Consider the following 56,075-nt stretch of genomic DNA (forward strand, 5'->3'; position numbering starts at 1 on the left):
GAGGCTCGGGGCTGTACCGGTAGCTATGTGGTTCATCTCTCTCCTATGTACTTCAATACAATAATCTCATGAGCTGCCTTACATGATTGAGATTCATATGATGATGCTTGTAATCTAGATGTCATTATGCTAGTCAAGTGAATTTTACTCATGTGATCTCCGGAGACTCCTTGTCCCACGTGTGTAAAGGTGACGAGTGTGTGCACCGATGGCGTGTATTTCACACGTTCGTTGGGCAACCCCAAGAGGAAGGTATGATGCGCACGAGCGGCAAGTTTTCCCTCGGAAAGAAACCAAGGTTTATCGAACCCAGGAGGAGCCAAGAAGCACGTTGAAGGTTGATGGCGGCGGGATGTAGTGCAGCGCAACACCAGGGATTCCGGCGCCAACGTGGAACCTGCACAACACAACCAAAGTACTTTGCCCCAACGAAACAGTGAGGTTGTCAATCTCACCGGCTTGCTGTAACAAAGGATTAACCGTATTGTGTGGAAGATGATTGTTTGCAGAGAAAACAGTAAAAACAAGTATTGCAGCAGATTTGTATTTCAGTATTAAAGAATGGACTGGGGTCCACAGTTCACTAGAGGTGTCTGATACGTCTCCAACGTATCGATAATTTCTTGTGTTCCATGCCACATTATTGATGTTATCTACATGTTTTATGCACACTTTATGTCATATTCGTGCATTTTCTGGAACTAACCTATTAACAAGATGCCGAAGTGCCAGTTCTCGTTTTCTGCTTGTTTTTGGTTTCGAAATCCTAGTAACGAAATATTCTCGGAATCGGACGAAATCAACGCCAAAGTTCCTATTTTCATCGGAAGCATCCAGAACACCGGGAAGGACCAGAGGGGGGCCACAGGGCCACCAAACCCTAGGCTGGCGCGGCCAGAGGGGGGGCCGCGCCGCCCTATGGTGTGGCCCCCCTGTCAGCCCTCCTGCGCCGCCTCTTCGCCTATATAAAGCCCCTGGATCAGAAAACCCGAGACCAATTGACGAAACTCCAGAAAGACTCCAGGGGCGCCGCCACCGTCACGAAACTCCAATTCGGGGGACAGAACTCTGTTCCGGCACCCTGCCGGAGCGGGGAAGTGCCCCCGGAGGCTTCTCCATCGACACCGCTGCCATCTCCATCGCCACCGCTGCCATCTCCACCGCCATCTTCATCACCGCTCGTTGCTCCCATGAGGAGGGAGTAGTTCTCCATCGAGGCTCGGGGCTGTACCGGTAGCTATGTGGTTAATCTCTCTCCATGTACTTCAATACAATGATCTCATGAGCTGCCCTACATGATTGAGATTCATCTGATGTTTGTATCACTACTATCTATGTGCTACTCTAGTGATTTGTTATTAAAGTAGTTTATTCCTCCTGCATGTGTGCAAAGGTGACAGTGCGTGCACCGTGTTAGTACTTGGTTTATGCTATGATTATGATCTCTTGTAGATTATGAAGTTAACTATTGCTATGATATATTGATGTGATCTATTCCTCCTACATATGCATGAAGGTGACGAGTGTGCATGCTATGCTAGTACTTGGTTTAGTCTCGTTGATCTATCTTACACTAAAGGTTACTTAAACATGAGCATTATTGTGGAGCTTGTTAACTCCGGCATTGAGGGTTCGTGTAATCCTACGCAATGTGTTCATCATCCAACAAAAGTGTAGAGTATGCATTTATCTATTCTGTTATGTGATCAATGTTGAGAGTGTCCACTAGTGAAAGTGTAATCCCTAGGCCTTGTTCCTAAATACTGCTGAGTTACTACTGCTTGTTTACTACTGCTGCGTTACTACTGCTGAGTTACTACTGCTTGTTTACTGTTTTACTGAGTTACTACTGCTGCAATACCACCACCATCCACTACACGCCAAGCACTTTTCTGGCACCGTTGCTACTGCTCATACTTATTTATACCACCTGTATTTCACTATCTCTTCGCCGAACTAGTGCACCTATTTGGTGTGTTGGGGACACAAGAGACTTCTTGCTTTGTGGTTGCAGGGTTGCATGAGAGGGATATCTTTGACCTCTTCCTCCCTGAGTTCGATAAACCTTGGGTATCCACTTAAGGGAAACTTGCTGCTGTTCTACAAACCTCTCGCTCTTGGAGGCCCAACACTTGTCTACAAGAATAGAAGCTCCCGTAGACATCAAGCACTTTTACGGCGCCGTTGCCGGGGAGGAAAGGTAAAAGGCTCTCATACTACGGTCCCGGGTAAAGTATTTTTACGGCGCCGTCGTGTGTGTGCTCGAAGCTATTTCCTTTAGATCCTGCAATTGCATCTTTTTGTTTCTTGTTTACACTAGTTTGGCATAATGTACAAGAGTGAGCTTCTTATTCTATTTCCTGATTTAAAACATGGATTGTTTGATGCGAAAATTAAAAAACCTATGAAATCTTCTTTGCATGCTTGGTAGTAATATTAGTATGAACACTTTGAACACCATTGTTGACAATAATATAGAAAGTTCTAAGCTTGGGGAAGCTGGTTTTCATGATATTTTTAGTCCCCCAAGCATTGAGGAGAAAATTTTCTGTGATGATACTTTGCCTCCTATTTATGATGATAATGATAGTAGTCTTTTGGTACCACCTGTTATGGAGGATAAATTTGATTATGATTACAATATGCCTCCTACACTTGATGAAAATAATAATGATAGCTACTTTGTTGAATTTGCTCCCACTACAACTAATAAAATTGATTATGCTTATGTGGAGAGTAATAATTTTATGCATGAGACTCATGATAAGAAAACTTTATGTGATGGTTATATTGTTGAGTTTGCTCATGTTGCTACTGAAAGTTATTATGAGAGAGGAAAATATGGTTGTAGAAATTTTCATGTTACTAAAACACCTCTCTATGTGCTGAAATTTTTGAAGCTATACTTGTTTTATCTTCCTATGCTTGTTACTTTGCTCCTCATGAACTTGTTTATTTATAAGATTCATATGCATAGGAAGCATGTTAGACTTAAATGTGTTTTGAATTTGCCTCTTGATGCTCTCTTTTGCTTCAAATATTATCTCTTGCGAGTGCATCATTAAAACTGCTGAGCCCATCTTAATGGCTAAAAAGAAAGAACTTCTTGGGAGATAACCCATGTGTTATTTTGCTACAGTACTTTGTTTTATATTTGTGTCTTGGAAATTGTTTACTACTGTAGCAACCTCTCCTTATCTTAGTTTTGTGTTTTGTTGTGCCAAGTAAAGTCTTTGATAGAAAAGTAAGTACTAGATTTGGATTACTGCGCAGTTCCAGATTTCTTTGCTGTCACGAATCTGAGCCCACTGCCCTGCAGGAAGCTCAGAAAATTATGCCGATTTACGAGCATGATCCTCAGATATGTACGCAACTTTCATTCAATTTGAGCATTTTCGTTTGAGCAGGTCTGGTGGCCTAATAAAATCCATCTTTACGGACTGTTCTGTTTTGACAGATTCTGCCTTTTATTTCGCATTGCCTCTTTTGCTATGTTGGATGAATTTCTTTGATCCATTAATGTCCAGTAGCTTTATGCAATGTCCAGAAGTGTTAAGAATGATTGTGTCACCTCTGAACATGTTAATTTTTATTGTCCACTAACCCTCTAATGAGTTGTTTCGAGTTTGGTGTGGAGGAAGTTTTCAAGGGTCAAGAGAGGAGGATGATATACTACGATCAAGAAGAGTGAAAGCTCTAAGCTTGGGGATGCCCCGGTGGTTCATCCCTGCATATATCAAGAAGACTCAAGCGTCTAAGCTTGGGGATGCCCAAGGCATCCCCTTCTTCATCGACAACATTATCGGGTTCCCCCCTGAAACTATATTTTTATTCGGCCACATCTTATGTGCTTTACTTGGAGCGTCTGTGTGCTTTTGTTTTTGTTTGTGTTTGAATAAATTGGATTACATCATGCTTGTGTGGGAGAGAGACACGCTCCGCTGGTTCGTATGAACACATGTGTTCTTAGCTCATAATATTCATGGCGAAGTTTCCTCTTCGTTAAATTGTTATATGGTTGGAATTGGAAAATGATACATGTAGTAATTGCTATAAATGTCTTGGGTAATGTGATACTTGGCAATTGTTGTGCTCATGTTTAAGCTCTTGCATCATATACTTTGCACCTATTAGTGAAGAATACATAGAGCATGCTAAAATTTGGTTTGCATAATTGGTCTCTCTAAGGTCTAGATAATTTCTAGTAAGGTGTTTGAACAACAAGGAAGACAATGTATAGTCTTATAATTCTTGTAATATGTCTTTTATGTGAGTTTTGTCTGTACTAGTTCATACTTGTGTTTGTTTCAAACAACCTTGCTAGCCTAAACCTTGTATCGAGAGGGAATACTTCTCATGCATCCAAATACTTGAGCCAACCACTATGCCATTTGTGTCCACCATACCTACCTACTACATGGTATTTCTCCGCCATTCCAAAGTAAATTGCTTGAGTGCTACCTTTAAACAATTCAAAATTTATCACCTCTGATTTGTGTCAATGTTTTATAGCTCATGAGGAAGTATGTGGTGTTTATCTTTCAATCTTGTTGGGCAACTTTCACCAATGGACTAGTGGCTTCATCCGCTTATCTAATAATTTTGCAAAAAGAGCTGGCAATGGGATTCCCAGTCCCAAATTAATTAACAAAAATAGACACTCCTCCATGGTATGTGATTGTTGGACGGCACCCGAAGGATTCGGTTAGCCATGGCTTGTGTAAGCAAAGGTTGGGAGGAGTGTCATCATAATAAAACTAAAATAAAAAGGTACTCCTTCATGGTATGAGATTGTTGGCGGGCACCCGAGGATTCGGTTAGCCATGGTTTGTGAAAGAAAGGTTGGAAGGAGTGCCATCCAAAAATAAAATAAAATGGGAGCCGCTCTTTGAAGGTTTGTCCGGCAAGGGGGTTAGAGTACCCGCTACCATTCGTTGACAACAACATACACCTCTCAAAACTTTATTTTTATGCTCTCTTTATGTTTTCAAAATCAAAGCTCTAGCACAAATATAGCAATCGATGCTTTCCTCTTTGAAGGACCATTCTTTTACTTTCAATGTTGAGTCAGTTCACCTATTTCTCTCCACCTCAAGAAGCAAACACTTGTGTGAACTGTGCATTGATTCTTACATATTTGCATATTGCATTTGTTATATTGCTTTGCATTGACAAATATCCATGAGATATACATGTTACAAGTTGAAAGCAACCGCTGAAACTTAATCTTCTTTTATGTTGCTTCAATACCTTTACTTTGAATTATTGCTTTATGAGTTAACTCTTATGCAAGACTTATTGATGCTTGTCTTGAAGTGCTATTCATAAAAAGTCTTTGCTTTATGATTCAGTTGTTTACCCATGTCATATACATTGTTTTGATCGCTGCATTCACTACATATGCTTTACAAATAGTATGATCAAGTTTATGATGGCATGTCACTCCAGAAATTATCTTTGTTATCGTTTTACCTGCTCGGGACGAGCAGAACTAAGCTTGGGGATGATGATACGTCTCCAACGTATCGATAATTTCTTGTGTTCCATGCCACATTATTGATGTTATCTACATGTTTTATGCACACTTTATGTCATATTCGTGCATTTTCTGGAACTAACCTATTAACAAGATGCCGAAGTGCCAGTTCTGTTTTCTCGCTGTTTTTGGTTTCGAAATCCTAGTAACGAAATATTCTCGGAATCGGACGAAATCAACGCCAAAGTTCCTATTTTCATCGGAAGCATCCAGAACACCCGGGAAGGACCAGAGGGGGCCACGGGGCCACCAAACCCTAGGCCGGCGCGGCCGAGAGGGGGCCGCGCCGCCCTATGGTGTGGCCCCCCGTCAGCCCTCCTGCGCCGCCTCTTCGCCTATATAAAGCCCCTGGATCGGAAAACCCGAGACCAATTGACGAAACTCCGGAAAGACTCCGGGGCGCCGCCACCGTCACGAAACTCCAATTCGGGGGACGGAACTCTGTTCCGGCACCCTGCCGGAGCGGGGAAGTGCCCCGGAAGGCTTCTCCATCGACACCGCTGCCATCTCCATCGCCACCGCTGCCATCTCCACCGCCATCTTCATCACCGCTGCTGCTCCCATGAGGAGGGAGTAGTTCTCCATCGAGGCTCGGGGCTGTACCGGTAGCTATGTGGTTAATCTCTCTCCATGTACTTCAATACAATGATCTCATGAGCTGCCCTACATGATTGAGATTCATCTGATGTTTGTATCACTACTATCTATGTGCTACTCTAGTGATTTGTTATTAAAGTAGTTTATTCCTCCTGCATGTGTGCAAAGGTGACAGTGTGTGCACCGTGTTAGTACTTGGTTTATGCTATGATTATGATCTCTTGTAGATTATGAAGTTAACTATTGCTATGATATATTGATGTGATCTATTCCTCCTACATATGCATGAAGGTGACAGTGTGCATGCTATGCTAGTACTTGGTTTAGTCCGTTGATCTATCTTACACTAAAGGTTACTTAAACATGAGCATTATTGTGGAGCTTGTTAACTCCGGCATTGAGGGTTCGTGTAATCCTACGCAATGTGTTCATCATCCAACAAAAGTGTAGAGTATGCATTTATCTATTCTGTTATGTGATCAATGTTGAGAGTGTCCACTAGTGAAAGTGTAATCCCTAGGCCTTGTTCCTAAATACTGCCGAGTTACTACTGCTTGTTTACTACTGCTGCGTTACTACTGCTGAGTTACTACTGCTTGTTTACTGTTTTACTCGAGTTACTACTGCTGCAATACCACCACCATCCACTACACGCCAAGCACTTTTACGGCACCGTTGCTACTGCTCATACTTATTTATACCACCCGTATTTCACTATCTCTTCGCCGAACTAGTGCACCTATTTGGTGTGTTGGGGACACAAGAGACTTCTTGCTTTGTGGTTGCAGGGTTGCATGAGAGGGATATCTTTGACCTCTTCCTCCCTGAGTTCGATAAACCTTGGGTATCCACTTAAGGGAAACTTGCTGCTCGTTCTACAAACCTCTCGCTCTTGGAGGCCCAACACCTGTCTACAAGAATAGAAGCTCCCGTAGACATCGGTGTCTCTCCCATAAGATAAAAGCATGTTGGGTGAACAAATTACGGTCGGGCAATTGACAAATAGAGAGGGCATAACAATGCACATACATGTCATGATAAGTATAGTGAGATTTAATTGGGCATTACGACAAAGTACATAGACCGCCATCCAACTGCATCTATGCCTAAAAAGTTCACCTTCGAGGTTATCGTCCGAACCCCTTCCGGTATTAAGTTGCAAAGCAACGAGACAATTGCATTAAGTATGGTGCGTAATGTAATCAACAACTACATCCTCGGACATAGCGCCAATGTTTTATCCCTAGTGGCAACAAGCACAACACAACCTTAGAACTTTACATCACTTGTCCCGGTGTCAATGCAGGCATGAACCCACTATCGAGCATAAATACTCCCTCTTGGAGTTAAGAGCAAAAACTTGGCCAGAGCCTCTACTAATAAGTGAGAGCATGCAAGATCATAAACAACACATATGTAATAACTTGATAATTAACATAACATGGTATTCTCTATCCATCGGATCCCGACAAACACAACATAGAGTATTACAGATAGATGATCTTGATCATGTTAGGCAGCTCACAAGATCCAACAATGAAGCACAATGAGGAGAAGACAACCATCTAGCTACTGCTATGGACCCATAGTCCAGGGGTGAACTACTCACTCATCACCCCGGAGGCGGCCATGGCGGCGTAGAGTCCTCCGGGAGATGAATCCCCTCTCCGGCAGGGTGCCGGAGGAGATCTCCGGAATCCCCCGAGATGGGATCGGCGGCGGCGTCTCGCATAGGTTTTCCGTATCGTGGTTTTTCGCCTCGGGGGTTTCGCGAAGGAGGCTTTAAGTAGGCGGAAGGGCGAGTCGGGGGCCGACGAGGGGCCCACACCACGGGCGGCGGCCCCCCCTTGGCCGCGCCGCCTTGTGGTTTGGCCACCTCGTGGCCCCACTTCGTATGCTCTTCGATCTTCTGGAAGGTTCGTGGCGAAATAGGCCCCTGGGTCTTTGTTTCGTCCAATTCCGAGAATATTTCGTTACTAGGATTTCTAAAACCAAAAACGAGAGAAAACGAGGAACTGGCACTTCGGCATCTTGTTAATAGGTTAGTTCCAGAAAATGCACGAATATGACATAAAGTGTGCATAAAACATGTAGGTATCATCAATAATATGGCATAGAACATAAGAAATTATCGATATGTCGGAGACGTATCATGCACCGTGTGGGTCTCTTAGGCTATATTTCACAGAATACTTATTCACTGTTATTAATGGCATAGTGAAGTGCTTATTTATATCTCTTTATGATTGCAATGTATTTTGTATCGCAATTTATCTATGTGCTACTCTAGCAATGTTATTAAAGTAGTTTTATTCCTCCTGCACGGTGTAATGGTGACAGTGTGTGCATCCGTGTTAGTAGTTGGTTTATGCTATGATTATGATCTCTTGTAGATTATGAAGTTAACTATTGCTATGATAGTATTGATGTGTATTATTCCTCCTACATAGCATGAAGGTGACAGTGTGCATGCTATGTTAGTACTTGGTTTAGTCGAATTGATCTTTCATGCATCTAAGGTTATTTAAATATGAACATTGAATTGTGGAGCTTGTTAACTCCGGCATTGAGGGTTCGTGTAATCCTACGCAATGTGTTCATCATCCAACAAGAGTGTAGAGTATGCATTTATCTATTCTGTTATGTGATCAATGTTGAGAGTGTCCACTAGTGAAAGTCTAATCCCTAGGCCTTGTTCCTAAATATCGCTATCGCTGCTTGTTTCTTGTTTTACTTGCGTTACTACTCGCTGCGTTACTACTCGCTTGTTTACTCGTCCCGGGCAAAGCACTTTTCTGGTGCCGTTGCTACTACTTATTCATACCACCCGTATTTCACTATCTCTTCGCCGAACTAGTACACCTATTAGGTGTCTTGGGGACACAAGAGACTTCTTGCTTTGTGGTTGCAGGGTTGCATGAGAGGGATATCTTTGACCTCTTCCTCCCTGAGATCGATAAACCTTGGGTGATCCACTTAAGGGAAACTTGCTGCTGTTCTACAAACCTCTGCTCTTGGAGGCCCAACACTGTCTACAAGAATAGAAGCTCCCGTAGACATCACATATCACCTCTGATCATGTTCCATATGATGTCTCGTGAGTAGTTCGTTTAGTTCTTGAGGACATGGGTGAAGTCTAAATGTTAGTAGTGAATTATGGTTGAGTAATATTCAATGTTATGATATTTAAGTTGTGGTGTTATTCTTCTAGTGGTGTCGTGTGAACGTCGACTACACGACACTTCACCATTTATGGGCCTAGGGGAATGCATCTTGTACTCGTTTGCTAATTGCGGGGTTGCCGGAGTGACAGAAACCTAAACCCCCGTTGGTATATCGATGCGGGAGGGATCGCAGGATCTCAGAGTTTAAGGCTGTGGTTAGATTTATCTTAATTACTTTCTTGTAGTTGCGGATGCTTGCAAGGGGTATAATCACAAGTATGTATTAGTCCTAGGAAGGGCGGTACATTAGCATAGGTTCACCCACACAACACTTATCAAAACAATGAAGATTAATCAGCTGTATGTAGCGAAAGCACTAGACTAAAATCCCGTGTGTCCTCGAGAACGTTTGGTCATTATAAGTAAACAAACCGGCTTGTCCTTTATGCTAAAAAGGATTGGGCCACTCGCTGCAATTATTTCTCTCGCATTTTACTTACTTGTACTTTATTCATCTGTTACATCAAAACCCCCTGAATACTTGTCTGTGAGCATTTACAGTAAATCCTTCATCAAAACTGCTTGTCAACACCTTCTGCTCCTCGTTGGGTTCGACACTCTTATTTATCGAAAGTACTACGATACACCCCCTATACTTGTGGGTCATCAGTAAGCTCAACTAATGAGGAGAGGAATGAAGAACTTACTGCAAAGGTGATACGTCTCAAACGTATCTATAATTTCTTATGTTCCATGCTAGTTTTATGACAATACTCACATGTTTTATATACACTTTACATCACTTTGAAGCATTTTCCGGCACTAACCTATTAACAAGATGCCGAAGCGCCAGTTCCTGTTTTCTGCTGTTTTTGGTTTCAGAAATCCTACACGGGAAATATTCTCGGAATTGGACGAAACAAAAGCCCACGGTCTTATTTCAACGGAGCCTTCCAGAAGTCCGAAGAGGAGACGAAGAGGGGCCGCGAGGTGGCCACCCCACAAGGCGGCACGGTGGGGCCCTTTGCCGCGCCGGCCTATGGGGTGGGCCCCTCGGGCGCCCTCCGACTCTGCCCCTTCGCCTATTTATTCTCTCTGTCACGAAAACCCTACTACCGAGAGCCACGATACGAGAAAAGTTACTGTGACGCCGCCACCGCCAATCCCATCTCGGGGGATTCAGGAGATCGCCTCCGGCACCCTGCCGGAGAGGGGAATCATCACCGGAGGACTCTACATCATCATGCCCGCCTCCGGATTGATGCGTGAGTAGTTCATCCTTGGACTATGGGTCCATAGCAATAGCTAGATGGTTGTCTTCTCCTCTTGTGCTATCATGTTTAGATCTTGTGAGCTGCCTATCATGGTCAAGATCATCTATTTGTAATGCTACATGTTGTGTTTGTTGGGATCCGATGAATATGGAATACTATGTCAAGTTGATTATTGATCTATCATATATGTGTTGTTTATGATCTTGCATGCTCTCTGTTGCTAGTAGAGGCTCTGGCCAAGTTGATACTTGTAACTCCAAGAGGGAGTATTTATGCTCGATAGTGGGTTCATGCCTCCACTGAATCTGGGATAGTGACAGAAAGTTCTATGGTTATGGATGTGCTGTTGCCACTAGGGATAAAACATCAATGCTTTGTCTAAGGATATTTGTGTTGATTACATTATGTTTGCAACTTAATACTGGAAGGGGTGCGGATGCTAACCCGAAGGTGGACTTTTTAAGCATAGATGCATGCTGGATAGCGGTCTATGTTCTTTGTCGTAATGCCCTAAGTAAATCTCATATTAGTCATTATGATATGTATGTGCATTGTTATGCCCTCTCTATTTGTCAATTTCCCAACTGTAGTTTGTTCACCCAACATGCTATTTATCTTATTGGAGAGACACCACTAGTGAACTGTGGACCCCGGTCCATTCTTTTACATCTGAAATACAATCTACCGTAATCTCGTTCTCTCGTTGTTCTTTGCAAGCAAACATCATTCTCCACACCATACGTTTAATCCTTTGTTTTCAGCAAGCCGGTGAGATTGACAATCTCACTGTTAAGTTGGGGCAAAGTATTGTGATTGTGTTGTGCAGGTTCCACGTTGGCGCCGGAATCCCTGGTGTTGCGCCGCACTACACTCCTCCACCAACAACCTTCACGTGGCCTTCATTTCCTAGTGGTTCGATAACCTTGGTTTCTTTCTATGGGAAAACTTACTGTTGTGCGCATCACACCTTCCTCTTGGGGTTCCCAACGGACGTGTGCATCACACGCCATCAAAAGGTAGATGAGCTTATCACTTTAATTAAGGGAAAATTACAAGCCCAAGTTAATGCCATCACCAACACTACTGTAGAAGATATAGAGTTTATTGATATAAATCCTTATAATCATGCATGAAAAAGTGAAAACTATGGCTCAAATTTTCAAAAGCAATATTCTAACCCTACATGATGAGGACATCCCTACCTCACTACTACCTCCGTCATTACAAGAAGATGATCCTGCTGTGAAGATCAAGTCCAATGAAGTCAGGATTGGACCAATGACACAAGCTCGTGCGAACCTACTTAAACAACAGGTGAATTTGTTCCTAAACGATACCTTGATTGATGAGAACTTTATACTGCCTAAGTCCTGTTACTTATGTATCATCAGGTATGAAGAGGAGACAAGCATCGCACGAGGAGGAGAGGAGCAGCTGGACATAAAGAAGGACGTGAAGCTGGACATGGAGCTGGACATGAAGATATCTCATGGACACGCGAGGGAGGAGCGGGAGGCATGCGCGAGAGGATAAGAAGTTCCAGCCGGCGCCAGGACCGGTCAACCGACCGTACCGCCGGGTCACTCCGTCCCAGGGCCGGTCCGACCGGCCCCCACGCCGACGCAGCCCGGTCCAAACCGGGTTTTCCACCTGTGCCAACCGGGGTGAGTCCAGTAAGCCAGGACGCCCCGCCTGGTTGCCAACCGGCGCCAGGCCCGGTCCAGACCGGACCGGCCGGTCCTAGGCCCGGTCAACCGGATTCCAGACTGGCCGTGTCCGAGTCTGTCTCGACCAGATCTATTCTGGGTCGGTTATTCTTGTATCTTTTCGACCAGAAGTCGTCCCGAACGCCTATATAAGTGCCCAGGACGCCCCCTAGCTGCTTCAGACCTCGTTTAAGATAAACCCTAGTTCTTAGTTGTTTGCTTTGCAAAACTATTGAATTCCCTACACCATATTGCTTGATATTGTGTAGATCTGAAAGTCTTGTGTGATCTGCTGTTCCATTGGGAATTAGACGGTTGCAACTTACCGCTTCGTGGTCGGCGGCTAAGTGCGCAAGTGTGTGGAGTTGCGAATATCTTGCAGGGTTGAGAGCTGTTGCATTGGCGACAGGGACCAATCGAGAGATCTCGTTGCGTCATACAAGTTATCATCCACTTCATCGAGTTACCTCCGCTGCAATCACCCTGTGATCATCATCACCATCGTTGCTTACTGAGAAGATTGGGCCACCCCTTATCACTACAGGTGCACCTAATTACAATAACAATAACTATAACAATAATAATAATAATAATAATAATAATAATAATAATAATAATAATAATAATAATAATATGGGAGTAAACAATGGTAATCTCTCCGTGTTAGAAAATACTTCTAAAACTTTTACGCAATCTCAAACTCAGAAAAATAATATCTTAATGAAGATCAGGGAGAACCATGATAATCTTATTAATAAGTTATCTGACCAAGCTATAACACTTATGCAATATATGCAGGCTCTTTAAGAGAGAACCAAAGTTGTGAAGATACAACTGGGATAGATAGGTGAGAGTCAAACTGTCATAATTTCAAGATTTGCTAGAAAACCTGAACCAAACCCAGTTGCAGATCTAAAGACGATGGGAATGGAAAAAGGTGAAGAACCTCAAGAATTGGACTATAACAATGCTCCTTCTCCGGATTACAACGTGGAGGACCTTGTTAAAATGATCACCTTCAAAACCCCATGCATTGAGAAGGTAATGAAGCCATGTACCAACATTTTATTCATCAAGTTGCTACGAAGGTGCGTGAGCTAGAAAATGATTACAAGGAATTATCTGAGAAACTTCCTACCAAGCTAGATGATATATTTGAGCCAACTGCTAAGATTAAAATTGGAGTAAGTTAGATAGCTGCACTTTGTGATCTTGGTGATAGTGTTTCTAGTATTTTTTTTTTGAAAGACTTAACCTTAGTCCCGTTGAAATCGATTTGCAAAAACTTCATCTAGCTAATTCTACCTATAAATAAGATGTTCGCATTAAGCAAAATCTTTTTGTGCACATTAAAGAGTGCCCAACACTCATTGATTTTGTGATTTTTCAGAAGCCTGAAGATCCCACAGCACCAATAATCCTTGGTAGACCCTTTTTAAGAATTGCTAAAGCTTTGATTAATCTCCATAAGGGAAATGTGTGATTTGAATTACCTTCTCGGGAGTCGTTTGTTTTGCATTTCCCCAGGAAAAAGAAGAACAAGAAGAATGGTGTTGGATCATCACCTTGAAGCCCAACTACTTTGGAGTGGGAGTTTCACTCTCTAGGCCAAAATGATCACCATCACGGTGAAGCTAAACGACCAAAAAAGGAAGCGCTTCATGGGCGGCAACCCATGTAAATAAAGTTTTTGTTAAATTTTTAGTTTTAAATTGTTTTTATTTATTTATAATTATGAGTGTTCAAATGATCTGAAGGGAGAGCTGAAACAAATTTTAATTTCTCCTAGTTAACAATTTGTTTATGTGGCCATATATTAAACAGTGATATTTAACCTTTTTCTATTGTTTGGAGCTCTTGGCAGAATTCTTAGGATAAAGGAAAAAAAGTTGCAAAGAAAAATACCAACATCTAGTGGGTTCAGAGAGTTAAACGAATATCAGTACGGCGAGGTCCTGCCGTACGACCCAGCCGTACCACCTCCACGACACCCACAGAGAAAATCAGCATTTTCCAGAAACCCATAAGAGAGTTTAGCGAGCACGCGTATGCCGAACGCTGCCATACTGCGCGCTCGACCCAAGTCAAGAAGCCAAGAAGTTGAAAACACGGAGAGCATCTGAGAGTTTGCCAAAGGCTCATACGGTCAGACACCGCTGTACCACCTGTCCGTACCAACATCCTCTACAAGGTCGAAACCCTAACCGCAAGGTACCACGGGTCGGTACAGGTGGAGCGCGCCCGTACGTCGGATCGGAGTTTCATCCTCTCTTATTTTCCCTCACTCCAAACCTCACCAAAACCTCCCAAGATCTCAACCTGTGTTTGTTTTTTATTCATTTCCGCGCACCACATCGATCCAAGGTATGATTCTCTTCCGATCCCCAACTTATTTCATGCAAATCTGTGCTCTTTCATTTGGCGTTATCAATCTAGACGTAGGTCTTTATTTGAAATGTTTTCTTAGGAAGCATGATAGTTTCATATTTTTAGAGGAGATTCTTTGGTAGAAAGTGTAGAGGGACATTCACTGCCTATTTCTATCGGATCAAAAAGTTATTTGATTAAGTTTTAATTTTAGATGATGAACACATGGAGCCGTATCCACGCCACATTCGGAACCCATGAACATCGAATTCACTAAAGATTTCTAGAAGAATCGGTACAAGAGGCTCGAGGGACGAGAAGTGCAAACTATGAAATGGGCATCTGATTATCCTTAATCAACCTGGCCTCACTAATGATTTTAATTTACTTTAGAGTTGGTTTGCTTCCTTTTTGTATTTTAAGGATGTGCCAACCTACCTCTGGTTGAGGCTTGATTTCTTGAGTTCGTGTTTCACACTATTGGAAATGATAACTACTCCTTGGGGTATTGGGAAGTACTCGACCGTGTTTACTTTTGACTCCTAAACCGGAACTATGATCCGAGTCTCACAGAGTGGTGTAATTGCTTTGAACCAACAACCTCACGGACATACGGTGCAACAACTTTTTTCTCAATCCTACCCCTTCTCAATATTTTGGTAGAATTAGTCGCATTAGGCCTTCTAGACAAGGTAATCAACTAATTATATTAAATGTCCTGCTATCCGCTATTTATACTATGTTATTGCTAACACCCTACATGCCCGAAGTGAATTTACAAGACTCTATAAGAGGCAAGATAGTCCTTCCAAAGGATGCCATTCGAGACTGCAACATGACACCAAATTTGGGTGCCATCCTTTTGTTCTACTTGAAGCATCAATCTCTCCAAAAGAGAGGTCTCATTGCTTGTGGAGGAGTCATCACCGTTCTCAGCAACGCCCTGCGCTTTGATCTAGGTAATTTACAACCTCTATTGGGTGAGCGACGTGTTGGTTTGCCTACTCTTAATGCTTGTGGCATGGTCATGAAACTCCAAGGTAGATATTTCAGTCATATTCCTAGAGTTGGGTGTCTTTACCCCTCTCCTCTTCCTAACAACCTATTCTCTATCGAGCAAGGACGCCTGCATTATGATGTGCAGGTAGAGCAAGACCAACCGCATGACCAAGTACCAAAAGACGATGATGAAGTAGAAGAACAAGGAGGAGGACCTGAGCAGGAGGCACATCAACAAAACCCTTACGCCACATATGTCGACGTCTATACACTCGTAGGTACCATCGAAAACCTCTAAAACCTCTCCATCAATCTCTGCCCATGACCTCTGTGATACCATTCAAGATATGACGTCAAGCTTCGACCATTGGTCCAACCAATGGAACTATCCACCACCGCAATGAAGAACAAGAAGGGATTGCAAAAGCCTAAGCTTGGGGATGTCTCCCTGGTGGCAACAACTTCGTGTGTACCAACTCGTTGAAACTCCAAGTGCAGAGTATTTGTAGCAAGCATCTTTTTCCCACAAGTATATGTAGCAAGGGTCTTCTCCCCACTAAGAATTTACCATTCCCATGCAAATTCCATCGAAAATTTTCGGACCCCTGCGTCAAATGTACAAAATCTAGACATTATAGCAACTCATTCCAAGCTGGTAGTTTAGGACCAGAGGGATCTATTCTGAACGCCACATTTGGTGGGAAAGTTTCCAACACCTTAGCGAGCGTATCACTTGTGTGGTGAGCAATATTGTACAAACCTAGATACTGTTTTCGGAAAGTGGCGTTACCTAGCAATTTATCCTCCTAGAACCTTATTTCAGAGTCATCCCTAATGGAGAACGAACCATATGGAAAGAAATATTTCTTATTCGCTATTAGACCAGACGAAAAGTGCGAGTCACCTGGTTTTCAATAAACTAATGGCGAAGCATGTGAGCCTATGTATTTTCTCCTTTAGGATAGTTTACCACACCCCATCTTCAGTAGGAAGCTTAAAATGCCATGTGCAAGGACTGTACTATTGATCTCGAGGTCATGAATCTCCAAGTTCACGTACGAGCCACTTCCCATAATAAAGGAGAAAAGGTCTGAAAGGTGTTCAAGTACAGACACAGATTTTTGGCACATGGGTGCTATGCATCCATAAACCCCAAAATTCGTTGAAATTTCAAATATTGAAAAAAAATCCGAATCCTCCTGGAAACAAAAGATGGTTAGGTATTGTACTCGTATAAAAATGTTTGATCTCGAAATGTTTTCCATCATATCCTGGATGAAAAAAGACAAATTTATGATGAATATAGCATGAATAGTACATGGACATGGGGCTTTTCGGTTTTGTCTTTCTACCTTGTTGTATATAATGATAATTCACTCCCGAATATTTTTTTATACAAGTAAAATACTTGATCATCTTTGGTTCCTCAAAGGATTCGGATTTATTAACCCTTTTTTATTTACTGTTTTTTTCTTTTGGATGTATTGGGTGCCTAGCACCCATGAAGCCATGATCACGAATGTATTTTCCGTCCAAGTAGTACCAGCAAATATTGTCCACAACCCTCCTCTCACGTCCCGCACCTAACCCTCCGAAACCCTAGTCCCATCCCGCCGCCGCCGCCGGCGGTGCCGCCGGGCAAAGGCCATGGGGCGTGGCGGTGGCGGCGGGCTTCCCTCTTGCCGTGGCGGGGACGGCGGCTGGGCACTCTCCTCGAGGCTGCGGCGGGGGACCTCCTGCCTCCCGTGTGATGGCGGGGCGGCGACGGTTGGAGGAAGGAGGGGCGACGGTGGCCATGGTGTTGCGGCCTCCCCTGCCTCCCGTCCGTGGCACACCGGTGGTGGCTGGTGGCGGGATGGTTTGCGCCATCCCCTCCATCTCTCGCCGGTGCGGGGTGGTGACCTTGGGTTTCTCCCGCGGTTCGAGGACGCCCGGGGCAGCAGCCCCGGGTTCGACGGTGGAGGCGGCCTTCTTCTTCGTCGTAGGTGGTCGGCTACGCTGGTAGTCGTGTGTGGGGGATCATGGGATCTCACACAGGTTTCCGGCAATGGTGATCTCGTCCGGGGTGTCATGGCGGCCAGTGAAAACTGAGCCTCGACCTCGGTCTTGGCGGATGATGGCGGCGTCGGTCGATGTCGTTACCTTGTCGAAGGCGTCATCTTTGCCGTCTTGGCACTACACTCGGCTAGTTGGGATGCGCGGCTTCCGGTGAAAACCGTGCTCCGACCTCGGTTGGCGGACGATGGCGACGTGTCGCGCCGCTACCTTCTTGAAGGCATCGTCGTTGCAGTCTGTGATTTTCTCACTCGTGCTACTCCGGGGGAAACCCTAGGTCTGGGTCTCCCGGATCGGACGATGGCGGCGCGGCCTGCGTCGTTCTACCTCTTGAGGCATCGTTTTTGTAGCAGCTGCTGGATGTTGGGGTTTTCGGTGGAGTGGTGTTCATCTACCACATTGTTGGCGCTGAGTCTCAGCGGCATGGTGCTGCAGGGTATCGACGACAGATGCGGGATGATGTATACGTGCAGGATAGTGGAGCCATCCGGCGTCATGGTGGCATCGACGGCATGTCTTGCAAGGTTAATGCGATGATCTCTCTTGAAGATGGAGTCGAGGAAGACGGCGGGAGCAACTCATGTGGCGTGTGCGTTGGCGTGCGCTGAGAGTCTGCTTGACTGGATGTGATTCTCACTTGCTATTGGGCGATTTGGGAAGGCATTTAGTTTTGGATGATGTGAGTTGGTGTATTGTCACCCTCTTCATCCTACTATAGGTATAGTAAGGTTGCTTCGAGATTGATCTTTTGTATTGTTTCTTGTTAGGTTTCGTGAATAATCTAATAAAAAAAGCCGTGTGTGCAGAAGCTGGGGCGACATTTCCCCATTTCGAAAAAAAAGTACAGCATATTGTTCATGAGCTGCCTCGTGAGAGTCCAACCTATGGCATCGTCGCTACACTACAGAGTCCCCACGGATCTCAACTGCCTAGTGAGAGTCCAACGCCACGTTCTCCACTCCCCACTGCGCGCGAGCGACGCCGAGTTGACCTAACCGCCATTCAGCAATCGGTTGAGTTCACCATGCATGTACGCTCCCCCCAGCCCTACCGGTTACCACTTCGCGCCGCTACACGATCGAATCGATCAACGCCAGAAACACACCTCTTTCTATAAGTTCCTCCTCCACACTCATCACTTCTCCTCGCTCCAAGCGATCGATCAAACCGCGCGCTAGTACAGACAGTACACACACATCAGAGCTTCTTCGCCGGGGATCATCTCGGCGTGCCTTCTGCGAGCTGAATCTCCTCATGGCCTTGATGGCGTCTCTGTTGATCCGTATCTCGGCGCTCCTCGTCGCTTTCCTCGCCGTCTGCTGCCCGGCGTCGCTCGCGGCACCGCCGCTGGGGAAGCGGTACAGAGTCGGCGGCCCCGAAGGGTGGCGCGTGCCGCCGCCGGTGGACAAGGAGATGTTCTACGTCAAGTGGGCGTCGCCCATCACCTTCTTCGTCGAGGACTCCATCGGTAATCCATCTGCTACGCGAGCGCTAGCGTGCGAGCGTTTTCGTTCCTTGATTTGTTTTCCAGCTAGGAATTGATAGAACAACGTAACTATCTTCCTGATGTGAATGCATGCAGAGTTCGTGTACAAGAACGACACGGTGATCAAGGTGAGCAAGGCGGGGTACTACCACTGCAACGAGACGGTAGGGGTCGGCACCGGCCCCGTTCCCAAGGACGGCAGCACGCTCTTCCTCCTCGACGCGCCGGGCTTCGCCTACTTCGCCAGCGCCGACCTCGGACACTGCGCCGACGGCCAGAGGCTCATGATCAACGTCCTCGCCGCCGAGCCGCCAGCATCGTCGTTGGCCCCAGCGCAAGCCCCGACAGTGGCGCCATCGCCTCCGCAGCCATCGGCGTCCTCGTTCCCTCCAGGGCCTGGCCCGGCACCGTCCATGGAGTACTCGGCCGCCGCGGGGGGCTCGTTCCTGCCGTCGTTCGCTCGCGCCGTTCTATCAGTTGCAGTGATGGTGCTAGCCGGTTTTGTTTGAGCAAGGTGATCTAGTAGGGCACGTAAACCTATTAGTTAATTAGCTAGTACGGGTAGTTTAATTGTTGATGCGTGACTGTGTGTGATTCAATTGTGATGATCAGGTGCCATTGCCATATCTAGGGCGTGGTTAATGAGGATTAGGTCAGTGATCAAAATCGTTTTGATGTATCCGCGTACTCTGTTCCCTTGTGTTAGTAACAATAACTGTATTTTACATACTCGTGTCTCTGTCTGTTCCATCTAAGAAGCTGAATGCAGACTCGAATTTTAGATGAAAACTGAATCAATCTGGATGTGTTGTACACTTGTACTGTAGTTTCCACCTTTATCTGGGACGAACTGTTTTCTTCCTCGGACTTGCTGTTATCTTTTGACAGTAACCGCGCCACTTGATTAATCAACAGCCAGCCGGAAGAATAGCACAACCTCCATCGTTGCCAGATGCAATAGAGCTGAACCATCGTCCAGCTGGCTTTCAGAACCGAAGAACAAGCCCACTGTAAGCACATTCACTGTGGCGTGTGTTTTCCCTCTATGCCTACAAACTCTAGTCATGGAAATTCTGAAAGCCTAACTAAGTTAGCTGGGCTGAGCACCAGGAAAAAAAATGGACCTAACTTGCATCTCTGATGGACCAGAAAATTCTGCATCCCTGGCCTTACACTGCCGACTTGCGAATCGGCTCAGACGTGCCAAGTTGGTGCACGGAAAGTCGGAAACTATACTTCCTCCAATTCATATTAATTAACTTAACTTTATCTAGATACTACACAAATTTGAATCAATTAATTCGAATCGAAGCGAGTGCGTATCTTCTTTACTCAAGTGGGAAAGACTCGAAGTACAAAGATGACAATGAAAAGGGGGCGATGGACATCGATCGAACCCTTGAGTCAGACTGCCTCCGAGCTGTCAAGACTATGGCGAGTTCAGATCAAGAATCCTCCGCAGGTTGGGCTATGATCAAAGAAGCTAGAGAACTCCTTAGGTTTTATCATGAAATCACTATTAGTAAAGTAGATCACGTGAGCAATGGCGCATCGCATGTGCTGGCGCAATTAGACAAATCAGGTTTCAGTGTGAGTACCTCCGTGATGCAGCTCCTTCCTGCGTGTTGGAGCTGATCACACATGATTGTAAGACTATTTTGCCTAATTAATAAAGCTCATGTATTCCTGTCAAAAAATATTGTACCTATACCATCTCATGGGTATAAAAATTTACCCCCATTTTATCCATGAGTATATAATTTCGCTTGTACCTATACCCAGTAAGTACCATTACTCATTCGGTAGATCAATGATATGTTTGAATTTGGCCTAATATATACGAAGCCTATTTATTTTAACTTAGTCCAATTTTTAAATAAAAATCGCAATGGTTCAGTTGGCTAGGGTAACCGTCTCGTGTGTACAAAAAATTATCCACATTTTACCTACTCCCTTAGTCCCATGGAACATGTTAAAAGTTTATCTACGTTTGAATATATGTATCATTAAATAGCGTCTAGATATATCTAAATTTAGATAAACTTCCGACATGTTTTATAAGATGGAGGGAGTATTTTGCTTGTACCCATACCCGGTGAGTACCGTTACTCATTTGGTAGATCAACTTTAGAACAAATTTATGGTATGACTAATTGTTCTAAAGTTTCTAGTGCATGCTCGTGGTTTCAACGACAGCAACAAAAAGCGATAAACGATGGGGACAAAAAGGCAAAAAAAAAGTTCGTATTAAATTGTCGACCGAGACGTGATGTGCGCTGATATCCCAGCTGACTGGCATACAGGGTTCCGATATTCTTCAGGCCGACCTCGCCGTACGCAGGAGGCAGGACAGCTTCCACGTCATCTGCTTCAAGGAGTCCACACCGCCATGCATGGCTAGCTACCTAGCTCCAGCATCAGCCACACGTCTACAATCTCGCTAGCTAGCTCAGTCATATGGAACCATCAATTAACCATAGAATGTTAGAGGAAAACCACAGTGGAAGTTTGAAACTTTGCTCCACCTTTTCGATGAAGTACTGCCACGGAGCCGACCATATGCATGCCAACTATAGGGTTGCAGATACGGGATCCCGCATATCCCGCAAAAGTCCATATTTAGTTCAAATTGTGCTACGAGATTGGATCCCAACTGTTGAGATTTTTGGGCTAATCGGAAACAGAATCCGCCCCACTTATCATGCCACTTGCAGCCATAATGCCAACTAGTAACTTTCCACACTTGCTAAGGAACTGAAACAAACAAAAAAAAATAAAAAATCTTTTTAATGAACCAGCTACTCCATTCAGATTTCATATCTCGATTCAATTTTAAGCCTAACTTTGACCATGAACGCTACAACTATAAAGGACATGTCACAGAAAGAATATCATTAGATTCTTATTTGAAAAAAGTTTTCAACCATATATTTTTATGAAAAATAAATTATATTTTATTGACTAATTTCATGGTTAAAATTGGACCCAAACCTCGAATGGATCTTACAAACCCATATGGAGGGAATACTACATAACCATTAAACATCGATGGATGCTCAAATCTCTCTGGTTCACTAATGTGTGTTTGCAGTTTTGCATTCATCGGTGACGAAACGCGAGTGGTAGAAAAATTTACCACATGCTACCATTGGTATGGCGAGGCGGGAACAGTTGCAGAGCGAACATTCCGTCCAACTCGATGTTTCCAAGCCAGGAGCATGACCATCCAACTCAATCTTTCTCCATTTCTCCATCCAGCAGCCGGCGTCGGCGGTAGGCGATGTATATGCAGCCGCTTCATCATCGACGTATTGTCGAGATCCACGTGGCGCAGGTGCTCACTCTAGGACTCTAGGTGGAGAGAGGGTGAGTGTCACACAATACTCACTGCAAACGTTGAAACCCCAAACTCGATGCTTATGTGATCACAACGCAATTAGTGCTTCAGAGTTATCTCGTTATCGTTGAGATTATAAATCACCAACAGTTATACGGGCACACCCACTTACTACGATGCATCACACGTCGGAAACGTTCGGGCCTCTCTTGCTGATGTGCCCCCAAATCGTTGACATGATTCTAGCAACATGCTCCTTCTCTGCTGCAGATGAGGGTTTCTACCCGTGTCTAGTGTATAATCGTGTACTCCCTCTGCTCATAATTATTTTGTGTTATGGGTTTAGTCAAAGCTAAACTTTATAAATTTTAACTAAATATTCATAAAAAATATTAACATTCAAAATATAAAATCATTTATATTAGAATCTTCATAGAATATATTTTTATATTATATGCATTGGGTATTATGAATTTTAATATCTTTTCATGTATTTTCGCTCAAACTTTGTAAAGTTTGACTTTGACTAAACGCAGAAGCCTAACTAAATAAAAACAAAAAGAGTACTAGTATGGGTTGCAACGACTCATACATGTACTTTTTTCGAAATGGGGATTAAAACCCCAGCTTTTGCATCATGATGATGTACACAGCCTGTTATTAAGAAGTTATGAGTATAATAGTTATTACAAATCACGCATCACCCAGAATTGATACAAGAATCAACCAAAACATAGTATCACTACACATCAATGTAGCCGCCTATTATGTCAGCAGCTGGCCTGGCACAAGATATCCTGAGCACCATCTGCAGCCGTGTGCATCCACATCGAAGCCATACCATCCCGCTGCCCCTCCGGTGTTTTTTTGTTAAAGATAATATCATTTCTCATACATGTACATACGTAACAAAAGATATATTTCTCTAAAAAGATGTGATTGATTCCCAACCTGCATAGGCTACTCTTCCAAAAAAAAAAAAAAGCATAGTCTTCTAGCATGTTTATTTTCTTCAGTCTCTCGCCTTTGCTACTATGCAGTTATTGGGTTCAATTAGTGAGTGAGCGATATAATTCTGATGTGAAGGACACAATTGAGCCCAATAGAGAAAGTATGTGTAGCCTTAAAGAGAGAAGCAAGCAAGTCTTCACCTAGACGACATGTTCGAGGAGTAAATTGAGGATCAAAGTGGACAAAATAAGAAGAAAGAGTGGCCCTTGATATCACTTTCACGGGAGATACGCTATCACTGATCTTACCATTAACAATCGATGAGACTGTAAATGTAGTTCTTAATTAAGCATCAGATCCTGCGATAATCCCCTCTGTCGACAATTAAAGATTTTGATTAGCCTAGTTGATCATTGATCAACTGCAGATTAGTTTTATTCTCGTGACTAGACCCACTCACCCACTGCCTACTCCATCGATCGCTCACTAGACACCCCCTGCACGTCAATTTATTGCTCGATGTCGACACCGCCACATACTGATTTTCTAATGTTAAGCTATCTTCGATCATCTACCTGAAAATCGATTAAGAAAATGTTGTCTTATTGATGGGGAGAAGGCTTCTTTTAATTGTTTCTTTCCGAGATTTTTTGCTTGTCTTATAAAGACAGCGACGTACGTACAATGTCTTGCCTAGAGCGATCATGCATGGGAACAAGTAGGCGCCGTTCTCCTCCTAAAGTAAAATGAGAAGAAAGATCATTTTTTTTATACCAAAAGGTCGTTGGTTTTGAAGGGAAAAGATCTAAGCTCAGTGCCGCGCACTGGCGCACCATGTATCTTTATCTCAGTAGACTAGCTAAGGGACCTGCTTCCCATGTATGATAAACAAAAAAGACGAAATAATGTATTAACCGTAACACGTATATGTAAATAAAACAACATGTATTTCCATACATATATGTTGCACGTGGATACGAACTTAGTACTTCCTCTAATCAAAACTTTAAATTTAAACTAAATCCATGACAAATACTTATTATGGATCGGGTAGAGTAGTTTTCAGCGGCTTGTCTGCAGATTGTATATTAAATGCACATGATCACTCCTTTGTTTTGTCCGGTAGTATAAGGGTCTGTTCGGTTCTGGGATAGACTGGAATGGAATGGAACCGTTCCATTCCTAGAACCCATTCTTGCGTTCGGTTTGGGGATGGAGTGGAATGGAACGGTTCCTTGGAATGGCATATTCCCTCCAGATGCGGAACCAACCCGTCCGGCCGATTCGGCCGGACCAAGTGGAACGGGTGACTACCACATGCTGATTAATTAAGTTTAGTAATGATTAACCAAGTTTAGCAATAATTAATCAAATTTAGCACTACTTAATCAAGTTTAGCAAATAATTAATCGAGTTTAGACTAATTAATCGGGTGATTATCTCACCCATTCCATTCCATTCTCATCCCATTCCAAAACCGAACACAAGAATGGAACCGTTTTGTGATAAAAAAATTGTCCAAACCGAACACGGGGATGAAACGGTTTCGTGCCAGTGGAATGGAATGGTTCCATTCCATTCCACCCCATCCCCAAACCGAACACACCCTAAAGGAACACATACCCACCTGACTGTCATCTTGCCCTCTGCTAGCCATCTATTTCACAACAATTAGGGGAGAGACAAATATTGGTGGGCTACATCGATAGACAAGTAAGGGTTGATATCAAGGTTATCAGTATCAGTATCCCGATAGGTATCACAGTATCTTATGGATTTACGATATTACTGTTGGCAATCGATACGTATCATGATAATATTTTAATCTACGTTATCTTACTCGTATGCGGTATGTATTATAGTATCTTTACCTGATACAAGGTCAATGTCATATGATCCTATTCCTATGCTAAAAAAAAAAGAAACAGACCGAGAGCATACATGGTAAGACGAAGAAAATGTTTTCTAGGATTAACATGGTGAACTAATTACTTACAGAACGAAGCTGCCATTTGTTTGGGTGAGTTGGGAATAAAAATGGTCTTTTTTTAGAGAGGGTATAAAAATGGTGTTTGTACAAGGAAGCAAGCGGTCAACTAGCCATTTGGGTCTACTGAATTTGAAGTACATGTGCCCCAATCTTTTGTTTTTGTGGGCTTGTAATTAGTTATGCTCATATCATGCATTGGATGTTGGCCTATTTTTTTTTAATGTAAATGCAAATTTTTAACAATTAGCCTCTATGAAAGACAGAATATACTTGAAATTCATCGGAATGAAGTTTTTAATAAATACATATATACTTTTGTTTTGAGAAACACAGTACAAACGTTGATGCTCACATACACGCGCATACACTCACCCCTATGAACGTGCACACACACCCTACCCCTATGAGCACCTCCGGAAGACTGAGCCGGCGGATCGGATCTTGAAATGGACGAAGTCACCATAGAGGTCTTAATGTTGTAATGATACTACAATGCGGTTGTATGATATGATACTGCTGACAAGATAACGATACTGGAAACCTTGGTGGATGCAAAGTTGTGAGCCCGTCTAGCACGGTGACCTATATATGGATTCTTTCTGTTCTTTTGCCCCACCGTCATCTAGTATACGTACCAGTTATCCTGTCTTGGTACTTGTGTTTCATAATTTTGTATTCATCGGAAAAGAGGTTTTTGGCGTGTGCACGTCTATATCAGAGATGATGCACATATTCATTCTTTTATTTATTGTGAAATTTATTACCAGCGCAAAATATTCTAAAGACATAACTCGTGCATTGCCGTCATCCATGCATATATTGCATACACAACAAGTAAATGGTATTTTCAATGGACACCCATATGAATAGACGGAAAAATGTTAGGAATGATCGTGCTGGCCCAATGACAACAGGTGGCCCAATGACAAGTGCGTCTTGGCTATATGGGCTGGCTTATGCATAACTTGAATGGACTGGCACCTACTACCTCAGCAACAACCCTTCGTCTCCTTGATCCACAATAAAAAAAAGTAACAATCCTCAAAAAATAAAAAAAGCTTCTGCTTGAAAAGCATCTACTAACGTACAGTACTTTTCTTTACATGTACTGATCGTGAAGTACATAGTTCTAAAAAAAACCCAAATTATTAAGCTTCCCCTCTAAAACCAACCAAGTTTTAGCTCCTTTAAGAAAAGGTTTATTCCTCAGTTTTTTGGCTAGTTTATTTTACACCTATCTCACAATAATTCAGCCGTCCTAACTTTTTATTGAAATGATGCAAAAGTTTTTAGCTTTCATACAGATATATAGCACCTATTGCAGAGAAGCTTGTCCAACATCGTCTAAGATGGTTCGAGCATATTCAGCGCAGGCATCCATAAGCTTCAGTGCATAGTGGATGGCTAAAATGTGCTAATAATGTCAAGAGAGGACGGGGTAGACCACACTTGACATGGGAGGAGTCCGTAAAGAGAGATATGAAGGACTGGAGTATCACCAAAGAACTAGCCATGGAAAGAGCCGCGTGGAAGCTTGCTATCCATATGCCAGAACCATGAGTTGGTTAAGAGATCTTATGGGTTTCACCTCTAGCCTACCCCAACTTGTTTGGAAATAAAGGCATTGTTGTTGTTTTTTGCACCAGCAATAATCCAGTCCCGACCATCGTCTCTGATTTTCTGCATCAATGCGGATGCATTGAGGATTTGTTGTTGAAGACCCTCATGTTTCACTCCTTCCAAATTTGCTTAGAGATGAGCTTAATGGCGGCTTGGAGGCCCTTTGGTGAGGAGGATGGGGTCGTGGCCAATGACTGCTAGTATTGAGGGACCGGGACCTATCTGAGCCTAGGAGCCAAAGGAGTTGCTGGCATGAAAGGCAATAAGAAGGCATTGTCCAGATCCGTTAGGAATATCTACACCCCTCGTTGTTTTTGATTGACATTTGCAAAGATGACAGGTTGGCTGGTGTGGCCAACCACGTATGGCGACGGTCAGAGGATCACGACCTATTCTGGATGGCCAACCATGTGAAGAAGCGACATTCGTTAGTCCCCGCTCTTCCAAACAATATTCAACAAGGAGGATTGGACGGACCCAAGAAATTGCGCTTTGTAGGCGGAGCTTGTGGAGTAGGTTCCATTTGCATTGGGAGTCTTGGTAACGGTGTCCTCCGACCTAAGGGTTATCGTGACAAGTGCAAGGAGACACCAAAGGTGAACGAACTGGTGATTATTATGCTCGACCGAGAAGTTGTGCTAACTTTTGTCAGTCATTGATGAAGCTAGCTAGCTAAACGAGTCTTGCTAATTTTGGCAGAGAACTACCTGCATGACCATTCCAAACTCGTCGTTTGCTGATTACATTCTTAAAGATCCCAATATAGATGTTGCTAATGGATCTCAATGGTTGGTTAATGGTTAAATCATGAAACGCCGGTGATTGTGTGTTGAATGTAGATGGGCTGCAGCCCAGTAAGACAGCCCATGTAGTCTACAATTTCTGAAATCTCAAGGCCCATCACGTTGGCAGCTTGGGACAGCCTTGGGGGACAAAGTTTAGTCTAACATTGCTAGTTGGGAGAGAGTTGGAGTGGTATATAAGGGTTGTTGTTCTAGTCCTTCCAAGTGAGTAAGAATAGAAGGAGCCCTCGCGCACTCCTCCTCCTCCGCCCGCCCCGCCTCGGCTCGGCACGGCACGTCACGCACGTCGCGTTTCGTGACTCGAGTTCGAGACACACTCAAGGAAGCCTAAATTTTTGCTTGGTGCACCAACTGAGTTGGGTACGTGTCGACCTGCATGTGCATGCTCGCCGCGTGTCCCTGGCTTCCTACGCGTGGCAACGCGGTCGGGTCGGCTCTCCTCCCAGGCTATACAAGGAGAAAGATCAGATCTGGAGAACAGTGCTCTTAGATCTCTCTAGTCCTTCTCTTTCACGAATTTCCTTTTGTCGCGCTACTCTCTAGTCTTCCCCATCCCGGCGACTGCGTGCACAGTCCACCGGGAGAGCAGGCCTCCGAAACCCCGTCCGTTGAGATCCTGCACTGGGAGACGGGCGATAAGGTTTTTGGGGAGCGTCTCGGCGCAACTGCTCGCTGCTGTTCGTGCTCCTCTTCGCCGGTTCGACTGCTTCATCGACGACTCCGACTACACCATGGGCGACATCAACAACTCCCATGGTGGTGCTGCTGGTGCGACCTTCCCGGTCGCTATGTACGTGTTTTTTCTCTCCTACCTTGCACTGCTACTTGTTCCATGTTCAGATCTATTGCATGTGCTTAGTCTGATGTGTGTGGTTAAGTATGCTTGTGCATCTGTAATATTGCTTTCGGTAATTAAACTCACACGAAAATTGCTTAATAATCCAACAATCCAAAAACCTTATATGCTTAGGCAATTTTCACCGTCTGGTTTTGCTGCTGCGCTTAAACCGAGCCCGTTTACGGGTTCTCATTTCAAGAGATGGCAGAATAAGACCCTCTTGTGGCTCCCTTCTATGGGCGTGCACCGAGTTGCGGAAGGTACTCCCAGAGGTCCGCTTACTCCTGAAGAGGATAAAGCGTTCGGGAATGCCACCGTAATCTTTGTGGGTGCCGTCCTAAGTGTGCTTGGAGACAATTTGGTTGATGCTTATCTGCATATCTGAAATGGGAAGGAACTGTGGGATGTACTGGACGCTAAGTTTGGTGCCGCCGATGCCGGAGGTGAACTGTATGCTATGGAGCAGTTCAATGATTACAGAATGGTTGAGAACCGATCTATAGTAGAACAGGCTCATGAGATACAGATCATGGCAAAGGAACTTGAGCTCCTCAAGTGTGTGCTACCGGACAAGTTTGTCGCGGGATACATTGTCGCTAAGCTTCCCCCTTTATGGAGGAACATTGCCACTTCTCTGAAACATCAGAGGCATGAGTTCTCTGTTGAGAATATGATGGGCTCTCTGGATGTTGAGGAGAAGGCGAGGGCAAAAGACAAACACACTAGAGAAACCGAGGGACGTTCTGCTGCCAATATGGTGCAGAAAAATGCCTACAAGTCCAAGGGAAAGAACAAGGGAGTCCCTCAGACCACCAACTTCAAGAAGAAGGGGAAAACGGAGAAGAAAGATCCTTGCTGGGTGTGTGGCGAGATAGGTGATGTCTACGGGAGCTTCTATTCTTGTAGACAGTGTTGGGCCTCCAAGAGCAGAGGTTTGTAGAACAGCAGCAAGTTTCCCTTAAGTGGATCACCCAAGGTTTATCGATCTCAGGGAGGAAGAGGTCAAAGATATCCCTCTCATGCAACCCTGCAACCACAAAGCAAGAAGTCTCTTGTGTCCCCAACACACCTAATAGGTGCACTAGTTCGGCGAAGAGATAGTGAAATACAGGTGGTATGAATAAGCAGTAGCAACGGCACCGGAAAAGTGCTTTGCCCAGGACGAGTAAACAAGCGAGTAGTAACGCAGCAGTAGTAACGCAGAGAAACAAGTAAACAAGCAGCGATAGCGATATTTAGGAACAAGGCCTAGGGATTAGACTTTCACTAGTGGACACTCTCAACATTGATCACATAACGGAATAGATAAATGCATACTCTACACTCTTGTTGGATGATGAACACATTGCGTAGGATTACACGAACCCTCAATGCCGGAGTTAACAAGCTCCACAATTCAATGTTCATATTTAAATAACCTTAGAGTGCATGAAAGATCAACACGACTAAACCAAGTACTAACACAAAGCATGCACACTCGTCACCTTCACACTATGTAGGAGGAATAGATCATATCAATACTATCATAGCAATAGTTAACTTCACAATCTACAAGAGATCATGATCATAGCATACGCCAAGTACTAACACGGATGCACACACTGTCACCATTACACCGTGCAGGAGGAATAAACTACTTTAATAACATCACTAGAGTAGCACATAGATAAATTGTGATACAAAACACATTGCAATCATAAAGAGATATAAATAAGCACTTCACTACGCCATTCAACAGTGAATAAGTATTCTGTGAAATATAGCCTAAGAGACCCACACGGTGCACACACTGTCACCTTTACACACGTGGAACAAGGAGTCTCCGGAGATCACATGAGTAAAATTCACTTGACTAGCATAACGACATCTAGATTACAAGCATCATCATATGAATCTCAATCATGTAAGGCAGCTCATGAGATTATTGTATTGAAGTACATAGGAGAGAGATGAACCACATAGCTACCGGTACAGCCCCGAGCCTCGATGGAGAACTACTCCCTCCTCATGGGAGACACCAGCGTTGATGGAGATGGCGGTGGTGTCGATGGAGGAGCCTTCCGGGGGCACTTCCCCGCTCCGGCAGGGTGCCGGAACAGAGACTCATGTCCTCCAGATCTTGGCTTCGCGATGGCGGCGGCTCTGGAAGGTTTTCCGTATCGTGGTTCTTCGTATCAGGGTTTTCGCGACTGAGGCTTTAAATAGGCGGAAGGGCAGCCTCGGAGGGGGCCTGGGGGGCCCACACTATAGGGCGGCGCGCCCCCCCCCCCTCTGGCCGCGCCAGGGTGTGGTGTGGGGCCCCCAGGGCTTCCCTCTGGCGGCTCTCGGGTGTTCTGGAAGGCTCCGGGAAAAATAGGGACATGGGTCTTGATTTCGTCCAATTCCGAGAATATTTCGTTACTAGGATTTCGAAACCAAAAACAGCGAAAAACAGAGAATCGGCTCTTCGGCATCTTGTTAATAGGTTAGTTCCGGAAAATGCACGAATATGACATAAAGTGTGCATAAAACATGTAGGTATCATCAATAATATGGCATGGATCATAAGAAATTATCGATACGTCGGAGACGTATCAAGCATCCCCAAGCTTAGTTTCGCTCGTCCCGAGCAGGTAAAACGATAACAAAGATAATTTCTGAAGTGACATGCCATCATAACCTTGATCATACTATTTGTAAACATATGTAATGAATGCAGCGATCAAAACAATGGTAATGACATGAGTAAACAAGTGAATCATAAAGCAAAGACTTTTCATGAATAGTACTTCAAGACAAGCATTAATAAGTCTTGCATAAGAGTTAACTCATAAAGCAATAAATCAAAGTAAAGGTATTGAAGCAACACAAAGGAAGATTAAGTTTCAGCGGTTGCTTTCAACTTGTAACATGTATATCTCATGGATAATTGTCAACATAGAGTAATATAACAAGTACAATATGCAAGTATGTAAGAATCAATGCACAGTTCACACAAGTGTTTGCTTCTTGAGGTGGAGAGAAATAGGTGAACTGACTCAACATAAAAGTAAAAAGAATGGTCCTTCAAAGAGGAAAGCATCGATTGCTATATTTGTGCTAGAGCTTTTATTTTGAAAACATGAAACAATTTTGTCAACGGTAGTAATAAAGCATATGAGTTATGTAAATTATATCTTACAAGTTGCAAGTCTCATGCATAGTATACTAATAGTGCCCGCACCTTGTCCTAATTAGCTTGGACTACCGGATCTTTGCAATACACATGTTTTAACCAAGTGTCACAATGGGGTACCTCCATGCCGCCTGTACAAAGGTCTAAGGAGAAAGCTCACATTTTGGATTTCTCGCTTTTGATTATTCTCAACTTAGACATCCATACCGGGACAACATGGACAACAGATAAAGGACTTCTCTTTAATGCATAAGCATGTGGCAACAATTATTATTCTCATATGAGATTGAGGATATATGTCCAAAACTGAAACTTCCACCATGAATCATGGCTTTAGTTAGCGGCCCAATGTTCTTCTCTAACAATATGCATGCTCCAACCATTAAGGTGGTAGATCTCTCTTACTTCGGACAAGACGGACATGCATAGCAACTCACATGATATTCAACAAAGAATAGTTGATGGCGTCCCCGTAAGCATGGTTATCGCACAACAAGCAACTTAATAAGAGATAAAGTGCATAAGTACATATTCAATACCACAATAGTTTTTAAGCTATTTGTCCCATGAGCTATATATTGCAAAGGTGAATGATGGAATTTTAAAGGTAGCACTCAAGCAATTTACTTTGGAATGGCGGACAAATACCATGTATTAGGTAGGTATGGTGGACACAAATGGCATAGTGGTTGGCTCAAGTATTTTGGATGCATGAGAAGCATTCCCTCTCGATACAAGGTTTAGGCTAGCAAGGTTATTTGAAACAAACACAAGGATGAACGGTGCAGCAAAGCTCACATAAAAGACATATTGTAAACATTATAAGACTCTACACCGTCTTCCTTGTTGTTCAAAACTCAATACTAGATGTTATCTAGACTCGAGAGAAACCAAATATGCAAACCAAATTAGCAAGCTCTAAGTGTTTCTTCATTAATGGGTGCAAAGTATATGATGCAAGAGCTTAAACATGAGCACAACAATTGCCAAGTATCAAATTATCCAAGACATTTTAGAGTTACTACATGTAGCATTTTCCAATTCCAACCATATAACAAATTAACGAAGAAGAAACTTCGCCATGAATACTATGAGTAGAGCCTAGGGACATACTTGTCCATATGCTACAGCGGAGCGTGTCTCTCTCCCATAAAGTGAATGCTAGGATCCATTTTATTCAAACAAAACAAAAAACAAACCGACACTCCAAGCAAAGTGCATAAGATGTGACGGAATAAAAATATAGTTTCAGGGGAGGAACCTGATAATGTTGTCGATGAAGAAGGGGATGCCTTGGGCATCCCTAAGCTTAGACGCTTGAGTCTTCTTAGAATATGCAGGGTGAACCACCGGGGCATCCCCAAGCTTAGAGCTTTCACTCTCCTTGATCATATTGCATCATACTCCTCTCTTGATCCTTGAAAACTTCCTCCACACCAAACTCGAAACAACTCATTAGAGGGTTAGTGCACAATAAAAATTAACATGTTCAGAGGTGACACAATCATTCTTAACACTTCTGAACATTGCATAAAGCTACTGGACATTTAATGGATCAAAGAAATTCATCCAACATAGCAAAAGAGGCAATGCGAAATAAAAGGCAGAATCTGTCAAAACAGAACAGTCCGTAAAGATGGATTTTATTAGGCCACCAGACTTGCTCAAATGAAAATGCCCAAATTGAATGAAAGTTTCGTACATATCTGAGGATCATGCACGTAAATTGGCTTAATTTTCTGAGTTACCTACAGAGAATTAGACCCAGATTCGTGACAGCAAAGAAATCTGTTTCTGCGCAGTAATCCAAATCTAGTATCAACCTTTCTATCAACGACTTTACTTGGCACAACAAAACACAAAACTAAGATAAGGAGAGGTTGCTACAGTAGTAAACAACTTCCAAGACACAAATATAAAACAAAGTACTGTAGCAAAATAACACATGGGTTATCTCCCAAAAAGTTCTTTTCTTTATAGCCATTAAGATGGGCTCAGCAGTTTTAATGATGCACTCGCAAGAGATAGTATGTGAAGCAAAAGAGAGCATCAAGAGGCAAATTCAAAACACATTTAAGTCTAACATGCTTCCTATGCATAGGAATCTTGTAAATAAACAAGTTCATGAGGAGCAAAGTAACAAGCATAGGAAGATAAAACAAGTGTAGTTTCAAAAATTTCAGCACATAGAGAGGTGTTTTAGTAACATGAAAATTTCTACAACCATATTTTCCTCTCTCATAATAACTTTCAGTAGCAACATGAGCAAACTCAACAATATAACTATCACATAAAGCATTCTTATCATGAGTCTCATGCATAAAATTATTACTCTCCACATAAGCATAATCAATTTTATTAGTTGTAGTGGGAGCAAATTCAACAAAGTAGCTATCATTATTATTCTCATCAAGTGTAGGAGGCATAGTATAATCACAACAAAATTTACTCTCCATAGTAGGTAGCACCAAAAGACCACTATCATTATAATCATCATAAATAGGAGGCAAAGTATCATCAAAGAAAATTTTCTCCTCAATGCTTGGGGAATTAAAAAGATCATGAAAACCAGCTTCCCCAAGCTTAGAACTTTCTATATCAATATCAACAATGGTGTTCAAAGCGTTCATACTAATATTACTACCAGCATGCAAATAAGATTTCATAGGTTTTCTAATTTTCGCATCAAACCATCCATGTCTTAAATCAGGAAATAGAATAAGAAGCTCATTGTTGTCCATTATGCCAAACTAGTGTAAACAAGAAACAAAAAGATGCAATTGCAGGATCTAAAGGAAATAGCTTCGAGCACACACACGACGGCGCCGTAAAAGTACTTTACCCGGGACCGGAGTATGAGTGCCTTTTACCTTTCCTCCCCGGCAACGGCGCTGTAAAAATAGCTTGATGTCTACGGGAGCTTCTATTCTTGTAGACAGTGTTGGGCCGCCAAGAGCGAGAGGTTTGTAGAACAGCGAGCAAGTTTCCCTTAAGTGGATCACCCAAGGTTTATCGATCTCAGGGAGGAAGAGGTCAAATATATCCCTCTCATGCAACCCTGCAACCACAAAGCAAGAAGTCTCTTGTGTCCCCAACACACCTAATAGGTGCACTAGTTCGGCGAAGAGATAGTGAAATACAGGTGGTATGAATAAGCAGTAGCAACGGCACAAGAAAAGTGCTTTGCCCAGGACAGTAAACAAGCAGTAGTAACGCAGCAGTAGTAACGCAGTAAAACAGTAAACAAGCAGCGATAGTAGTATTTAGGAACAAGGCCTAGGGATCAGACTTTCACTAGTGGACACTCTCAACATTGAACACATAACAGAATAGATAAATGCATACTCTACACTCTTGTTGGATGATGAACACATTGCGTAGGATTACACGAACCCTCAATGCCGGAGTTAACAAGCTCCACAATTCAATGTTCATATTTAAATAACCTTAGAGTGCATGAAAGATCAACACGACTAAACCAAGTACTAACACAAGCATGCACACTCGTCACCTTCACACTATGTAGGAGGAATAGATCATATCAATACTATCATAGCAATAGTTAACTTCACAATCTACAAGAGATCATGATCATAGCATACGCCAAGTACTAACACGGATGCACACACTGTCACCATTACACCGTGCGAGGAGGAATAAACTACTTTAATAACATCACTAGAGTAGCACATAGATAAATTGTGATACAAAACACATTGCAATCATAAAGAGATATAAATAAGCACTTCACTACGCCATTCAACAAGTGAATAAGTATTCTGTGAAATATAGCCTAAGAGACCCACACGGTGCACACACTCGTCACCTTTACACACGTGGGACAAGGAGTCTCCGGAGATCACATGAGTAAAATTCACTTGACTAGCATAACGACATCTAGATTACAAGCATCATCATATGAATCTCAATCATGTAAGGCAGCTCATGAGATTATTGTATTGAAGTACATAGGAGAGAGATGAACCACATAGCTACCGGTACAGCCCCGAGCCTCGATGGAGAACTACTCCCTCCTCATGGGAGACACCGAGCTGATGATGAGGTGGAGATGGCGGTGGTGTCGATGGAGGAGCCTTCCGGGGCACTTCCCCGCTCCGGCAGGGTGCCGGAACAGAGACTCCTGTCCCCCAGATCTTGGCTTCGCGATGGCGGCGGCTCTGGAAGGTTTTCCGTATCGTGGTTCTTCGTATCAGGGTTTTCGCGACGGAGGCTTTAAATAGGCGGAAGGGCAGCCTCGGAGGGGGCCTGGGGGGCCCACACTATAGGGCGGCGCGGCCCCCCCTCTAGCCGCGCCAGGGTGAGGTCTGGGGCCCCCGTGGCTTCCCTCCGGCGGCTCTCGGGTGTTCGGAAGGCTCCGGGAAAAATAGGGACCCGGGTCTTGATTTCGTCCAATTCCGAGAATATTTCGTTACTAGGATTTCGAAACCAAAAACAAGCAGAAAACGACAGAACTGGCTCTTCGGCATCTTGTTAATAGGTTAGTTCCAGAAAATGCACGAATATGACATAAAGTGTGCATAAAACATGTAGGTATCATCAATAATATGGCATGGATCATAAGAAATTATCGATACGTTGGAGACGTATCAATAGGCCATTGGGCTAATCGCTGTCCACAACGCAAAGGAAAGAAAGGTCAGGTTGGACAGAACTCAAATTCTGTCAACATGATCATTGGCAACACAGAGGAAGGAACTACAAGGTATGGTAATATATTACCTACTGTTCTTTCGGTGTTTCAGCCCATGGAATGGTGGGTTGATACAGGTGTCAATGTTCATGTGTGTGCTGACATCTCCATGTTTACCTCTTATCAGGCCCGAGGTTCCTCAGTAATGATGGGGAATGGGTTACATGCTACTATTCGTGGTGTTGGCACGGTAGATCTGAAGTTTACTTCGGGAAAGATCGTGCAACTGAAGAACGTGCTGCATGTCCCTTCTATCAAGAAGAATCTCGTTAGTGGCTCCCGTCTTATGAAAGATGGGTTTAAGTTGGTGTTTGAGTCCAATAAAGTTGTACTGTCTAAGTATGGAACTTTTGTTGGAAAGGGCTATGAATGTGAGGGAATGTTTCACTTCTCTCTAGAAGACTTCTGTGATAATGTTGTGAACCATGTAAGCACTAGTGTTAATGAAACTAATGTTTGGCATTCACGACTTTGTCATGTTAATTTCGGTTGTATGACGCGGCTTGCTGATATGAGTTTAATTCCGAAATTCACCTTTGTCAAAGGCTCTAAATGACATGCTTGTGTGCAAGCAAAGCAGCCTCGCAAGCCTCACAAGCCTGCGAAGGAAAGAAACTTGGCACCACTAGAGCTCATACATTCAGATCTATGTGAGATGAATGGTGAGTTGACAAGAGGTGGAAAGAAATATTTCATGACTTTGATTGATGATTCCACTAGGTATTGTTATGTGTATCTACTGAAAACTAAAGATGAGGCTCTTGATTTCTTTAAAATCTATAAGGCTGAAGTTGAGAATCAACTTGAAACAAAGATAAAAGGGTTCGGTCCGATCGTGGTGGAGAGTACTTTTCTAATGAGTTCAATTTATTCTCGTGCGGAACATGGTATAATCCATGAGAGGACGCCTCCCAATTCCCCACAATCCAATGGGATTGCGGAAAGGAAAAACCGTACTCTAACGGATTTGGTTAACGCCATGTTAGATGTTTCGGGTTTATCCAAGGAATGGTGGGGGGAGGCTATATTGACTTCGTGTCATGTCCTAAACCGTGTTCCAACCAAGAATAAAGAGATTACCCCTTATGAGGAATGGGAAAAGAAAAGTTCATCACTCTCCTACCTACGAACTTGGGGCTGCTTGGCTAAAGTGAATTTGCCAATCACCAAGAAGCGAAAGCTTGGACCAAAAACCGTGGACTGTGTCTTTCTTAGCTATGCTGCCCATAGCATTTCTTATAGATTTCTTGTGGTGAAATCTGGAGTGGACGACATGAATGTTGGAACCATCTTTGACTCAAGAGATGCTACATTCTTTGAGGATATATTTCCTATGAGAGATATACATGGCATGTCTAGTTGGGAATCTGATCCAATACATGAAACTCCTATGGAGTCCGATGAGGAATCTGATGATGAGAGTTCAGATTCGATGAAGATGACAATGAAGCTCCCACAAGGAGTAAGAGACAAAGGACTGCAAAGTCTTTTGGTAATGATTTCATTGTGTATCTTGTGGATGATACTCCCACTACCATTTCAGAAGCTCTCGCATCTCCTGATGCAGACTACTGGAAGGAAGCGGTTCAAAGCGAGATGGATTCCATCTTGGCTAATGGAACGTGGGAGTTAACTGAACGACCTTATGGGTGTAAACCTGTAGGATGTAGATGGGTATTTAAGAGGAAGCTTCGAGCTGATGGTACTACTGAGAAGTACAAAGCTCGGCTTGTAGCCAAAGGCTATACCCAAAAGGAAGGCGAAGATTTCTTCGATACCTACTCACCTGTGGCTAGATTGACCACCATTCGAGTACTACTGTCATTGGCTGCCTCACTCGGTCTTCTCGTTCATCAAATGGATGTTAAGACGGCTTTGCTAAATGGAGAGCTGGACGAGGAAATTTACATGGAACGGCCCGATGGTTTCGTACTACAAGGTCAAGAAACAAAGGTGTGTAAATTAAAGAAATCTTTGTATGGTCTAAAACAAGCACCCAAACAATGGCATGAGAAGTTTGAAAGAACTTTGGCATCTGTGGGCTTTGTTGTTAATGAAGTCGACAAATGTGTGTTTTACCGCCATGGTGGGGGTGAGAGAGTTGTCCTATGCTTGTATGTGGATGACATACTAATTCTGGGGACAAGTCTCAAAGTGATTGAGGAGGTAAAAACCTTCTTATCTCAGTGTTTCGAGATGAAAGATCTTGGAGAAGCTGATGTTATATTGAACATCAAGTTATTGAGAGATAAGAATAATGGGATTACACTTGTGCAATCTCATTATATTGAGAAGGTGTTGAGCAGATTTGGCTATGCTGAGTGCAAATCCTCTCTCACACCTTATGATCCTAGTGTCTTGCTTCGAAATAATGAAAAGGCAACTAAAGATCAATTAAGATACTTGATACGTCTCCGACGTATCGATAATTTCTTATGTTCCATGCCACATTATTGATGATATCTACATGTTTTATGCACACTTTATGTCATATTCGTGCATTTTCTGGAACTAACCTATTAACAAGATGCCGAAGAGCCGATTCTTTGTTTTCTGCTGTTTTTGGTTTCAGAAATCCTAGTAACGAAATATTCTTGGAATTGGACGAAATCAACGCCCAGGGTCCTATTTTTCCACGAAGCTTCCAGAAGACCGAAGAGGAGTCGAAGTGGGGCCACGAGGCGCCGCCACACTAGGGCGGCGCGGCCCAGGCCCTGGCCGCGCCGACCTGTGGTGTGGGGCCCTCGTGTGGCCCCCGCGTTGCCCTTCCGCCTACATAAAGCCTCCGTCGCGAAACCCCCGAGTACCGAGAGCCACGATACGGAAAACCTTGCGAGACGCCGCCGCCAATCCCATCTCGGGGGATTCCGGAGATCTCCTCGGCACTCTGCCGGAGAGGGGATTCATCTCCCGGAGGACTCTTCACCGCCATGGTCGCCTCCGGAGTGATGAGTGAGTAGTTCACCCCTGGACTATGGGTCCATAGCGGTAGCTAGATGGTTGTCTTCTCCTCATTGTGCTTCATTGTTGGATCTTGTGAGCTGCCTAACATGATCAAGATCATCTATCCGTAATTCTATATGTTGTGTTTGTCGGGATCCGATGGATAGAGAATACTATGTTATGTTAATTATCAAGTTATTACCTATGTGTTGTTTATGATCTTGCATGCTCTCCGTTATTAGTAGAGGCTCGGCCAAGTTTTGCTCTTAACTCCAAGAGGGAGTATTTATGCTCGATAGTGGGTTCATGCCTCCATTGATATACGGGACGAGTGACGAAAGTTCTAAGGTTGTGGATGTGCTGTTGCCACTAGGGATAAAACATTGATGCTATGTCTAAGGATGTAGTTGTTGATTACATTACGCACCATACTTAATGCAATTGTCCGTTGTTTTGCAACTTAATGCTGGAAGGGGTTCGGATGATAACTCTGAAGGTGGACTTTTTAGGCATAGATGCATGTTTGGATGGCGGTCTATGTACTTTGTCGTAATGCCCAATTAAATCTCACTATATTTATCATGACATGTATGTGCATTGTTATGCCCTCTCTATTTGTCAATTGCCCGACTGTAATTTGTTCACCCAACATGCTTTTATCTTATGGGAGAGACACCTCTAGTGAACTGTGGACCCCGGTCCATTCTTTTATACTGAAATACAAATCTGCTGCAATACTTGTTCTTTACTGTTTTCTGCAAACAATCATCTTCCACACAATACGGTTAACCCTTTGTTATAGTGATGGCGTGTAACTCACACGTTCGTTGGGAACCCCAAGAGGAAGGTATGATGCGCATAGCAGCAAGTTTTCCCTCAGAAAGAAACCAAGGTTTATCGAACCAGGAGGAGCCAAGAAGCACGTTGAAGGTTGATGGCGGCGGGATGTAGTGCGGCGCAACACCGGAGATTCCGGCGCCAACGTGGAACCTGCACAACACAACCAAAGTACTTTGCCCCAACGAAACAGTGAGGTTGTCAATCTCACCGGCTTGCTGTAACAAAGGATTAACCGTATTGTGTGGAAGATGATTGTTTGCAGAGAAAACAATAAAGAACAAGTATTGCAGCAGATTTGTATTTCGATGATAAAGAATGGACCGGGGTCCACAGCTTCACTAGAGGTGTCTCTCCCATAAGATAAAAGCATGTTGGGTGAACAAATTACGGTCAGGCAATTGACAAATAGAGAGGGCATAACAATGCACATACATGTCATGATAAGTACAGATGAGATTTAATTGGGCATTACGACAAAGTACATAGACCGCCATCCAACCGCATCTATGCCTAAAAAGTCCACCTTCGAGTTATCATCCGAACCCTTCCAGTATTAAGTTGCTACCAACAGACAATTGCATTAAGTATGGTGCGTAATGTAATCAACAACTACATCCTCGGACATAGCATCAATGTTTTATCCCTAGTGGCAACAGCACAACACAACCTTAGGGGTTTCTGTCACTCCCCAGGTGTCAATGCGGGCATGAACCCACTATCGAGCATAAATACTCCCTCTTGGAGTTACTAGCATCAACTTGGCCGAGCCTCTACTAATAACGGAGAGCATGCAAGATCATAAACAACACATAGGTAATAACTTGATAATTAACATAACATGGTATTCTCTATCCATCGGATCCCGACAAACACAACATATAGCATTACGGATAGATGATCTTGATCATGTTAGGCAGCTCACAAGATCCAACAATGAAGCACAATGAGGAGAAGACAACCATCTAGCTACTGCTATGGACCCATAGTCCGGGTGAACTACTCACTCATCACTCCGGAGGCGACCATGGCGGTGTAGAGTCCTCCGGGAGATGAATCCCTCTCCGGCGAGGTGCCGAGGAGATCTCCGTAATCCCCCGAGATGGGATTGGCGGCGGCGGCGTCTCGATAGGTTTTCCGTATCGTGGTTCTTCGCATCGGGGTTTCGCGACGGAGGCTTTAAGTAGGCGGAAGGGCAACGTGGGGGCACACGAGGGCCCCACACCACAGGTCGGCGCGGCCAAGACCCGGGCCGCGCCGCCCTATGGTGGCGGCCCCTCGTGGCCCCACTTCGACTCCTCTTCGGTCTTCCGGAAGCTTCGTTGCAAAATAGGACCCCAGGTCTTGATTTCGTCCAATTCCGAGAATATTTCGTTACTAGGATTTCTGAAACCAAAAACGGCAGAATAAGCAATCGGCTCTTCGGCATCTTGTTAATAGGTTAGTTCCGAAAAATGCACGAATATGACATAAAGTGTGCATAAAACATGTAGGTATCATCAATAATATGGCATGGAACATAAGAAATTATCGATACGTTGGAGACGTATCAGCATCCCCAAGCTTAGTTCCGCTCGTCCCGAGCGGGTAAAACGATAACAAAGATAATTTCTGAAGTGACATGCCATCATAACCTTGATCATACTATTTGTAAACATATGTAATGAATGCAGCGATCAAAACAATGGTAATGACATGAGTAAACAAGTGAATCATAAAGCAAAGACTTTTCATGAATAGTACTTCAAGACAAGCATCAATAAGTCTTGCATAAGAGTTAACTCATAAAGCAATAAATCAAAGTAAAGGTATTGAAGCAACACAAAGGAAGATTAAGTTTCAGCGGTTGCTTTCAACTTGTAACATGTATATCTCATGGATAATTGTCAACATAGAGTAATATAACAAGTGCAATATGCAAGTATGTAGGAATCAATGCACAGTTCACACAAGTGTTTGCTTCTTGAGGTGGAGAGAGATAGGTGAACTGACTTAACATAAAAAGTAAAAGAAAGGTCCTTCAAAGAGGAAAGCATCGATTGCTATATTTGTGTTAGAGCTTTTATTTTGAAAACATGAAACAATTTTGTCAACGGTAGTAATAACGCATATGAGTTATGAAAATTATATCTTACAAGTTGCAAGCCTCATGCATAGTATACTAATAGTGCCCGCACCTTGTCCTAATTAGCTTGGACTACCGGATTATTGCAATACACATGTTTTAACCATGTGTCACAATGGGGTACCTCCATGCCGCCTGTACAAAGGTCTAAGGAGAAAGCTCGCATTTTGGATTTCTCGCTTTTGATTATTCTCAACTTAGACATCCATACCGGGACAACATGGACAACAGATAATGGACTCCTCTTTAATGCATAAGCATTTGGCAACAATTATTATTCTCATATGAGATTGAGGATATATGTCCAAAACTGAAACTTCCACCATGGATCATGGCTTTAGTTAGCGGCCCAATGTTCTTCTCTAACAATATGCATGCTCCAACCATTAAGGTGGTAGATCTCTCTTACTTCGGACAAGACGGACATGCATAGCAACTCACATGATATTCAACAAAGAATAGTTGATGGCGTCCCCGAAGCATGGTTATCGCACAACAAGCAACTTAATAAGAGATAAAGTGCATAAGTTCATATTCAATACCACAATAGTTTTTAAGCTATTTGTCCCATGAGCTATATATTGCAAAGGTGAATGATGGAATTTTAAAGGTAGCACTCAAGCAATTTACTTTGGAATGGCGGATAAATACCATGTAGTAGGTAGGTATGGTGGACACAAATGGCATAGTGGTTGGCTCAAGGATTTTGGATGCATGAGAAGTATTCCCTCTCGATACAAGGTTTAGGCTAGCAAGGTTATTTGAAACAAACACAAGGATGAACGGTACAGCAAAACTCACATAAAAGACATATTGTAAACATTATAAGACTCTACACCGTCTTCCTTGTTGTTCAAAACTCAATACTAGATGTTATCTAGACTCTAGAGAAACCAAATATGCAAACCAAATTAGCAAGCTCTAAGTGTTTCTTCATTAATGGGTGCAAAGTATATGATGCAAGAGCTTAAACATGAGCACAACAATTGCCAAGTATCAAATTATCCAAAACATTTTAGAGTTACTACATGTAGTATTTTCCAATTCCAACCATATAACAGTTTAACGAAGAAGAAACTTCGCCATGAATACTATGAGTAGAGCCTAAGGACATACTTGTCCATATGCTACAGCGGAGCGTGTCTCTCTCCCACAAAGTGAATTCTAGGATCCATTTTATTCAAACAAAACAAAAACAAAAACAAACCGACGCTCCAAGCAAAGTGCATAAGATGTGACGGAATAAAAATATAGTTTCAGGGGAGGAACCCGATAATGTTGTCGATGAAGAAGGGGATGCCTTGGGCATCCCCAAGCTTAGACGCTTGAGTCTTCTTAGAATATGCAGGGGTGAACCACCGGGGCATCCCCAAGCTTAGAGCTTTCACTCTCCTTGATCATATTGCATCATACTCCTCTCTTGATCCTTGAAAACTTCCTCCACACCAAACTCGAAACAACTCATTAGAGGGTTAGTGCACAATAAAAATTAACATGTTCAGAGGTGACAGAATCATTCTTAACACTTCTGGACATTCCATAAAGCTACTGGACATTAATGGATCAAATAAATTCATCCAACATAGCAAAAGAGGCAATGCGAAATAAAAGGCAGAATCTGTCAAAATAGAACAGTCCGTAAAGATGGATTTTATTAGGGCACCAGACTTGCTCAAATGAAAATGCCCAAATTGAATGAAAGTTGCGTACATATCTGAGGATCACTCACGTAAATTGGCTTAATTTTCTGGATTATCTACAGAGAATATAGACCCAGATTCGTGACAGCAAAGAAATCTGTTTCTGCGCAGTAATCCAAATCTAGTATTTACTTTACTATCAAAGACTTTACTTGGCACAACAAAACATAAAACTAAGATAAGGAGAGGTTGCTACAGTAGTAAACAACTTCCAAGACTCAAATATAAAACAAAATGCTGTAGTAAAAACATGGGTTGTCTCCCATAAGCGCTTTTCTTTAACGCCTTTCAGCTAGGCGCAGAAAGTGTAACTCAAGTAACATCAAGAGATGAAGCATCAACATCATAATTTGTTCTAATAATAGAATCATAAGGTAACTTCATTCTCTTTCTAGGGAAGTGTTCCATACCTTTCTTGAGAGGAAATTGATATTTAATATTACCTTCCTTCATATCAATAGTAGCACCAACGGTTCGAAGAAAAGGTCTTCCCAATATAATGGGGCAAGATGCATTGCATTCAATATCCAAGACAACAAAATCAACGGGGACAAGGTTATTGTTAACCATAATATGAACATTATCAACTCTCCCCAAAGGTTTCTTTTTAGCATTATCAGCAAGATTAACATCCGGATAACAGTTTTTCAATGGTGGCAAGTCAAGCATATCATAGACTTTCTTAGGCATAACAGAAATACTTGCACCAAGATCACATAAAGCATTACAATCAAAATCTTTGACCCTCATTTTAATGATGGGCTCCCAACCATCTTCTAGCTTTCTAGGAATAGAAGTTTCAAGTTTTAGTTTCTCTTCTCTAGCTTTTATGAGAGCATTCGTAATATGTTTTGTGAAAGCCAAGTTTACAGCGCTAGCATTAGGACTTTTAGCAAGTTTTTGTAAGAACTTTATAACTTCAGAGATGTGGCAATCATCAAAATCTAAATCATTACAATCTAAAGCAATGGGATTATCATCCCCAAGGTTGGAAAAAATTTCAGCAGTTTTATCACAGGCAGTTTTAGCAGTTTCAGGTAATTTTGCGCGCTTTGCACTAGGAGTAGAAACATTGCCAACACCAATTATTTTACCATTGATAGTAGGAGGTGCAGCAACATGTGAATCATTAGCATTGCTAGTGGTGGTAATAGTCCAAACTTTAGCTACATTTTTCTCTTTAGCTAGTTTTTCATTTTCTTCTCTATCCCACCTAGCACGCAGTTCAGCCATTAATCTTATATTCTCATTAATTCTAACTTGGATGGCATTTGCTGTAGTAACAATTTTAATTTCAATATCCCTATTAGGCATAACTTTCGATTTCAAAAGATCAACATTAGAGGCAAGACTATCAACCTTAGAAGCGAGAATGTCAATTTTCTTAAGCTTTTCCTCAACAGATTTGTTAAAGGCAGTTTGTGTACTAATAAATTCTTTAAGCATAGCTTCAAGTCCAGGGGGTGTATTCCTATTATTGTTGTAAGAATTCCCATAAGAATTAGCATAACCGTTACCATTATTATAAGGATATGGCCTATAGTTATTACTAGAATTGTTCCGATAAGCATTGTTGTTGAAATTATTATTTTTAATGAAGTTTACATCAACATGTTCTTCTTGGGCAACCAATGAAGCTAATGGAACATTATTAGGATCAACATTAGTCCTATCATTCAAAAGCATAGACATAATAGCATCAACCTTATCATTCAAGGAAGAGGATTCTTCAACAGAATTTCCCTTCTTACCTTGTGGAGCTCTTTCCGTGTGCCATTCAGAGTAATTAACCATCATATTATCAAGAAGCTTTGTTGCTTAACCAAGAGTGATGGACATAAAGGTACCTCCAGCAGCTGAATCCAATAAATTCCGCGAAGAAAAATTTAGTCCTGCATAGAAGGTTTGGATGATCATCCAAGTAGTCGAGTCCATGGGTTGGGCAATTTTTAACCAAAGATTTCATTCTTTCCCAAGCTTGAGCAACATGTTAATTATCCAATTGTTTAAAATTCATTATGCTACTCCTCAAAGATATAATTTTAGCAGGGGGATAATATCTACCAATAAAATCATCCTTGCATTTAGTCCAGGAATCAATACTATTCTTAGGCAGAGATAGCAACCAATCTTTAGCTCTTCCTCTTAATGAGAAAGGAAACAATTTTAATTTTATAATGTCACCATCTACATCTTTATACTTTTGCATTTCACACAATTCAACAAAATTATTGAGATGGGAAGCAGCATCATCAGAACTAACACCAGAAAATTGTTCTCGCATAACAAGATTTAGTAAAGCAGGTTTAATTTCAAAGAATTCCGCTGTAGTAGCAGGTGGAGCAATAGGTGTGCATAAGAAATCATTATTATTTGTGCTAGTGAAGTCACACAACTTAGTATTTTCAGGGGTGTCCATTTTAGCAGTAGTAAATAAAACAAACTAGATAAAGTAAATGCAAGTAACTAATTTTTTTGTGTTTTCGATATAGCAAACAAGACAGTAAATAAAGTAAAGCTAGCAACTAATTTTTTTTGTGTTTTGATATAATGCAGCAAACAAAGTAGTAAATAAAATAAAGCAAGACAAAAACAAAGTAAAGAGATTGGGAAGTGGAGACTCCCCTTGCAGCGTGTCTTGATCTCCCCGGCAATGGCGCCAGAAAATAGCTTGATGGCGTGTAACTCACACGTTCGTTGGGAACCCCAAGAGGAAGGTATGATGCGCACGGCAGCAAGTTTTCCCTCGAGAAAGAAACCAAGGTTTATCGAACCAGGAGGAGCCAAGAAGCACGTTGAAGGTTGATGGCGGCGGGATGTAGTGTGGCGCAACACCGGAGATTCCGGCGCCAACGTGGAACCTACACAACACAACCAAAGTACTTTGCCCCAACGAAACGAGTGAGGTTGTCAATCTCACCGGCTTGCTGTAACAAAGGATTAACCGTATTGTGTGGAAGATGATTGTTTGCAGAGAAAACAGGTAAAGAACAAGTATTGCAGCAGATTTGTATTTCGGTATTAAAGAATGGACCGGGGTCCACGAGCTCACTAGAGGTGTCTCTCCCATAAGATAAAAGCATGTTGGGTGAACAAATTACGATCGGGCAATTGACAAATAGAGAGGGCATAACAATGCACATACATGTCATGATAAGTACGGTGAGATTTAATTGGGCATTACGACAAAGTACATAGACCGCCATCCAACTGCATCTATGCCTAAAAAGTCCACCTTCGAGGTTATCATCCGAACCCCTTCCGAGTATTAAGTTGCTAACAACGAGACAATTGCATTAAGTATGGTGTGTAATGTAATCAATAACTACATCCTCGGACATAGCATCAATGTTTTATCCCTAGTGGCAACAGCACAACACAACCTTAGGGGTTTCGTCACTCCCCAGGTGTCAATGCGGGCATGAACCCACTATCGAGCATAAATACTCCCTCTTGGAGTTACTAGCATCAACTTGGCCGAGCCTCGTGGGTTTCGCGACGGAGGCTTTAAGTAGGCGGAAGGGCAATGTGGGGGGCCACACGAGGGCCCCACACCACGAGTCGGCGCGGCCAAGACCCGGGCCGCGCCGCCCTATGGTGGCGGCCCCTCGTGGCCCCACTTCGACTCCTCTTCGGTCTTCCGGAAGCTTCGTGGCAAAATAGGACCCCGGGTCTTGATTTCGTCCAATTCCGAGAATATTTTGTTACTAGGATTTACGAAACCAAAAACAGCAGAAACGACAACCGGCTCTTCGGCATCTTGTTAATAGGTTAGTTCCGGAAAATGCACGAATATGACATAAAGTGTGCATAAAACATGTAGGTATCATCAATAATATGGCATGGAACATAAGAAATTATCGATACGTTGGAGACGTATCATACAGCAAGCCGGTGAGATTGACAACCTCACTGTTTCGTTGGGGCAAAGTACTTTGGTTGTGTTGTGCAGGTTCCACGTTGGCGCCGGAATCTCTGGTGTTGCGCCGCACTACATCCCGCCGCCATCAACCTTCAACGTGCTTCTTGACTCCTACTGGTTCGATTAAACCTTGGTTTCTAACTGAGGGAAACTTGCCGCTGTGCGCATCACACCTTCCTCTTGGGGTTCCCAACGGACGTGTCAACTACACGCATCAATACTCTCAAATAATTCGTTCACTCATGTATTTAGCTTGCGCTACGAGGCCTGATATCTCGTTTGCTGTATGCAAACTTAGCCGGATTGTGGCCAACCCGGGAGATGATCATTGGTATGCTCTTGAGAGAGTAATGCGCTATCTAAAGGGAACCATGAGTTATGGAATTCATTATACCGGGTATCCAAGAGGACTTGAAGGGTATAGTGATTCCAATTGAATTTCAGATGCTAAGATGAAGGCCACAAGTGGATATGTTTTCACTCTTGGTGGTGGCGCTGTTTCCTGAAGTCTTGCAAGCAGACCATCTTAACGAGGTCAACTATGGAAGCAGAACTCACAACATTAGATACAGCTACTGTCGAAGCGGAATAGCTTCGTGAGCTCTTGATGGATTTGCCTATGGTTGAAAAACCAATACCGGCCATCCTCATGAACTGTGATAATCAAACTGTGATTATCAAAGTGAAAAGTTCTAAGGATAATATGAAAAGTTCCAAACATATCAAGAGGAGACTGCAGTTTGCCAGAAAACTGAAAAACTCCGGAGTGATAGCATTGGATTATGTCCAAAGTGCTAAAAATCTGGCAGATCCTTTCACAAAAGGACTATCAAGAAACATGATAGACCTTTCATCGAGGGAGATGGGTTTGAGACCCACTTGAGTTGCCGAGGGGGTAACCCAACCTATGTGATCGGAAATTCCGTGAACTAGGACCTGGGAAAACAAAACGGAGCAACTGAGTTGAGAGAAAATTTAATACTCCCACTCCACTGCAGATGCAATTCTTTCATAGCTACTGTAAGGCAGGTTGACAATGTCTTAATGTGTTCTGAGCGGCTCTTGATGAGCGAAGACGCTGTCCTACTGAGGCGATCTTTGAAGAACACACCTATACGAGTGACACTACTCGGTCATAGTGTGGGAGATTTGGGTGAATCTCTAGTAAGCTCATGAAGGGTCGAGGAGTATGACTTATAAGCTCCACCCGAGGGGAAGGCTATGGTAGCCTAGTACCGTGCCGACATTGAGTGAAACTTGCTGCACAAAGATTGACAATTCAAGGCATAGTCCATTGTTCAGTTGTAGTCAAGCGTAACTCCTTGTCTAGGCGGAAGTTCAACTTAACAGTCTCCACTGAAGTCCAGGTATATTAAACAGTGAATGGAATTAATGTGTCATCTGATGTGCATATGAGATCTGGTGGGGGATTATTGAATGTAGATGGGCTGCAGCCCAGTAAGACAGAGTCTACAATTCCTGAAATCTCAAGACCCATCACGTTGGCAGCTTGGGACAGCCTTGGGGGACAAAGTTTAGTCCCACATTGCTAGTTGGGAGAGAGTTGGAGTGGTATATAAGGGCTGCGGTTCTAGTCCTTCCAAGTGAGTAAGAATAGAAGGAGCCCTCGTGCACTCCTCCTCCTCTGCCTGCTCCGCCTCGGCTCGGCACGGCACGTCACGCACGCACGTCGCGTTTCGTGACTCGAGTTCGAGTTCGAGACACACTCAAGGAAGCCTAAATTTTTGCTTGGTGCACCAACTGAGTTGGGTACGTGTCGACCTACATGTGCATGCTCGCCGCGTGTCCCTGGATTCCTACGCGTGGCAACGCGGTCGGGTCGGCTCTCCTCCCAGGCTATGCAAGGAGAGATATCAGATCTGGAGAACAGTGCTCTTAGATCTCTCTAGTCCTTCTCTTTCACGAAGTTCCTTTTGCTGCGCTACTCTCTAGTCTTCCCCATCCGGGCGACTGCGTGCACAGTCCACCGGGAGAGCAGGCCTCCAAAACCCCGTCTGTTGAGATCCTGCACCGGGAGACGGGCGATAAGGTTTTTGGGGAGCGTCTCGGCGTGACTGCTCACTGCTGTTCGTGCTCTTTTTCGCCGGTTCGACTGCTTCATCGACGACTCCGACTACACCATGGGCGACATCAACAACTCCCATGGTGGTGCTGCTGGTGCGACCTTCCCGGTCGCGATGTACGTGTTTTTCCTCTCCTACCTTGCACTGCTACTTGTTCCATGTTCACATCTGTTGCATGTGCTTAGTCTGATGTGTGTGGTTAAGTATGCTTGTGCATCTATAATATTGCTTTTGGTAATTAAACTCACACGAAAATTGCTTAATAATCCAACATTGTGAATTATCGCTATGCTGGCACGTAGTCCTCACTGGACCAAGAAACATACCTGTGCAGCGCAGGGACATTTAAGTCAACTCCTCGATTTGATGGGTGCAACATAGGATTTTCCCTTTCTTGAACGCATGAAACAGCAGTATTCTACCAGTAAATAGAAGGAAAAACCGCACGAAACAGCACGTGATGTTTCACCCTCCTCAAATTAAGGTCAATCCGCCGACATGCATAAAACCAAGTCTAGAAGGACGTCAGATCAATCAAATAACGAGATACGCATACGCGGCAGCTATAGTAGCTAGCTGCTGAATAAGTGAATCCACTCGGTAGACTGAACTATTGAATAGTATATTTTCCCTTTTTTCATGGCCAGCATACATATAGTAGCTTTACTTCCCGTGGCACGATGCCGACAACCAAAAGAAAATTAAGCTAGCTGGTTGCGAGATTATATATGCATGCATGGGCAGCATGGTACTTAATTACGCTTGCACGTATACATGTGGACGTATCCGCGTATAAAGCGCAATATAATGGCATGCACATATCACAATCGATCACCCCTGGTTCAACTATCTGGTGGCCTCTCTCAGTTAATTAGATGCTGGACGTACGTGTAGGTGAAGCTAAATCTGATTAAAATCTGTTGACGGCAACATGCAATGAAGTTGCATCACGTAGATGGTTACAGTAAATCATATTTTATGAACATATGGAATATAAATAGATACCACCTGAATGGCTGTGTGGTGCCTGATCAGCTAATAGCACTCGTCACTGGATCACGAGTTAACGATTTTTTTTTCCCGAAAAGGAGTATGCCCTACGGGCGAAAGAATGCGGTACTCTTTTTACCGGATGCAACGCAGGGGGAATCTCTTTGCTAAGTGGGTGCAAATCAGTCATTAGCTTATCATATTGTGGGTCTATGTATAATGAAGATGCACACAACCGCTTAAGTTCAGTCAAACAAAAGATAAAATAAAAAAGAGGCCTAATACAAGTAAAACTCATAGAAATTGCATAGACGCCTAAGCGATAGGTCCGAAGATTATGTTGTCATCAATGTTGGATAAAAATATCTCTCGCCGTATCCTCCGATCTTGTAAACAACTTCATATACAGGTTGCGATTCTCAACACGCTGTAGAGACAATCATAACGGAGCAAAATTGTGCAGCGTTAGATAACCTGCACGAGAGAAGAATTTTTATAATCAAAATCTTGTCATTGGTATATATCCATAGCGACTAAATAGCGACAAACGCTTCCATCCTAATAATTATTTTAAACCTATAGTCCACATCGTTTAGCCAATTTTTGAACATATCAACAACACCACGTGGCGGGTATAAGTAGACCTTACTTGGATGATCGATTATATAGATCTAGCGAATTTGCAATCAAAAAATAGGAGTTTAATCGTATCATCATGACAAGAACACAAACTTTGTACTTTCAAGCAAATTGCGTTTTACGAGGTTGTCTTTAGTGAGGATTACTCTTCTACGAAGATACCATGCATAAACCTTAGTTCTGAGCGGAATCTTCATTTTTCAATTATTCTATTATTTTCAACTGGCACCTCTGGCAGGATTAAGGCTATGTACATAGAATAGAGTTCAAAGAGAATTTACCACTCTCGGATCAAAGAAAAACGCTGCAGCAAAGCATTCCTTGATGCAAGCATAGGACCAACTAGATCTGTTTGAAACATCAAATTTGACAAGGACTCCAACATCTTAGCAATTGTATCATCTTTGTGACAGACAATATAGTATAGAGATGGATATTATTCTCGCAGCGTACCATTACCCATATGCATGAGAGGAAATGGGCAATTAAATCCGGAAAGCTACAGTTTCCTTCCACATTCGGAAGCAGGGTGTCGTAGAAACAGGCCGGCACCAGTTGGAAGACATTGCCGCACAAGGATCCAAGTGCACGGCGACAACCACACGGTACGGCACGCTGAATCAAAGCAGACAAAAAAAACAAGTAAAAGAAAATGGTGTGCTTTCACTGAACCGATCTGGCTAAATGTATGTTGAGGCTGCCGTCATATCATATCCGCGGTGCAGAAATGAGGCCGCTTTTTTGACTAGTGCGACGCCCTGCCGGTGCGTCGCTTCTGCTTCTCTGTCCCTCGCGTGCCGTCGGAGCAGCCGCGTCTCTGCCGTCGTGGACGTACTGGTTGTATGTACTCAGTATGTATGTACGCGAGGCTGAAAAGGAGCTAGGCTACACGCCAAAAGATGGATGCGCCAACAGTCTCGCTTTCGTCGTGATCCAACAGGGGAAAAAGGACCAGAGATCCTGTCGGCCAGACTAGAGATGTACGCACGTACGGTACGCCCCATGCTTGCCTGGCTATCTATCCAATTATTTTCATCGCCACGTTCCAAATTAACTGAAACAGTTTTATTTTGATTTGATCTAGATACACATTTATCTATATATGTTTTAGTGTGCATGTTTACTAATTTTGGAGAAAAAGGTGAGTCACTTATTTGTAACGGAGTGAAAGTGAAATTTCTGATATCGCTCTCCTCCCTTATGCAGCGGCATCTATGACACGGCATCGGAGGCACCTAGACGAGGCGGAGCGTTCGCTTCCGCATCTGCGGTACATCGGCAACACCTCCATTAACTGCAGCATCGGCAATGACACTTCTATTAATGGGGCCATTGTCCCTCCGTATGATGGTAAGTCCAATTTCCTTCCTTAAAATGTGGTTGGATTTATTTAGAGTCGTTGATGTTTTCAAGCACCATGGTGTAATTTAATTTGGGATAGGTTGATGAAGTTGGACAAGTGTTCGATTACTCATTCGAGTGCTACTAGATGTACTTGAAAACATCAACGACTCTAAAAAAAAAATCAAGTGCTACTAGCATGGTTATGACCACGCCATGGAGTGGTGATCGCGCATTATTGTCATTGACCATCAAGTGTTGTGACCACCGTGAGGGCAACAAAACAAAATAATACCTAAATATTTCATACAACCAAGGCCAGCACAAAGTGGATAACATGACCAAAGTCTATTTCCGAGGGGAAATGTCCTTCTAGGGGGAGCGTAAAAATGGCTCAGGCTACCAAAGACGTGGTGAAACGAGTTAACGCGCGATCACCTCATACTATGCCTTGTTTGTCGCACGGCGGACGGCCCCTACTTCAGTGTGGTCAAATCACGCGCCGACCGATTATCCATGGACCATGGAAGGCCGACGACACAAACTTGCGTGCATGCATCCGTCTCCATCGCTCGTCTCTCGTGCCGCCCAGCTTCCTCTTCATGCCACACGCTTATTACGTCCACGTAAAAAAGCTACGTACCATCCAGCCATCAATCCATCCAAGCAGAGATTCTTCACGCGTGCGTCGGTCTACGCGCTTCCCCTGTGTCGCCAGACTGCAATATATGGGATACGTGGCATCACCTCATTCACATGAGGCCTTTTTTTTTATTCTTGGCAAAAGGACGTAGTATAGTGTTATCGGGGCTGGATGCACAGATACACACTTTGGTGATTTGACGCTTAATAACTGGTCATTCTCATGAACGGCCACACCCTACGGGACAACAGAGATGCGTACGGATTATTCATTCGCGTAAATGAATGCTGCTGATGCACAGCAATTCCATGGAGATCGTCGATCCATACTAGTGCTACAGGACATGTACATCCAGTCTGCTGCTTACACAAACTCGTGTATAGTAAAGCAGCTCGATCGAGGAGTGTGCATACATTATTATGGACACCAGATGCATTAACAACTACGAGCTAACTGTTTATAATTTTTATAGTTTTTTTTACTACAGTTGTTGAAGATTATTAATAAATTAATGGACTTTCCGCAAAAGAAATGGTAAGTAAATGAAGTGAACGTGTAGACAGGATTAGACAAGCTGAAGCAATCGGCCTGGTTACCATTTATTCCACTCTTGCGCTCTGCATTCTTCTAAATGGATCGTAATGCCTGTATGCCATTCGGCCTCTTAGGATTGTTGGCCCAAACGGAAGCTTGTTTCATGAAAACAATAATAATAATGAATTAATGTCAACTCTACAAAAAGAAGGGTGGGGGTGGAGGGTCGTGACTAGCGCGGGGCGACGTCGCAAACATGATGTCTCCTTTCCTGTCTTTTTTCTTCTGGATTTTTGTCAATCTACGACTGGCATCCGAAGACGCGAAGGTTGCTGTAGTCGGCTGGAGAGCGGTAGAGGCGCTCATAAGGGACGCAGAAATCGATTGACTGGGAGGGGCGAATGTTTAGGAGGTGAGTGGCAGCGGAAAGGGCTTCGGCCCAGTAGGGGGCTGGCATATGAGCTTGGAAGAGGAGGGTTCGGGGGATGTTGTTGAGGGTGCGGAGATCGCGTTCGGCCTTGCTGTTTTGCTAGGATGTATAAGGGCAGGAGAGGCGTAGGTGGATGCCGTGGCTGGAGAGAAAGGTGGTGATCGTGGAGTTATGAACTCGGTTCCGTTGTCGGCTTGCATAGCAACTACGGGAAGGTTGAATTGGGTTTGGGCGTAGGTGATGAAGTTGAGAATAGTGGTGGCGGCGTCGGATTTGTGGCGGAGGGGAAACGCCCACATAAAATGAGAGTATTCATCAACGATGAAAAGGTAGTATTTAATGCCAGAGAAACTAAGAACGGGAGAAGTCCACAAATCACAATGAATTAACTGAAACGGCATGGTGCAAAAAGTTTTCGACCGAGAGAACGGCAAGCGAACATGCTTGCCGAGCTGACACGCGTGGCACACAGGAGGTGTTGCATTATTACATTGAAGGGAAAATTTTCTAGATAAATGTGACATGGTGTCACGACCCGGATGCCCTAGACGTCGATGCCAAAGCTCATGGCTGGTGGAGGCGACGAGGCCGAGGCTGGAAGGCGGTGATGTGGCGGAGACGGTGTACAGTGGACCGGTGCTACTGCATCGAGCTATCACGCGCCTGGTGCGAAGGTCCTTAATAGAAAAACCAAACGGGTCAAACTCAATAGAGACAAGATTATCTATGGTGAATTGACGAACAGATAACAGATTTTTGATAATGTGTGGGACGATAAGAACATTGTTAAGAGAAAAGGTATAAGGTGGGAGGGGGAGAGAGGTGTGACCGGTTTGGGAGATAGGCAAAGAGACGTCGTTACCGACGGTGACATGGGAGGGTTGGGAGGGTAGGGTTTGGGAGGGGAGTATACCGGGGTTGGAGGCCATGTGGGAGGTGGCACCCGAGTCCATGACCCATTCACCAGCAGCAGCAGGGGACGATGACGAGGAGGCGGCGTTGTTCAGGGCCGTGAGCGCAGAGCAGTCCAAAGCCGGCGCGCCGTCGGTGGAGGTTGCAGGGGCGCCGTAGTAGACGGGACCAGGGGGAGACTGGTCAGTCCCGAAGGCCTGCCCGTGCAGGGGAGCCGTCATGGTGGTGTAGGCATGCTGGCCCGGCGGCAACCACGTCTGTGGGCGATGAGATGGCAGAGCCGGCGGTGCAGAGGGGCGCAGGCCGAGGAACCCCTGGCCGCTAGGGGGAGCTGCGGGGCGCCAGGTAGGCTGCACATGCTGCAGAGCGCCGGTGGCGGGGTTGAAG

General features: G+C 43.6%; 1 protein-coding gene across 1 annotated transcript; it reads left to right on the forward strand.

Moving 5' to 3' along the window:
* Positions 1–18,952: 18,952 nt before the first annotated feature.
* Positions 18,953–19,693, forward strand: LOC124689963 (early nodulin-55-1-like). Its single transcript, XM_047223413.1, has 2 exons — positions 18,953–19,166; positions 19,281–19,693. Exons 1-2 carry the CDS (start codon positions 18,953–18,955, stop codon positions 19,691–19,693), a joined length of 627 nt encoding a protein of 208 aa, XP_047079369.1.
* The last annotated feature ends 36,382 nt before the right edge of the window (positions 19,694–56,075 follow it).

This window comes from Lolium rigidum, chromosome 2 (genome assembly GCF_022539505.1).
Source record: "Lolium rigidum isolate FL_2022 chromosome 2, APGP_CSIRO_Lrig_0.1, whole genome shotgun sequence".
In the NCBI taxonomy this organism is placed as follows: domain Eukaryota; kingdom Viridiplantae; phylum Streptophyta; class Magnoliopsida; order Poales; family Poaceae; genus Lolium; species Lolium rigidum.

Excerpts from the sequence above, each read along its gene's own strand:
- LOC124689963 (XM_047223413.1), top strand. The coding sequence starts at position 18,953 with ATGGCCTTGATGGCGTCTCTGTTGATCCGTATCTCGGCGCTCCTCGTC. Across the intron at positions 19,167-19,280 it reads CTTCGTCGAGGACTCCATCG|AGTTCGTGTACAAGAACGAC; the intron begins GTAATCCATCTG and ends GAATGCATGCAG.